The sequence below is a fragment of the Schistocerca serialis genome, chromosome 7, assembly GCF_023864345.2.
Source record: "Schistocerca serialis cubense isolate TAMUIC-IGC-003099 chromosome 7, iqSchSeri2.2, whole genome shotgun sequence".
NCBI lineage: Eukaryota > Metazoa > Arthropoda > Insecta > Orthoptera > Acrididae > Schistocerca > Schistocerca serialis.
In genome coordinates, this window is record NC_064644.1 from 119,120,639 (window position 1) to 119,192,727 (window position 72,089).

A 72,089-nucleotide genomic window follows, 5' to 3' on the forward strand; every position below is an offset into this window, starting at 1 on the left:
AATTTAAAAAGTTTGATAGAGAAGGTAGTGTGGAAATCATACATGCAACAGACAATTTTTTCTATGAAAAAAGCAGAGAAGACGCAATATGTAACATTTCACCAAAGTTCAGCTGACACCCAGTATTTACAATATGTGCAATAGCCACAAAACGAAGGACTAAGCAAGAAACATGATATGCCTGCACTGAAAAACTTAATATGTAGGGCATTATTAATGTCTGAAAATAGCGTCTAATTCTTATTTTGTACTTTTTAAATCTTATTTAGTGATAAACTGACCTTTAGGCAATTAACCAATGTTGTTCCATATAGTTACTGCCTGTATTTTAAATTTTCCTTAAATTATGTGGTAGAATTTTATGGTGCTACAAATACTGGCTTTGCAAACTTTATGCACTATCAGTGATATCATTTCGGCCGATATTTAAAAAGGGATGGCAGATTTTTCAAACTTAATACTGCTTTTGAAACACACTAATATTCGCAGTAATTTTAAAAGTGGGCATAGCCTTAACATAGTCACTCAAGGCCTCACATATTGCTTTGCAAACTTCCAGCACTATTAGTGCTATCACTCAAGTGGATCTTTTGAAAAGGAACTGTATGCTTTCCAAACTGTTACACGTAGCAAGAAATCAAAGCACACTGCCAAATGAACTTTAGCAGGCATATCTTCACTCCAAAATATATATTCCTTGTTTATTTTGGGATTAGCCATGTGCAGAAGCAGCTCAAAATCAGTTGCAGACATAACAACAAAAGTTATCAAATTCATATGAGGGCTCATCCATCAAGTGGCCTAATAAATAACAAAGTCAAGATGGTGTAATTTTAATAATGGTAAGTAACCATTTATAACAGTTTTCAAACTTAATGATTTCGAAATATATGAAGTGTAGCGCACCATCTCCTTCTAAGTGTTTTCTCATTTTTTTGCAATGATAAAACATATTTTTTCATGCTCAAAATTGCAAATTCTCAATCTGTGTGTCAGGCATGTTTACATTAGCTCTATACAAATACCTCTGGATATTGGCCCCAGTATGAGGGTACTGTCTCATAAATATTGCCCAATGCTGGCACCAGGTTTGGGTACAATGTGTTGATGAAGGGTTACAATTCTTCTTCATGCAAGCAGTTATGCAGACATGAGCATAAAGTCTGCACAGCTCTGGAGGGTGGACTCAGAAATTATGTCAAAATGATGTGAACATATCCAGCAGCACATTTCGAGTAATCTTAACATACTGCCACTCATTGTCCTATGGGTGAATGGTCCCTTGGAAATCGCAGAAACAGTAGCTATATATTCACAAGCTGCGACATTGTCGCGAAAAAAACAGTTACCTATATATGTCATAAGTTTCCTTTAATTTACGTCTATTGTCACAAACTTTTTGTTAACAGGTTACTGGTTTCAGTCTTTAATGACCATCATCAGATCTGGAGCAAAATGGGAAAAACATAAGTACACTCGCAAACTGTACACAACTTAATAGTCATTCGTGCTGACAAGGAAAACACTGCAGTTCTTATATATGAAGATGATTACATTAAGAAAACAGAAGAATTTTTTTGCAGGAAACGATATTATAGAAATTCACAAAAACCCAACTGATAAGTTTCAGACTAATATGCGGCGAAATATTGACAGCTCCCAGTTTCTTCTTAACAATTATGAAAAGAAATCGCTTAAAATCATGAACGTCAAACTTCCCCAGCTCAGGTCTCAAGTTAATATCCACAAAGATGGAAATCCGGTTTGTCCGATTGTTAACAATATGTCATCACCATGCCATAAATTAAATAAGTTACTTAATAATAAACTTAAATCAGTTTACACGTTCAATAATTATTTTGGGGTCAAAAACAGTGCTGAGCTAGTGAATGTAATTAAGGATATACATATACCAAATAATGCGACACTAGCATCCTTGGATGTAAAAAATCTTTACAGTAATGTCCCAATTAAAGAAACTATTGACATTATTAGATGCAATCTCCTCTCCCACAATAAGATTAGTACTGCAGAGCGTATAGAACTAATTGAACTCCTTGATTTTGCCTTAGCTTACAATTTTTTTTTACCTTTAATGACAAAATTTATTAACAAAAGGACAGGCTTGGGATGGGTAATAGCCTAGCTGGCACTTTAGCAGACATTTTTATCAATGATTTAGAATGTAAATTTTTTGCCAAGTATCCACAACTAAAAGATAAAACGACTTATTACTAATGGTATGTCGATGACATTTTATTACTGATAGAAGGTGACACCAGTGAGGTCAACACATTCACCCAAGCAATTGGTAGCATGCACCCCAAAATAATTTTTACCACTGAAATAGAAAGAGATGGCGCCATTAACTACCTTGATCTCACTATTAAGAAAGTTAATAACAAACATAAGTTTTCGATTTTTAGGAAACCAACTTCTACAGTCAGTATCATCAATGCCAGATCATGCCATCCTCCCCAATACAAAAAAGCTTTCTTCACTTCCATGGTTCACCGGCTCCTTCGTCTACCTTTGGAGGAAAACGAAATATGTAAAGAATTTAGCATTTTAAAGCAGATCGCAGTAGCTAACGGCTTTTCTATAAATAATGTCACGCACCCCTACAGTAGGCTAAAGAAACTTTTAACAAACAGTAGGCACACACATACTCACACACAAAAGAGAACCGGCAAAGATAGAATGAAAACCATTCCTATGAAATTTAACGGCAAAATGTCCCTGCAAATATAAAAATGTTTTAAAAAGTCTGATGTCAGATGTGGCTTTCAGGTTAATAACACCCTAAAACTACGAATGAAACATAAACTGAAAGGGAACTATGATAAATTTGATGGCTCTGGAGTATACAGGATTGACTGCAGTAACTGTGACAAATATTATATCGGTCAAACAGGCCGCTCTTTTAAATTAAGGTTTAAAGAACACTCACAGCCACAAAACAAAACGGCTTTGGGACAGCATTGACCTGATACTGGTTATTCCATAGGGAGCATTGAGAGTTGTATGCATATTCTTCACACAGTAGAAAAAGGCCGTGCTCTTAATTTGTTAAAGCTTGAAATTTATAAAGCATAAAATAGAGAACCAACTAAACTGCTTAACTGGCAAAGTGACTTTGTGCCCAATGCCTACTTTGCTTTATTTGGCAATGTTTTACACTAATCACTGCACGCCTCTGTTATATATAGTGTGTTGATAAGTTCACCTAATACTGAGTGCATCACATATTTACTTCGTCTTCATATGTTTTACGCATGACTCTAGTATGTTCTTGTTCCTTCTTTATTCATTTCATAGAATGCATTAATCACATAATGTGGATCATCCACTGTTACGGAATTTTATCATTCTTCTCTTGCAATGGAGTACTGCAGGGTACGAGGGGTCCTCTGCCGGTCACGTTCCTCCAACCACTTCCCGTCTGTACGGAATTCTGGCGTTAGTGCTAAGAGAAGGCGCTGACTATGTGCAGCAATATGTTTTCTTTCATTTGTGGCTCCTTTAGCGATTTGTTTTATGGTTGTCTAACATTACCCAGTGCACTATCAATGGTGTTTAATATTTATGTCATTATCTAGAATATTGACACTGGAACACATGTCAACCACTGTTTTTTAACTCTTCCTCTTTTTAACAATATTACTTTTGTTGTGTTCTTCTTTTTATTGCTTTTTATTACTGTAATGCCTTGCATACATTATAAGCTTATTACAGACTTCAACTATTGTATCATCCTTTGTTTTCGCTGTTTGAATTAATTATTGAAAACTAGTGTATGCCAACATTAGCGACATCTGGTGAACTTACAACACAAACATCTTGTGGCTACCGTTCAGCAGCTTGTTTTAAACAGTAGTACTACTGGCAACATGACTCGTGCATGTGATGTTATTTATATGTATTTGATGATGCTGGTGTTGATTATGCATCTAACATTTGACGATGTCACTATGGCTGCAGTACATTAGGATTTTGTTTTTATGAAACATGTATGCCTCTTCATATTTAAAGTGTACAAATGTAAATTTTGTCAATACTACTTTTCATTATGGTCTATGTATTGTTCTTAAACTGTATACAGTTTGTGAGTGTATTTATGTTTTCCCCATTTTTGCTGCAGATCTGATGATGGTCATTAAAGACCGAAACCGGTAATCTGTTAACAAAACGTTTGTGACCATAGACGTAAATTAAAGGAAACTTAGTAGCTATATATTTCATTTGCAGCAGTTTCTTCCAGCTGGGGACGTAAGATAAACTATAAATTTCATCATAAATATTGCACAAGTCAGAAATGGAATAAATAAGGAAAATATTTTATTAAGAAGGAAAGAACAATAACTTTCCATGAAAGTAAACAAATGCAAATATATATCTATTATAATGATTCAAATTAACAATATATACAAAAGATCTGATCATTCTATTGCATATTTTCATGCTATCCATAATTATAAGGCTGATGTATCACTGTTATGTTAGACATTTTTATGATAAATAAAAGTTATTTACCCATAATCACGCTATCTACCCTCTAATATAAAATACATAGCAAATCATATCAAGTAGCCTGTGCGACAGCTTGTGTGTTTATTTCACATTTCATTAATCATATTTTATTGACATTATCTTCCTTATATGTACTTTAATATCCTTCAAGTGCTTCATGTAAGTCACTGCACGAGTTAGAAACTATCAAATATGTAGCAGCTACTGAAATGCAAAACAACCACTAACAGAAAAGTCTCCAGTTGCTAACAACCAGAGCGTTAATTCTATTCTTTCTTCAGGTTATGACAGTCGCCAGTAATTCGTGTTCTGCTTTTAAATTTCCTCCACCTCGATGTCAACGCGACATTAAAACCCATTTTTCTCCTCAGTTGTAATGAGAAGTCACCAGAACATATTAACCCACATATGTTCGATGCTAATCTAGAACTGCAGTTTACTGTTAAATGCACTACCTCCACAAATATCGCGTTTATGTACATTTACCACCAATTTAGCAGAAAAAACTGCACTGAAAAACGACATTTATAACAAGATCTTTATTCTAATGCAGTGCATCATCAAAACTGCTTATTTTCGTATTATGCAGCTGTAAATATGGAAATCTCCAAATATGGTATGTTAGCTTCACACAAGGACGAATACAAGTGTGCCTGTTGGTCCAGAATCTGTTACAGAACGCAGAAACAGGAAAAAAAATAGCTTACAGCTGGAGCCGAACCTGTTTACTTCAGGTTCATAGCTCGATGCCTCTAACCACCTTTCTTCCACATACTTTAATTAACATTTAACACTTTCACATAATCACATCACATACCACAATATCTCAGAAAACGAAACTCATGTTGTAAAAGTTATATGCCAACAGCCTTGCCACAATGGTAACACCAGTTCCCGTCAGATCATCAAAGTTAAGCGCTGTCAGACTGGGCTAGCTATTGGATGGGTGACCATCCAGTGCGCTGAGCACTGTTGACAGGTTGCCCTCGTGAGGCAAACTGAGGAGCTACTTGATTGACAAGTAGTGATTCCAGTCTCATAAACTGACATACAGCTGGCAGAGCAGTGTGCTCCTCTCTTTCCCTCCATATCCACATCCAGTTATGCCTGTGAGCTGAGGATGATATGGCGGCCTGTCGGTATCATTGGGCCTACCAAGGCCTGTTCAGACAGAGTTATATACCCTACAACACATTCACATTTAAGTCTTCAATATTAAGATCTGTAAGAAATTTCCAGTTCGGTAAATTCTTAGCTAACGTTTGTGCAGATTTCACATTACATTCCTTCGGAGGAGGAATGCTTATTTCTCATAATAATTGATAATTTGTTATAGTTTATGGTGTTCTGTAGTAATATACAACCAGAAAACCATTTCCTCCTGTCCTTTTTTTGAGAATATACAAAATATCGTATGTCCCTTTCACCAGTTGTTGGCATTTTCTTCATTTTCGGGCAAGGTTCTTCATTTAGATGTAGAAACTTTGTTGATCTTAACAAATTGAGTGGTGTACCTTGGATACCTCACAATTTATTTCTAATGGACAGCCATATGTAGTTTGCTAATAGAAGCTTTCGAAATGTGGTGCTACAGAAGATTGCTGAAGGTTAGATGGGTAGATCACGTAACTAATGAGGAGGTACTGAATAGGATTGGGGAGAAGAGAAGTTTGTGGCACAACTTGACTAGAAGAAGGGATCGGCTGGTAGGACATGTTCTAAGGCATCAAGGGATCACCCATTTAGTATTGGAGGGCAGTGTGGAGGGTAAAAACCGTGGAGGGAGACCAAGAGATGAATACACTAAGCAGATTCAGAAGGATATAGGCTGCAGTAGGTACTGGGAGATGAAGAAGCTTGCAAAGGATAGAGTAGCATGGAGAGCTGCATCAAACCAGTCTCAGGACTGAAGGCCACAACAACAACAACATGTAGTTTGTATTGCCACAAACAAACGTATGTTCTTCGATGTCAATTACTTTGCAGGTGGCACACAGTGGAGAATCAGCCTGATGAATGGAATACAGTCTCGAGTTTGTTGGGAATTTTCTGTTGACAACATAGTACCGCATTGGCCTCACATTGGTGGGTAATAGTTGGTTGTATATATTCTTCCATATTTTTTGCCATTTGAAGTCTTTACACTTTTGTTCTGCGACATTCTTGCTTTCATTTTGCATCTTATTCTTGAACACCTTTTCCACTTTGATCTTATACTTCTAAGGGGTTCTCATTTTTGTATTGACCATGTAAAACACATGTCCTGAGGAACATTATAATTCATCTTAGGGCTTTACAGCCAATGCATCATTAACTGACAACTTTAAGAATTCGTACCAACAGTGACGTGTTTGTGATAAATCTTCAGTGTGCCATTTCCTTGAAACTACAAACTGCAAGTTATAATACAAAGAAAAAAATTCCTAGGGGTATATCTTTTCTGTCATTGCAACTACAAGAAAATGTGTGGTTTTTTCACCAGACATATTTCGCTTTATTGAGGTAAAGCATCAGTGGTTTGTAATTAAAGATATTTATAATTTGATTTGTTTTTAAGTTCGAAAAACAGTTAGTTAACAATATGTTGCCTCTTACTTACGATGATTTCCGCTTGGTCTCTCGCCAACATCGGAAAATGCCGTCTGCCAGCTCATCTTTGGCGTTTTTCTTCATTAGATACATATTTGTAGTCTAATTTTTAGTTGTTCTGCGCTACTATGCATTTCTCACGTTTTACACAGCACACTTTTTTGCACACCATTGTTTTCTGTTTATTTTTGTACTTCTAAGTATGTATTGTGTTTTGTGGTGTTGCCAACACAACCTTGCCTCTAGTTTGCCTTTGACTAATACTCTTATGTTTTTTGTATTTTAGTTAATTGTATGTGTGTAATACTACTTAATTATGTTGCTGTGCATTTATATACTTTGTAAGATTAGTGAAGAGGTATTAATTTTTTGTGGGGGAGGGAGAAACTATGATGAGTGGACATAAGTGTAGAGTAGTGTGATTTAGTGTTGGTTGGAGGAGAAGGTGAGGAGCAAGAGGTGAAATGGAATTGGGAGGGGAGGAGGTTGGATGGAAGAGGGTGAAGGATGGATAAGGCTCTTTTCTTTTTCATGTAATTTCTTCAATTATTTTTATAGTATCTGCTTTCCAATTGTTATTTGGTCATTAAGCACGTATTTATTTTCTGTTAATGCATTGTGTATGAGGAAATTTCCTTGTAAGGGAAGGATTTGTCTGTCTGTATTGATTCTTATGACATTCATATATTTTTCAATATTGCATGGTCTATGGTATTCTTGTTTCAGATTATCTTCAAATGTTGAATTGTTTGTACCAATTTAAATGCTCTGATGTGTTCGTTATATCTTGTGCCAAATGCCATGCTACCCATTCCAGTGTATTTATAAATGATAGAGCACAGCAATCAGTCGTCCTTTTTGCAAGTTTTATTTGGTAAATCCAGATTTCAGTCAGTGCCTAGCCATTATCAATGTGCTATTTTCAAGTCTCAACGCATGTCATTTTCCTGACACAGGGAACTGACATACATTGTCTTTTCTTTTAATATGTCACCTATTTTATGTGTCAAATTCTTGTGGTAGGTCATTGTATGACATTTTTGTACTAGTGCAGGTTGTATGTCTTGGTATGGTTTGGTTACTTCTTTTTTCATTATTTGCGTCTTTTAGTTTTCTGTTTAGTTTATCTACCATCGTTTCTTTATGTTCATTTTCAAAGCTATTTGTTTTATAATGGCTAGCTCTTTCTCGTAATCAGGAGTGTTTAGGGGGATCCAGTTCAGTCTGTTTGGCATGTATCTGATTGCAGCACGTTTCTGATTGCAGCCCATTTAAGATTTGTGGGTTTTCTGTATATATCAAATGCGTGTTTGTTATTGTCTTTTCTTATGGTTACGTCCAGAAAACTGAGTGAGTTTTCTTGTTCTTCATCATTGTGAACTTTATGTTTATAAAAATAAAAAAGTTGTGTACAAAAATGTGTGCTGTGTAAGATGTGACAAATGCATAGTTCTGCAGTGCAACTAAAAATTATACTACAAGTATCAGTATCTAAAACCGAGTTCACACACGCATCTAACGTGACGCTACAACTTGTCGCTTTCTGCATGGCATCGTCAGCTACCGTTGACAGAGGATGCCACAAATTCCTTGTAGTTGCACATCTTTCAATATGACCTCAATTGAAATCATATGGGCGGTTATGAATGCATTAGAGCTGTGACAAGAGTTAAAAACAAGGAAGTCGAAACTCAAATTTTTGATCTGAAAATAAATTTCGCACAAGGATAAATCAGGGGCCACAGACACTGTTATTAAAATAATAGCACTCGGAGACGTAAATTCTGTCCACAATGGCAAACTACCCAACAAGTGGATTGTAAATATCATCTGCAGGCACGTCACTCTTCCAAGATTTTAGAATATTCTTGTGTCTGTTGACATGGGCATTTTGAATAACTAATTTATAGTTTAACAGATGCCACGTCACACTCTGGACCTATTTCCTGCACATAATCCACAATTTGTACAATGCTTCATCTCACAAATCACGAGGTTTAAAGGAGTCGCTTTTTTGGTTACGTACGTAAGTTTATTTAATTATTCATTCAAAAATCTTTTAAGGTTGTGTGGTACGTAATTGGCTTGCGCACACACACACACACACACACTTACACACAGAGAAATCAAATGTGGGTTGCTTTTCTTGTAGTTCCAAGAGATGCAAAAGTATTTCTGTCAACCACTGTTTTCATTTTTTTTTTTCAGAACAAAACTGAAAACAAACTGAAATCGAATGAAACACAGCAACAATTACTGTAAGATAACTGCGACAGAATACTCGTGTTTCGAAATACTGCCAACAGGGAGCAATGGTGGAACGAAAGTGGCGCAACAAAGACAACCGAGCTGTACTTTTTGTGGTATGACAAAAGTTGCGCCACTAAAAACTGGGATTTCACACATCCAACTGAATTGTAACTGCAGTATGCCATTAGCTGTGGCGACACTTCTGCTGCTTTTCTGAACCTGGCTTAAAGAAGAAAATCACCGAAGATCTGCTAACAGAAGGGGGGGGGGGGGGGGGGGAGCCACGCAGGCTTCAAAATTTGCGTTACTACTTCATAACGATGGAGGTAAGAATAAGGGGAGATGGCGCTACGTATCCCAGCCGTACTACGTTTTGAAGCCATGGGGGCGTGGCTCGCTGCCATGACATTCTGACCAAAACATTGCCAGTGTGCTATAGTGCTGCGTGTATTACTATCGCTAATTGCACCATATACGCATGTAACGTCATCAGATTAGTTGTTTCAAAGTTTTTGTTTCAAATAAAATCTCGTAAAGGCGAAATTACGCGTTTCTTCTGATTAAAAATAGTTTTTAATGTAATATTACGAATAGCTAGCCATCAATGTAAATGATACAATTTTGTTAATTCAGTAATAAACGTGTATCACAAACTAAATAATAGAAACTGAAAACTAAGTTAGCTATACCCTCCCTCCAAAGCCCCATAAATACATCCTGTTTGTAATACGTACTGGGACATTTCAGTTACGTTACACCAATATTTACTGAAATACGGTACATAGAATGGCAAATCTACACAGTGTCCTGTTTAGGCCTATACTTTACGCTAGTTAATGTAGTGTTAGCTTTTAATTTGGTACATGATGAAGACAAATTGAGTTACTCAACACTTCGATTATCGACGATACGTACGTATTATACTGAAATGTGAACTTGAAAACTAAGAATTTAATTCTTTGAATTAACATACCTTTTGCAAATGTTTTGGGTGTGTAGGTGTAGGAAAAACTGATGGTACAGCATTTTCTCGGAGCCTTACTGTTGAAAGGGAAGTTCGGTCTATGTCCACTTCTCGGAAATGCTGAGAACATATAGTGCTCCATTTAGACGCACGCCAATTCTTCCTCCTCACGGCATTCTCCCACAGAGCTTTCCTACTTTCATTTTTAGGAAATCTAAAATCATACAGGAGAAAAACACGCTATAGTACAAGTACTGATGTAGCACACGTTCTTTCACAATGAAGTTGTAAAATCACACTTAACGAGACAACTTACACATAAAATGTTATTCCCTTCGATTTCGCATCACAATCAGAACGATTCGTACATCCGAACACCACACAAGTCACCATAATAGCGCAAAATCCATCCAAAAGCGAGCGACAAGCCTATGCACACAAGCTTACAGCAGCAATGTCTTTGTCGGATTGAGATGGCTACCCTCGGCTTCACATAGCTTCACAGCTGTGACGTCACGGCGTCTCCCTCTATTCTTAGGCCGGTATTACATTATCTAACATAACCCTCTCCTGTAGCAAGGAATCGGAGTGTTACAGTGAGCCTGTCTTCTGAAGATGTAGCAGTAATTAAGTAAATATTGTGCTTTGTGATATGAGGATACACTTCATTGAGCACATACAGAGATGTATGCTCATCCATTCTTAAGTAATTGATGTACGACTTGACATCTTCCACTGTAAGCTCACGTAACAACTTTTGGTGAATGCTTTTATTGTGTCGTCGTAAAACCCACGGCATTACCCAGATTAGATTAGTTTTTCGTTCCATAGATCCGTGCTGAGGAGATCTTCGTGGTTGTGGAAGATGTCGATTTTTTTAAAGCTGAAATAACAATACTAATAGTATGAATAAATACAATGCATCATTTGTTTCTATTAAAAATTTCGCCAATGGAGTAGGAGTTGGCCACTAGTAAGTCTTTCAGGCTCCTTTTAAACTGATCTTTATTTCTAACTAATTTTTTTATGTTTGCTGGCAAATTATTGAAGATGAGTGTTCCTGAGTAGTGGACGCCTTTTTGAACTAAAGTAAGTGCTTTTAAGTCCTTCTGCAGATCCTTTTTGTTCCTGGTATTGTATATATGAACTGAGTTGTTTGCTGGAAAAAGAGATATATTATTTAGGACAAATTTCATTAAGGAGTAAATATACTGAGAGTCAGTAGTTAGTATACCCAGTTCTTTGAAGAGGTTTCTGCAGGACGTCCATGAATTTACTCCACAAATAATACGTATTACACGCTTTTGGACTCTGAAAACTTTTGTTTGACTTCAAGACTTACCCCAAAATATTATCCCATATGACATTATGGAATGAAAGTAGGCAAAGTATGCAAGCTTTTGCATTGTATGTTGCCTATGTCTGCTAACACTCGAATTGCAAATACAGATTTGTTAAGGCGTTTCTGCAGTTCTGTGGTGTGCTCCTCCCAACTGAATTTATTATCAAGTTGTAATCCCAGGAATTTAAGACTGTCAACCTCGTATGTATGGTTCCTTTTTTTCCCCCACTTCTTTTCCGCATGTGCACACAATGCAATTGCGGTACGTGCAACTGCTGCGGTTAATAACAAGTTGTCAGCCACCTTGAACTTTGACGAAAAATTTGAAGACAGTGTAATACACCCCTTCTAGCGCTACGTCAAAGATCTTTGTCAAATATATTTGACGGAATATTTGATCACATCTTTGATCAAATCTTTGACAAAGAAATTTGATAACACTCGGTGCTTCTCATGGAGGTAAGAATAAGGGGAGATGGCGCTACGTATCCCAGCCGTACTACGTTTTGAAGCCATGGGGGCGTGGCTCGCTGCCATGACATTCTGACCAAAACATTGCCAGTGTGCTATAGTGCTGCGTGTATTACTATCGCTAATTGCACCATATACGCATGTAACGTCATCAGATTAGTTGTTTCAAAGTTTTTGTTTCAAATAAAATCTCGTAAAGGCGAAATTACGCGTTTCTTCTGATTAAAAATAGTTTTTAATGTAATATTACGAATAGCTAGCCATCAATGTAAATGATACAATTTTGTTAATTCAGTAATAAACGTGTATCACAAACTAAATAATAGAAACTGAAAACTAAGTTAGCTATACCCTCCCTCCAAAGCCCCATAAATACATCCTGTTTGTAATACGTACTGGGACATTTCAGTTACGTTACACTATTGGGAAACACTGTTCATTACCACCAATATTTACTGAAATACGGTACATAGAATGGCAAATCTACACAGTGTCCTGTTTAGGCCTATACTTTACGCCAGTTAATGTAGTGTTAGCTTTTAATTTGGTACATGATGAAGACAAAGTGAGTTACTCAACACTTCTATCGACGATACGTACGTATTATACTGAAACTTGAACTTGAAAACTAGGAATTTAATTCTTTGAATTAACATACCTTTTGCAAAATCCTTCCAAAAGCGAGCGACAAGCCTATGCACACAAGCTTACAGCAGCAATGTTTTGGTCGGATTGAGATGCCTACCCTCGGCTTCACATGGCTTCACAGCTGTGACGTCACGGCGTCTCCCTCTATTCTTACCTTCATGGTGCTTCTCGTATGTGTGATCTCTGGCCTGTTGACTTCCTTGCAGTGAAACTTCAGTGATTTGTGTTTGGTAAACACTAAACAGTGTATCACACGTGGTGTTGAAGAAAATGGGTGTAATTCAGCGTATAAAGTGAGTGTAGTGGATAAACAAGATAACGTAGAAATTTAGTCTTGGCTGCTATGCGTGAAAAAATCAGAACCTTTTTGTGATTTGAAAAACTATGATTTTCTGAGTGGGCCGAAGGCTAAAACGAGACACTGCTTATTGATTTAAAAATACGAGTTTTAGATTAAATAAATCTTGTTGACTTGTATTTGATCCCTTGTGGTTTGCAAATTGTATTACGTAAAGATCCAGCCCTAGTCTCTATATATGTTTTACGTTTACATAATGAAAATAATATCTATGACATAATTGTTTCAAAACTTAAGTTTGAGATAGTATTTCTGTATCCATTATTCGTTTAGCAACTAACAAGTTCTTCAATAGAAATACAAAGTTTCCATTTGCATCGAGCCACTTACATCTATAGCGTACCACAAAGTATTATTGTGTAGGAATGGTTGGTTGAAATTTAGTGGAATTTTAAACCCATTATGACATGCTAAAGATAATATTATGTGAAAATTGACGTGTCATAAAATACTATCTATTTTATTATTGGTATCAACGTTGTAAAGCCTTACCTTTGTTGTACACAGACCCATTACTACAAATACAGCCTCAGATTATTCTGGTATTTATGTGTTTGCATGATTAAGAAGTAAAACTGGTATCATTTTTACCACTCCACATGAATTAATGCATAATAATTATTTTAGGAAAGCAAAGACTCATCGAGGAAAGAAAATTCTTCAAAGTCGAGAATCAAAATTAATAGAAGATCCTAAAGAAACTTTGTTTCTTCAGGGAAGAAAGACAAGTCAGACAGTTCTGACATGTATGAAAGACTTGGTAAGTCATCCTTCCTTTGTATTAATTTTTATTTATTATAGTACGACACTATTATTATAGTATCTTGTAAATTATTACTAGTTCTTGCTGTCTAGACTATACATGAGAATTTCATATAGTATATTGTGTTTTTTGTTCTACTTTACAAACATTGGTATTGTAATGCTGAGTCATTCCATGTCAAATCAACACACCTATTTTACCTCACACTCTTAGATTTTGCTGAAAGTTGCTATACTTATAGTGGGCACTGAGACTAAGAAAAATACCAAATTTCAATTTTTTATCTCAAACCATTCCTGAAGTATGGCTATGTAAACTTTTCAAAAACCAGCCAAAAATGTGTGAACGGACTTATTCAAATTGTCCTAGGAGCTGCCCTAATTGAGCTAGAGAACTGGGAAAGGTGTCATTTTGCAGCATTTTTCATGCTTTTTCCAGTGATAGACAAAAAACATAGCTTCTAATTAATAACGTTTTTCAAAATGGTAATTAATATTTTGATTTAATTTTTTTACAAAAGTACATAATTGAAAATTTTCAAAATATTTCCATAACTACTTCATACTATTGTAAATCACATGGCAAAATATAAATGTGGAATGATGATGATATCATTGTTAAAAAAAATTATTCTGGACTCTTGTTTTTCACCAACAGCCCTAGTTTGACCAAATTGACCTTTAACAAACAGGAATTTCTTTAAAATATACTGAAAAGTAAGTAAAAAAAAAGCCTATTAGAAATATCAAAACATCACCTTATTAAACCAAAACTAATCAGCACATTTTATAATTGATTGCTTATTTTAATTTCATACAACCTCACTAACAGTATATTAACCGATGTAACAAAAACAAGAAATTGAGCATTTAACTACAAACTGAAATAAAGTATGAATAAGTACAAGTATTTACATAACAGTTCTGGTCCATGATGTTTGAAATGGAACTATTAAACAAATTAAATACGTAATGCTTGTTTTTTTAGTAACAAGTATCTGTACATAGCTAAATTTAAAACAATAGGTACTAACAATAATTTTGAAACAACTTTCTATAAAATATACATTAAAACTAACCTGAGACAAAAATTAAGTTTTGAGTTGAAAGCACTTTCCCAATAAATTGTCTTGGAACTTCACATATTACATTTTAATAAAACTGACTGGGTTTGGTTTACATCACTTTCATTAAGAATGTATGTTCTCCCTGTCAGAGTAAATGGATTCACTTTTGTGAGAACATCTACAACTGATACCCACAGACCATCTGCATGTGCAGAATAAGAGAATGACTTAGCTGGTCCACATGAATGAAGAAAAGTTATTTTCACTTCATAAAGTTCTTAGTTTTTTTCTAAAATGTACCCAAGCCACCAGTTTCTGCCATATACAGTAGTGACATAGCCTGATACATCTTGTAACTTCAGTTTGTCTGGTGATGTAGTTACTTCCCTCTCCAAACTCTGCATATCACCTGCGAAGTATTTGACTATTAATTTTGATGTAGTGTTGGGAATGAAAGCATGAAATTGCTGTGTTCCTTTGATTGTCAATGCCTCTTCAAGCGGCTTTTTAAGAATATTTCGGAAGCAGCGCAGTCTTCTTGAGTGGAATATGCAAAATCAACATTTGTGATATTATCTACTGCCCACTCAAATAGATCTCGTGCGGTTTGGATCTGATTTTGGTATGGCCTTTGCAAACTTGCACGAGCTGCCAGTCTCTTTACTGAACCCCCTACTCCATCACAAGGCCCTTTCACACGTGCTGTAGCTGAAAAGTGCCACTCAGCTTTTATGTTTAAGTCTTCCTCATGAAGGCAAAGGTTCAGGAAGTTTTTCTTATTTTCATACTGAGCTGCAGAACCATCAGAATAATAGGATATCTTTTTTGGAATATTTTGAAATTTATTTGTTAGATATGAGATTAGCCCCCCCCCCCCCCATGAACCATGATGGACCTTGCCGTTGGTGGGGAGGCTTGCGTGCCTCAGCAATACAGATAGTCGTACCGTAGGTACAACCACAACGGAGGGGTATCTTTTGAGAGGCCAGACAAACGTGTGGTTCCTGAAGAGGGGCAGCAGCCTTTTCAGTAGTTGCAAGGGCAACAGCCTGGATGATTGACTGATCTGGCCTTGTAACAATAACCAAAACGGCCTTGCTGTGCTGGTACTGCGAATGGCTGAAAGCAAGGGGAAACTACGGCCGTAATTTTTCCCGAGGGCATGCAGCTTTACTGTATGATTAAATGATGATGGCGTCCTCTTGGGTAAAATATTCCGGAGGTAAAATAGTCCCCCATTCGGATCTCCGGGTGGGGACTACTCAAGAGGATGTCGTTATCAGGAGAAAGAAAACTGGCGTTCTACGGATCGGAGCGTGGAATGTCAGATCCCTTAATCGGGCAGGTAGGTTAGAAAATTTAAAAAGGGAAATGGATAGGTTAAAGTTAGATATAGTGGGAATTTGTGAAGTTCAGTGGCAGGAGGAACAAGACTTCTGGTCAGGTGACTACAGGGTTATAAACATAAAGTCAAATAGGGGTAATGCAGGAGTAGGTTTAATAATGAATAGGAAAGTAGGAATGCGGGTAAGCTACTACAAACAGCATAGTGAACGCATTATTGTGGCCAAGATAGATACGAAGCCCACACCTACTACAGTAGTACAAGTTTATATGCCAACTAGCTCTGCAGATGACGAAGAAATTGAAGAAATGTATGATGAAATAAAAGAAATTATTCAGATAGTGAAGGGAGACGAAAATTTAATAGTCATAGGTGACTGGAATTCGAGTGTAGGAAAAGGGAGAGAAGGAAACGTAGTAGGTGAATATGGATTGGGGCTAAGAAATGAAAGAGGAAGCCTCCTGATAGAATTTTGCACAGAGCACAACTTAATCATAGCTAACACTTGGTTTAAGAATCATGATAGAAGGTTGTATACATGGAAGAACCCTGGAGATACTAAAAGGTATCAGACAGATTATATAATGGTAAGGCAGAGATTTAGGAACCAGGTTTTAAATTGTAAGACATTTCCAGGGGCAGATGTGGACTCTGACCACAATCTATAGGTTATGACCTGTAGATTAAAACTGAAGAAACTGCAAAAAGGTGGGAATTTAAGGAGATGGGACCTGGATAAACTGAAAGATCCAGAGGTTGTATAGAGTTTTAGGGAGAGCATAAGGGAACAATTGACAGGAATGGGGGAAAGAAATACAGTAGAAGAAGAATGGGTAGCTTTGAGGGGTGAAGTAGTGAAGGCAGCAGAAGATCAAGTAGGTAAAAAGACGAGGGCTAGTAGAAATCCTTGGGTAACGGAAGAAATATTGAATTTAATTGATGAAAGGAGAAAATATAAAAATGCAGTAAATGAAGCAGGCAAAAAGGAATACAAACGTCTCAAAAATGAGATCGACAGGAAGTGCAAAATGGCTAAGCAGGGATGACTAGAGGACAAATGTAAGAATGTAGAGGCTTATCTCGCTAGGGGTAAGATAGATACTGCCTACAGGAAAATTAAAGAGACCTTTGGAGATAAGAGAACCACTTGTATGAACATCAAGAGCTCAGATGGAAACCCAGTTCTAAGCAAAAAAGGGAAAGCAGAAAGGTGGAAGGAGTATATAGAGGGTCTATACAAGGGCGATGTACTTGAGGACAAATATTATGGAAATGGAAGAGGATGTAGATGAAATGGGAGATACGATACTGTGTGAAGAGTTCGGCAGAGCACTGAAAGACCTGAGTCGAAACAAGGCCCCTGGAGTAGACAACATTCCATTGGAACTACTGACGGCCTTGGGAGAGCCATTCCTGACAAAACTCTACCATCTGGTGAGCAAGATGTATGAAACAGGCGAAATACCCTCAGACTTCAAGAAGAATATAATAATTCCAATCCCAAAGAAAGCAGTTGTTGACAGATGTGAAAATTACCGAACAATCAGTTTAATAAGTCACAGCTGCAAAATACTAACACGAATTCTTTGCAGACGAATGGAAAAACTAGTAGAAGCCAACCTCGGGGAAGATCAGTTTGGATTCCGTAGAAATACTGGAACACGTGAGGCAATACTGACCTTACGACTTACCTTAGAAGAAAGATTAAGGAAAGGCAAACCTACGTTTCTAGCATTTGTAGACTTAGAGAAAGCTTTTGACAGTGTTGACTGGAATACTCTCTTTCAAATTCTAAAGGTGGCAGGGGTAAAATATAGGGAGCGAAAGGCTATTTACAATTTGTACAGAAACCAGATGGCAGTTACAAGAGTCGAGGGACATGAAAGGGAAGCAGTGGTTGGGAAGGGAGTAAGACAGGGTTGTAGCCTCTCCCCGATGTTATTCAATCTGTATATTGAGCAAGCAGTAAAGGGAACAAAAGAAAAATTCGGAGTAGGTATTAAAATCCATGGAGAAGAAATAAAAACTTTGAGGTTCGCCGATGACATTGTAATTCTGTCAGAGACAGCAAAGGACTTGGAAGAGCAGTTGAACGGAATGGATGGTGTCTTGTAGGGAGGATATAAGATGAACATCAACAAAAGCAAAATGAGGATAATGGAATGTAGTCGAATTAAATCGGGTGATGCTCAGGGAATTAGATTAGGAAATGAGACGCTTAAAGTAGTGAAGGAGTTTTGCTATTTGGGGAGCAAAATAACTGATGACGGTCAAAGTAGAGAGGATAGAAAATGTAGACTGGCAATGGCAAGGAAAGCGTTTCTGAAGAAGAGAAATTTGTTAACATCGAGTATAGATTTAAGTGTCAGGAAGCCGTTTCTGAAAGTATTTGTGTGGAGTGTAGCCATGTGTGGAAGTGAAACATGGACGGTAAATAGTTTGGACAAGAAGAGAATAGAAGCTTCGAAATGTGGTGCTACAGAAGAATGCTTTACTGCTATTGCCTGAAGTCTGAAGTTTCTGGTGGTGTGAGCTAGGTAGTTATTGCTCAGATACAAATGGAAGAGTGCATAAATGTAAAGTTGTGGACATCTTAAACTTCAGACTTCAAGCAATAGCAGTAAAGTTCAAATTTTGACCCTGGCTCTAAATAGCTGCACTACTGAAAAATCGCTAAAGAATTTGCAGTTTCAACTAAGATGTTGAAGAAGGCTAGGTAACTAAAGATGTAACATGGGATTTTGGCAAAACCTGCAAACCAAAAAGGAGGAAAAAGTTCATTGATGAAATAAAACAAAATGTCCTCACTTTATTTGAAGATGATGAATTTTTTCATTTATGCCCAGGCAAAAAGGATTGTGTTGCAGTAAGATTAAATGAGGAAAGATTCATAAGGAGAAACGCCTGCTCCACTGTAACCTTAAAGAAATGTTCATTGCTTATTGTAAGCAATATGGAAATGAACTAAGCTTCTCAAAATTTTGTGAGCTCAGGCCGAAATGGTGTAGTACAGCTGGTGCTTCTGGGTCACATTCAGTATGTGTTCATGCAATTCAACAAAATGTCAAATTAATGTTGGCTTCAGCAACATTCATCCAAGACGACTACAAGGATTTGATGAAAAAAACTTTACTCAGTTTGGAATAAAAAAAATTTATGCTCCAACATTGTGAGGAATGTCCAGGAAAAATGCAGCTAGAGGCTTTTCTTGAAGACTATGATCCTGAAGGAACAACGGAATACAAGCAGTGGGTCCATGCTGGCAGAGACATATTGGAGACTTGCCAGAGAACTTTTGAAGATTTCATGGAGGCATTGATTTTGAAAATTACTGTTTTAAGAAGCCATCACTTTGTGTCAGAATACCAAAGTTTATATTTTAAGCAGCTAAAAAGAAATCTTGCAGAAAATGAATTAATTATATTGATAGATTTCGCTGAGAATTATTCATTTGTTGTTCAGGATACCATGCAAGGATTCCATTGGGAGAATAGTCAGACCACATATCATCCATCTGACGTCTATTTCGATGGCAAAGAATGTCAGTATTAGCATTCATATGGTCAGTGACTCTTCTGTCATAATACCATTGCTTTCCATTTCTTTCAAATAAAGTTAATAGCATATTTAAAGACGAAGACTGAAAATATTAGCAACATTTATTACTTTAGTGATGCTTCAGCTGCTCAATATAAGAATTTCAAAAATTCCATTGATTTATGCCTGCAGGAAAAGGATTTTGGCATCACTGCCAAATGAAAGCTTATTGGAACAAGCCACAGTAAATTGCCGTGTGATGATATTGGGGGAACAGAAAAAGGACACGCAGCCTGTACTACTCTGCAGGGGGTCTTAAGTAACCAAATATTGACTCCATATGATTTATTCAAATTTTGCGATGATAGTAAATCTTTTTTATGTATCAAAAGAAGAAATTGAAAAAAATCCACCCAGATCAAGAAACAAGGTTTACCATGGGACATACAGTATCTGGAACAAGAGAAAATCAATTAATTGTAATCATCTCAGAGTAAGCAGAATTTACAGTGATGCTACAACATTCACAGTTAATGCCTTCGAAACAGATGAAGAAATTCCAGCAGTCTCAATTCCAAGTTTACAACCAGGACAGTAAGTTACTTGTATGTATGGCAATTTTTGGTGGGTTGGAAATGTGAGATTTCACATGAACAACAAGACGTCCCCATCAGCTTTATGCGCACACACGTGATCCTGCTCGTTCCTTCCACTGGCCGACTGCTAAAGATACCTGCTGGATTCCTGAGCAACATATCATCACCAGGAAGACAATACAGCTGTCCACAATCTGTCATTGACAAAATTGTAGAAGTGCTTAACCAAAAATTGAACTGACTCTTTAGTATTTTTGTTCTGCAAATTTGCTGTTTTTTTATGTTACTTGTTTTTATGTCATGTGTTAAATTAATCTTTGAAACTGAGTTATACACTCAAAAAAATTAATTATGGGACTTAATGAGCAAAATATTTGACTTTTCAATCTTCTCGAAGTACTAAAATAACTTGTGAAATGTATTCTTACTCGTCAAGCTGGAAGATCCAGAAATTAAACAGTATTTCTTTGAAAGCTTAAAGCATGCTTTTTCCAGCTGTAGCAAGAAAAAGAGGATTGAAGAAGACTCAGTTGAGATATTGCCCCCCAAAAATACCCTAAAATTTGCAATTAGAAAATTTTGGCCAACTTTGCAGTTGCATATCTTTTCACCTGGGCATCCAGTGCTAGTTAAATTTGATTGATATATAGACTTCATTGGTAGGAATAGCTATCTGAAGTTCTGGCATGATTGAATCATATGAAAAGTAGCAGTGGTCGATCAAACTATGGCTTTCAGAATTGTGCGACAATTTTTTTAGCCACTGTAGAGGCTTGTATCTATATTTAGGTATGGCTAAATCCCAAATTTTCACCATGATGTGATTCAGCATGAAAAGTTGATGCGTAGGTGAGTAGCCTCTCTTTAAAATCCCTTAAGAATTCAACCACTGAAGATACTGAACTGAAATTTCGGTATGTAGCCACTAAAGACTGTATAGAACCTCCGCACTAAATTTCATTAAATTTGGAGGTGGCTGAGTGGGAATGACCCACATACTAAATACTGTCAATAAACAGACTCGCTCTTTCATACATTGTTTGGCCTAGAGGTAATATTTCATCGTAGAGTGTGTTTGTTGCTAAGACAAGAGGAGGAGGGCTGCCATCATCCTGTTGAAAATGAAAAAAGTTTTGGAAAATAAGAAATCATCTGGAGCATATTCCTATGCTACTTGCTTTATACCGTTCAGTTTATTATTTCTGAGCAGTCTGAGTGTTTGGTTTCTTATTTCTTTCTGATTTTGGGGATTTCGTAATTTTATTTTTGAAAAGATTTCTGCTAGTGCTTCTCCCCATTCCCTTCCCCCTCTTTTTTTTCCAAACTGATTTGAAGGTTTCCTCTCCTGCACCATTCTCTTCATCTCAGAGTAGCACATGGACACAACACTGGAGTCAGCTGAATATGATGATACTGGGAGTCTGTTTCATCACATGACATTATCATGTGGCACATTTGGTCATACATCCACAAACAGGAGTAGAACAGAACACTGACAACATTTTTTAGCGACTACATTATTTTTTTTAAATGTAGGTTGTGATGACAGACTGATCTGTTGTGTAGTTCAGGGCCTTGGTTAGGTTGAAAGATGACAGTTAGGTTGAGAGTTGGAGGAAACAGTATTGAAGGCTTTGTGTAAGAACTCATATCATGCTATGCTATCCTTTGTTATAGTAAGTATTTTCCGCATATGTCTTTCTTTTGTGTTTCTGTTGAGAACCACCACTATCTTTATCTAATAAGACCAATTAATTTTCAACATCCTTCTTTAACACCAGGTCTCAGATGTTTTGATTCTCATCTTACCTGGGTTTCCCACCATACATGATTCATTTCCATACAATGTTGTTCTGGATGTACATACATAGGAATAGCCTTTCTTATGTTGAGTGAGTGTGTGTGTATGTGTGTGTGTGTGTGTGTGTGTGTGTGTGTGTGTTCTGTCTATTTTTGACAGAGGCCTTGTTGGCCAAAAACTAACTTTCCGACAGTCATTTTGTTGTGCCTTTCTGCGACTCAGCATCCCCGCTACATGGTGAGTAGCAACTATCCTTTTCATTATATTGTTTCATTCAATCTTTGATTTTCCATTGTTAAATTTGTTGCTTGTATCTACAACTTTTCTTCCAGTGAAATGTATTGCTGCTCCATCATTGATGCAGCTGGAATTGGAATGGCTGCAGGTATCTGTTCTTCTGGAATCCAGCGTGTTTTTCTTCTAGCAGGCCAATAAAATGATTGAGCAGCTCCATGAGGATGAGGATGCATGAAACTAATCAAGGCTTCTTTTTCTTTATATGAAACTTCACAGATACTTGGTATTTCCATCATAAGTACAAGCAACATGTTTAGAAGTAACTTAAGCATTTCGGTCAACATTTGCTATAAAGGGCAATGTATCATCAGGTACTCTATGTATCTGAAGTCACTTTTCACTAATTGGCACAAAATGGTGATGCTCTCTTATACCAGAAACTGTACATCTGTCCTCAAAATGCTTTTCTTGATCAGTTTTTGCATCTTCAGTTATTTATTTTTTGCTATAAATAAATTCAATGCTGTGCATATTTGCTTTGCAATATTCAAACAGATCAGTTGGTGTTAAGATTGGTTTTCGACTGAACGCTGGAGGCTACCTCTTGGTGCTAAATGCTTAACTGTGTCCCCAATTCCATCACATAGTGATTTCCCGTGGCTACTTCCAAAGAATTCCATTCTACAGTAGTGCCAAATCCTTCTGATGATGGAAAAGATTTAGGAAGTTCTTGAAATTTTCATACTGGACAGCAGGACCGTCACTAAAATAATTAATATGCTTAATTTCTGTGAAAGCGCACTTCAGGGGTTTGATCAAGTCAGTTAAAAACACATGCACTGCATCTGTACGATGTCGGAGATAATCACTGATTACACAGCAGCTGATGCTTTTTAGTTATTCATTATCATTGTAGTAAAATGGATGTAACATATCTTGGGTATTTTCCAGTGAAATCCTTGAACTACATCTTGGACAACTAAAGAATTATTCTCAGCAAAATCCATTAATGTAATCAATTCTCCTAGTTTGAGATCTTCTTTAGTCAATTGCAAATGCTTACTCTGATGCTTTTCAATGCTGTAGTGAGTAGAAAGGGCCAAAAGTTTTGTAACTAATTCTCCAATGAATCCTTCAGCTGCTGTTTCTCTGGTTTCAAGTGTACCTCTGTCAGTGTGAATCCATTGTTTGAACTGAATTGGATCCTCAGGATCAGTCTATTTAAAAACACTTACTAAATATTCCTTTAGAGCTTCTGTTATTTGACATGCTTCACAGCGATGAAGCATGCAATCCGTCTTTCCAAAATTACAGTCAGTTTTGCTCAGTAAAACTTTGTAATCATCTTTTATTGGACTGTGTGCCAAAACTAGTTTCACACTCTTAATGTATTGTGCCGACGCAAACTGGATGTGAATCAGCTGCACGTAAAGTCACACACCATGTTGGCCTTGATTCACAAAATTTGGAAAATCCAATTTCCAGTACATTTTATTGCAGTAAGCAACAAATCTTTCTTTTTTAAGTTGCTCAGAAACAGGTACTTTTGTTTTTGAACCTTTTCTCCACCTATTTGAACAGTAGTACAGTCGATACTGGCTGAAGTAAAGCTGTGAGTACCAGGCGTGAGTCGTGCTTCGGTAGCTCATATGGTAGAGCGCTTGCCCACGAAAGGCAAAGGTCCCGAGTTCGAGTCTCGGTCGGGCACACAGTTTTAATCTGCCAGGAAGTTTCATATCGGCGCACACTCCGCTGCAGAGTGAAAATCTCATTCTGGAAGTAGTACAGTCCTTTTTACCTGGACAAATCCTTCATCATTAAAATTCTCTGTGACTCTTGCCTTCACAGTTTCAGAAAGCTTTTTCCCACGTTTACCTTTGCTCTGTTCTAGTATTTCCTGTTCAGCTTTTAATTTTCTAGCCTTTCTTACCATTCTTTCTGGGACCCAAAAGTCTTCCATAGTATTTTTGATAGACTGTCTTAGGGAGCTAAGGTCAGAATGTGAATTTTCTCATTATGATTAGATATATGTAATTTTACTTTCAATTCTTGAGTCAGCTGGCTGCAATCTAACAAGTGAAGTATTGCTTGCTTACACATGGTTGCTCCAGTTCACTGGGATCAAATTCTACAACTGCTGCAATTATCATAATAATTGCACCTTCAACTTGATACATTTTTCTCTTTGCATAGCCCTTTGTATTCCTTGCACCAATTTGTTAAAATTTTAATGGTGATATTCCAACAGCTGTTGAGCTTGCATTCAAATGGTGAGAAACATTAATCTCATCACCTTCATCCGATTGAGGTGTAACTTCCATTTGTGAATATTTCATTGTATCAAATTCTTTTCTATAGTATAGGCACAGTTTGTGGACTTGTTTAATATCAGACAATGTTATCCTTTTTAGCTGGTCAGATGTTTCCAAGTTGATTGAGTGCAAACTTTTTCATACAGTTTGGTTTTTCATACCAAAAGGGTTGTAGCACGATCTTTGCAAAAATTCAAAACTTTGTAGGACCAAAGCTGCATGATGGAAGCATAGCTGAGAATTTTCAGCTGTATGTAAACCACTGCATCAAGTGAGCAGTTCTTGTTGATCTAATGAAACTTTCAGTCCTTTTAAGGCACTGTGTGTCATTAAATGTCATGGGGAATCAGCATTTCTATAACTGCATGCATTGACTTGGATCTCATTTCTCCATTTGAATGACGACTTGATAAGCTTCAGACACATACATAAAAATGTCGAGTCCTAAAGAAGGAAAAGAAAGAAAATTAATGAGTGTGTAGTTAGTATTGACAAAAGAACTATGTAGTAGCTTTTAGTACAGTTAAATGTAGCAATGAACTTATCATAAACCTGTTTAAATTTTTATTAATCACCAAATAAACAACACAATTAAAATTTAAACAATGAATACGTAATCAATAAAATGTCAATTTTTCACTTTACTCGGAGAGGCGCCAAAATGGAAATAAGAATTTCTAATAGAATGAAATGTGCTTTATTGACTGTTGTTAATGAATGTGTCCATTTTGAGACACATAACTTTGAACATGGGTATAATTTGGTATATTCACATTTTTTTGGAAAATTTGCAGGATGGTAGCACAGTAATTAAACACACAAACTAGACCCTAATTTGCGAAATATCTAACAGCCAGACAGGCAATAGTTTGGCAAAAGACAAGGCCCATTGTGTCCTTTCTTCACTATGTATTCCTTGTTAAAGTATGAGGCAAATTTGTCACAACATGATTTGTTGCCCACTTCGAAATGAGATTATGCCAAAAGCATTGCTTTCTGAACTTTACTTGCATCATTTATGTGTTGAGCTCAGAAAGTTGAACAACTATGCCCAGAAGCAAGAGGCTTAGATTAAGAACAAAGGCATGCCATTCAAGATTTCTTCATGACTTTCCTGTCTCCAAAAAAGTGGTCTTCACAAAAATGGGTCTAGTAGCTCACTTCACAAAAATGGCTCTAGTACCTGAATCAAGTTACAGATGAACCTGAATCTTTGCGGAAGTTCATGCAGATCCCTCATGTACAGACTATAAATTTCATCAAAATTGAAGATGGTGGTGCTGGGAACATGTTCTAAACTAGGATACTTGACATGGAATGACCCATTATTATTGTCCCTTTTGTGTTCTTATGTATATTACCCATCCTTACCTATAGTGCATACTTACTTAACTAAGGAATTCAAACATATTGCACCACAATTCATTGCCATTGCCATGTGCTTTATCTAGACAGTAAAATCATAAGAAAGTTCAGTTTACTTAATTCTTGCCTCCATTATGAAGTATAATGTCAGAACTTTCTGTTGGTGCCTCTATCTCCCCTAAAGCCAACTGAACATCATCTAACAGACCACTAGTTTTCTCTTCCATTTTTATGTACATTATACTGATCAGCAACTTGGCTGTATGAGCTATTTTCTGGATCTTGTGAATGATATTCTTCCAAAAATTTTATTGTCTGTTGTCTCATAGATTCTACACACGTAACCTGAATGCAGGCTTGTTTATCATTTCTCCCCAGTGTTTTTAGAAATTCTGCAGAAATGTTACTTGTGCCTTCTGCATTGTTTGATCACAGATTTTGTGAAGGTTTGTCAAACTTTCATTGTAATATTCCAAATCAACACTCAGTTGTTCTTCTATCATACTATCAGGAAGTTATCAGCCTTTGTAAAGGTCCTCAAAGTAATAGTCTTCCACCTATTCACTATCTCTCTCACATTTAACATAGAAGTTATTTTACACATTTGATAGTGACACTTATGCTTTTAATTTTCTGGAAGTTATCTTTAGTTTTCTGTATGTTTCATGTGTCCTAATGAGCCTTTGCTTTTCAGTTTTTCCATGCTTCAGCTGAGGCTGTTTTGCATTGTCTTCCTTCACTTCCTATTGATTTAATGTGTTTGTGACATATTGCTCTATTCCTTTCATTTCTTTGATTTTTTTATGTACTCCTTTAGTGGATCAACTGAAGTATTTCTTCAAATAATGGAAACTCGAGGTAGGAATATCAACAATGTAGGAAAAGGTAGACTGCAACTTATCACAAAGATAACATACTAAGTTGCAGACAGATAATTATGAAACACTTGCACTTCGCACAAGGAAGCACACCTCACACACCCAACTGCCAACACCAGCAGCTTGGGCAGCCTGGCAGAGTTGGCGGTCATGTGCACATGAGGTGTGCTTGCTTGGGTGAGTGAATGGTGTGTGTTTCTCTTTTTTCAGAAAAGGCTGTGGCTGAAAGCTTATGTATAAGTTATGCCTCTCGGCATATACAGAGTGACTAGAAACAGTCTGAAAAGCTTGTAAGGGTCTTGCAGGGGAGGCTGTGCTGAGAAGTAATTGTTAAGAAAAAATTTTATATGTTACGCTGTTTCCGAGTTATTTAGCATTGAAGTTTGCCAGTCAGATCGTCGCATGTGCAAATTCAAGCAACCTGCCAGAGACAATGTTGCCAGACTTGTTTTTCATTTGGTTTCCTCAAGCTGAACAAACATAACTTTTGCTCACCTACCTTAAATTTATCACTTCTGAAAAAGGCACATTTTAACTGGTAATGGGCATTTGAACAAGTGGTAACTCGTGGACCCTATGATGTCTGTGCATTACTTTATTTTAGCCCATACAAGTACTTGAATTTGCACGTGCATGCAAAGACTTGATTGGCTAACATCAGTGCTAATTAATTCACAAATTGTGCAACATATTGAATATTTTTTTGTAACAATTATTTCTCAGTGCTACTTGGCCTGCGATACCCTCACAAGGTTTTCAGACTGTTTCTGACCACTTTGTTGTGTTTCTCCTTACAACCACGAAATAACTATGAAGTGTGTGCCACAATGATTTAAATGCTGGTTCAAAAACTGTATTATTTGCTAATGAATCAAGTATACTACTCAAGGGTCTAAACTCAGCCTTAATAGACAGCTGGGATGACACCTGAACAAGCTGTTCTTACAGTCAATCTCGTTATTTCTGTGTACTCTTTTGTCTGTGGATGTTATAATTTTGATACTGAAGGCAGGCCATCAGTAACCTTAAAAATAAAGTAATAATTGGTAGACAGACAGAGGAAAGAGAAATGATTACTGTTGATGTATTGAACTTTTTTTCAAACAGAAGCTATTCACATTGGCACTTCATCACTTAAGCTGTGGTGTGAAAGGTCTGTTTTTGATGGATCATAAAACATTCTTTTGTTGCAAAGAAATGGGACTGTTTGGTTGCGTAACAGTAATTATTACTATTGTATTTGCTTGTTCACGTTCATCGTTTTGTCATTTTGGTGAGAGGAAATCTGCCCTCAATCACCATATTCATTATGGCTATTGTTTATCATGTAAGTAATAACAATTTACAGTTACTGTGATTCTGAATATAAAGAATATGATCAATAAAGTTCATTATCCATGGCACAACAGCAGATCTCATACATCCAAAATAACCATAAATACAAACTGAAGCTTTTATACCTATGTCCGTAAAAGAGCAGAAACACAATGTTCAAAAATTTTCAGTTAGTAACAGTTACTTTACCCTATTCCTCCATAAATAATTATCAATATCTATACAAGGACAGATTCTTTGCTGATTGGAACAGTTAACAGAGCTAGGATAAAGGCAGCCACCCACCTGTAGCTAATTAATTGATTGATTGTTTTATTGGTCCGTTTCATGATTTTTGTACATACTTACAAACTGATATTGCAGGGATAAATTTTTGTGAGATGATGAAACAACCTGAATTTATGTGATAATTACGAATTTATGAGGGTGGTTTGAAAAGTTCTGATGGAGCCATATCAGGTGAATGAGGCAGGTGTGGCAACAATTTGTACCTTAGTTCGTGTAATTTTGGCTTGGTGACGGCACATGTGTGCAGCACGCATTGTCTTGATGGAAGATGACTTTCTTCCTTGCTAAACCTGGCCTTTTTTCACGTATCTTTTGGTGCAATTTGTCCAGGAGGTCAGCATAGAATTCTCCAGTAATTGTTTGCCCAGTGGGGAGATAATCTACAAACAGAATCCCCTTCGTATCCCAGAACACTGATTCTGTGGCCTTTCCCGCCGAAGGAATTGTCTTTGCTTTCTTTGGTGGAGGAGAATCAGCATGTTTCCACTGCTTTGACTGTTTTGTCTCTGGCGTAAAGTAGTGCACCCAAGTTTCATCTTTAGTCGCAAACCAGCACAAAAATTTTTCCAGAATGAGATTTTCACTCTGCAGCGGAGTGTGCGCTGATACGAAACTTCCTGCCAGATTAAAACTGTGTGCCGGACCGAGACTCGAACTCGGGACCTTTGTCTTTCACGGGCAAGTGCTCTACCAACTGAGCTACCCAAGCACGACTCACGCCCTTTCCACATAGCTTCACTTCCGCCAGTACCTCATCTCCTACCTTCCAAACTTTACAGAAGCTCTCCTGCGAAAAAATCTTGTTCGTTTCTCCTAAAACAGGCCAAACATTGTTCCAATATGTCCATTCTCATGCATTTTTAATCCACTGTCAAGAGTTGCGGCACCCATCTTGCAGATATTTTTTTCATTTCTAATTCTTCAGTTAAAATGTGATATACCCTTTCAGATTACGTCTGACAAGCATGAGCAATTTCACGCTCTTTCAGTTGGTGATCTTCCATGACCATTTTGTGCACTTTTGCAATGATTTCTGGAGTAGTGACACATCTTCGCTGGCCACTGCATGGATCATCATCTAAGCTCTTCCAACCAAATTTAAATTCATTTGTCCTCTTGGCAACAGTTGAATATGAAGAAGCTGAGTCCCCCAGTGTATTCTGGAAATTGGCATGAATGTCCTTTGCTTTCATACCTTTCTTTATAAAAGTACTTAATTACTGCTTGAAGCTCAATTTTTTTCCATCTTCGCAAATCGCTATGCGGGAACAACAACAGAGGCACATCAACACCACAGCTCTTCCAGGAGCACTGATGTGGCATGTGTTTACTGGCAGCAGGTCAATGAATATAAACTGAACAACTCATCGCACTAGCGCTGATCTCTCATGGTGATTGCGAGAACTTTTCAACCACCCTCGTGTATCTATTACAATATAAATAAGTTTATATACATAAAACTGTGAAAAAATGCATACATTCATATTACTGTCTTCACGCTCTTCTCAAGAACAGTTTTCTGGTTGAAAAGCAAGAGGCTCCATGTCAGGGTGGTTTTCGCTCGGGTCGCTCTACCACTGATGATCTTGTGTCCCTCGAATCAGCTATCTGAACAGCCTTTTCCAGACGCCAACACCTGGTTGCCGTCTTTTTTGATTTATGAAAAGCGTATGACACGACCTGGCAACATCATATCCTTGCCACATTGTACAGCTGGGGTCTCTGAGGCCTGCTCCTGATTTTTATCCAGAATTTCCTGTCACTTCATACTTTCTCTGTCCAAGTTGGTGCCTCCCATAGTTCCATCCATATCCAGGAGAATGGTGTCCCGCAGGGCTCTGTATTGATTGTATCTCTACTTTTAGTTGCCATTAATGGTCTAGCAGCAGCTGCAGGGCCATCCGTCTCACCCTGTCTGTATGCAGACAACTTCTGCATTTCGTACTGCTCCACCAGTACTGGTGTTGCTAAGCGGCACCTGCAGGGAGCCATCTACAAGGCACAGTCATGGGCCCTAGCCCACAGCTTCCAGTTTGCGGCTGCAAAGTTGTGTGTTATGTACTTCTGTCGGCATTGTCCGTTCATCTGGAACCAGAACTTCACCTTAATGACGATCCACTCACTGTATTGGAGACATCGATTGTTAGGACTGGTTTTCGAAGCCAGATTGACTCGGCTTCTTTACCTTCGTGAGCTTAAGCGGAAGTGCTGGCAGCACCTCAGTGCCCTCTGCTGTCTGAGCAACACCAACTGGGATGCAGATCACTCTACGCTACTGCAGCTCTACAGAGCCCTTGTTCAATCGGCCTTGACTATGGGAGTCTGTTTTATGGTTCGGCGGCACTCTCAGCGTTGCGTTTACTCAACCCAGTGCACCACTGTGGCGTTTGCCTAGCGACAGGAGCTTTTAGGAAGAGTCCGGTGACCAGCATCCTGGTGGAGGCCGGTGTACCTCCATTGAAGGTTAGGCATGTACAACTGCTGGACAGTTATGTTGCACATGTTCATAGTTCTCCTGCACATCCGAATTAATGTCTCCTCTTCCCACCTATGGCGGTTCACCTCCTGCATCGGCAGCCCAGGTCAGGACTTCCAATTGCAGTTCGTGTCCAATCCCTTCTTTCCGAACTGGAATCCTTGCCTTTACCACCTATACTTGAGGTCCATTCACGTACACCTCCATTGTGTACACCTAGGCCGCAGCTTCATCTGGACCTTTCACATGGCCCTAAGGACTCAGTTAATCCTGTGGCTCTCCACTGCCACTTCCTCTTGATTCTTAACATGTACCTAGGCCATGAAGTGGTTTACACTGACGCTCGAAGACTTAGTGAACAGCATTCCTTGCCCGAGCTGGTGGCTACATCTCGTGCTTTTCAGCACATCTGTTCATGCCCTGGGGAGTCATTTTTTCTGTGTACCGACACCTTGAGCAGCTTACAAGCTATTGACCAGAGCTACCCTTGTCATCCTTTGGTAGCAACCATCCAGGAGTCCATCTATGCCCGGGAACGGTCCAGTCGTTCAGTGATGTTTGTCTGGACCCCAGGTCATGTCGAGGTCACGGGCAACAAACTTGTCGACAGGCTACATGAAAACCACTTATGGAGATCGACTTCTCTGCAGCTGACCTGCATTCAGTACTGCGCCCCAAGTTTTTTCGGCTTTGCGAGGTGAAATGGCATAACCTCAGTATGCACAACAAACTGTGTGCCATTACGGCGACTACGAATGTGTGGAAGACCTCCACGCGGGCCTCTCACAGGGACTCTGTGGTTCTCTGTTGGCTCCGAATTGGCCACGCTTGGGTGGCACATGGCTACCTCCTGCGCCTTGATGACCCACCTCAGTGTTAGTGCGGCACCCGACTGATTGTGGCCCATATCTTGGTGAGCTGTCCTTTGGCTGCCCTGCGACGGACTCTTCCATTACCAGACTCGTTGCCTTTAAGTTTAGCTGACAATGCCTCATCAGCTAATTTAGTTTTACGTTTTATATGTGTGGTGGGTTTTATCGTTCTGTATAAGTTTCCGCACATGTTCTTTGTCCCTTTGTGTTCTCCACTCCAATGTTTTTAGGCTGGATGTTTTAATATGTCGCATAGTGGCTGGCTTTTCCTTTTTATTCTCGCGGTCAGCCAGACACAGTCATCTGCTCTCTTGTTTTATCCCTTCTACCTGTTTCTTTTCCTGTTTTGTCCATAGTAGTGTTGGTTGTCCTTCTGTCATTCTTCTGGTTGTTCCATTCTCCTGTTATTGTGCTGTACGTCTCCTTTCTTTTCTTGTTTCCCTTGTGTAATTATTTTACCGGGAACTAGGGACCGATGACCTCTTAGTATGGTCATCCCCCCACCCCCCTCCTTTAAACCAACCAACCATCTTTTGTTAGCAGCGCCATATGAGTCAGGCAGGTTTTGTCCTTCTGATCTGCTCCTCTTTCCACAGTGTTGTTACTTCACAGGAGACTTCATTTGCGTTCTAGCTGCTGCTTGCCCATCTTCTGTGAAAGCAGAGAATAAAAGCTTGGCTGACAGTACCTTGGAGGTAAAGTTTATTTTCTGCATAAAATGTATTGAGTTCCATGCAGTAGCTGGGCTCTTTCTGATACTTTTCCATCACATTTGAAAAAAGGTGAAAGACAGAATTTAGTCGTTCATTTATTAGATGCTCAGTAGATAGTTTTCATGAATAAATGCATTGGAGATTTCCAAGAGACTCACACCAATTACTCTCACATCCAGGTGCTAAAGGCACAGGGTAAGAACCAAGTCTACTGGTATCTTTTATTTGTTTTTATTTACAGCAGTTGGTTTTCAATTATAAGAAAATTCTCCGTTGCTCAGTGACATAGTGGTGTCCATTGGAAAAGCAACTGACATTCTGAAATAAAAACCTGGAAAGTCAAATTACTGTATCAGCAAAACTAAGTATCATTTTATGTACAATCTGGTATTCATTATTCATAAAATAGAATACTGGTATCTTCTTCGGGGCTGCCAAACACGTTTGTCAAACAAACAAGTAAATAGACTTTCATTTAATAGTAAAGATAGAACTAATCCCCTAAGAAGATACCAAAATAAATTGCCCACAAAAGTATCATTATTTTAGATTTTCATTTTCTAATAGTTTTTGTTATATGTTTGTTATTTAATTGTTATTTTTTGGTTTCAGTATGCAATGAAAAAACCTCAAGCAGTTATGTTAAGTAAGAAGCACGATATCCTGCCATTTGAAAACATTGTTCCTGTTGAAGATTTTGCAAGGAAGTATAACACAAATCTTTTCGTGTTTGGTTCACATAATAAGAAGAGACCTAATAATTTAGTGTTAGGTTTGTATCCATGCTAATTTGTATCAATTAATAATATTTGTGGGAAAGTAAAATGGATCATTGGACTTGTCGTTTAGTGTTGTGTTCAGAATTGGTGTGAGCACATATTTGTGCTAATGAAATATAATTCAAAAATGGACTTAACTTATTTTATCTGTCACTGAAGTATCAAGAGGAAGGAAGAGCCTGTGGCAGTTCTGCCTCTTACACAATAGATACCTATATAAATATACATACAGGGTTACTTTCCCTGGGCAACCCTATTGCAAATTTTTTTGCCATAGGGTTGCCCAGGGAAAGTAAAATTTGCAATTTAATTATGAGAAACTGGAATAGGTGGAAGACCGATAAACACACAAACAAACCGTGATATTTGAAAGTATCTTCTTCAGCAGGAGTAAATGACATGGATAAAATAAATATAAAAGTAAAGAAAGGCCATTCAGTTTTTTCTTTCTCATTCAGGTGTTGGATAGAAGGAAAAAGTCACTCTGACTGTAGTCCTCCTCTGAATGAAGGGTCTCTCTCTCTTTTTTTCGTCCACATATTCTCCTCCTTGGCACAGAGTTAACAGCATCTTCTTTTTTCCTCTTTGATCTGAATTGCTTTTCTTTTCTTAAATGTTACACACACACAGAATAAAACCTAATTTAAAAAGTGTTTTATTTGCAGTAACATTCTCCTCATGGAATACAAACTAAAGCTCTGCAGCAATATGTACTTCAGTTTAAAATGAAATTTATGTGACAGTGCTTGTTATAACAGTGAGTATAAATGAAATTAATCGTTATCAACACTACCATTCTAAATGCATTGTACTTCTTTTGTGGCCAATGTAGCACAGCAATTACTTGTTTAATTCCTCAAGTGGTTATCATCATTTAAGTTCCTTATTGACTCACATTTATTCTAGAACTTTATTTTCCAGTGAGAATTCACATAATTTAACATATTGTATTCATGATACCTTTGCAAAACAAAACCAAAACCCAAATAATATTGAGATAGCAAATAATTCTGCCCATAAATATATAATAATTACCAGTAGCCTGGCCTTCTACTTTTTATTCACTTCATCATTTGTGATAGTTTGAAAAGAGAATCATAAATCACACTGTTATGGATTAAGACTTTTCTCCAGTTTGAGTGACAAAGCTGCTGTCAGAGTGGCATCTGTTTGGCACGATTATGTCACTGGCCATTAAAACTTGGTTTTCCTTTCTGTATTTCTCCATTAACATAACTCTGGTTTGGAATGTGCATAATACAAAATTTATTCGGCCTGTTACTATATATTTATTTATATTTTGTTTCTGAATCCTGCAAGTGTGAAGAAATTCACAGTGTAACAAGTTAAAGACAGTTATTGTATTGTGCTTGTTTTATGAGTGATGGACCTTGTTGAGGATTTCTTTTCTACATTCATACTGTTTTAGAGTTACTCTTGAAAATCCTGTGGTCGATCGGTAACTTTTTTGTGTTAATTGCAACCTGTTTAATCTGCACTTTCATGAGAATCAAATCAAAGTGAACAATTGAGTAGTTGGTAGATTATCATACATAACCATGACTTTGCCATTTTATTTATTTGTGTTTTAAGTAGCTACCCATTGAGGTGTCTATGAGATGTTGCATGAAAGGATAAGTATCCACCATTGCCCATTGCTTCAGTTAATGCAACATTTGATTTAAATTAAAAATATGTAAAACAAAATCTAGATATTCTAGCAGCAAAGAAGCTTTTATTGAAAAATAAAGAAATATTATATGTCTTCCTAATTATATAGGTTATCTTTTTCCATTGTTGTCTTCCTAAGGAATTGTTTTGTCTCTGTGAAGTTCTTAAGAGCTCGTTAATCTATTTTGACACTAATGTTTTGTGTAATAAGTTTGTCAGTTTGTTCTTCTTATCCAAAGACACGGAACTGATTTTCTTGCTGTTTGTTATCACAGTATGACCAGGTGGCTTATAAATTCCATTTGCAGCAAGAAGAGCAGTCATGGATTGTCCCACTGAAAACAGTCAATGTATACAATAATTTCTAGATGATGACCAGTTTCACAACAAGTTGAAAATTCTTAATCTTCTATTCTTATATTTTCATATCATGATAAGTTTTAAAATATTTCAGATTATGCCATTTTAGAATTCACAGTAACTTTTTTTATCATCTTTAAACTATGGAGTTTCATAAAAGGCATCTGTTCACAAACTGACTAGTCATTACCAACACAGTTGCATTGTTCTCAGTCTTGATAATGTGCCTGTTGACAACTTAGTGCCTCAGATGTACAGTGAGCTGTTACTTTTTCTCCTTCCATTATTTACATATCAAACACCTAAAAAATGGTAAAGCAACTGGCAGTGACAGCATCCCAGCTGAGATACTAAAATATGGAGGAGAAGCATTGCACAGACGTTTAGTTCATCTGATACAGATGATCTGGTAAACAGAGAACATTCCAACAGAGTGGAGAGAATCAATAAGTGTCCCTGTACATAAATATCATATCTTGTTTATTGCTATACCACTTAAAACCATGTGCAGAAAATCTAATTAGGGGTTATCAAAATGGCTTCCACAAAAACAGATCCACTACTGACAACATATTTGCACTCAAATCAATAAATGAAAAAGTTTGTGAATATAAACAAAAAATACATTATCTGTTCATCGATTTCATGAAAGCTTATGACTCCATCCATAGACAAAGCTTGTGGAATCTGATGACTGAATTTGGTTTCCCAATTAAATTGATAATAAATGCAAAGTATGCATGGATGGAAATACAAGCAGGGTTTTACTATATGGATTAAAGTCTGACCATTTTAAAAATAAAATTGGGTTAAGACAAGGAGATGCTTTGGCCCCCCTTCTCTTCAATATAGCTTTAGAAAGAGTTGTGAGGAAACTCAAACTGGTACCTGTTGGGATCCTCCAAGAAAGCAAAATTAACGTGTTAGTATATGCAGGCCACATAGTGCTCATTGGAAACAGTGAAATAGAGATTAAGCAATTATTTGTGGAGCTTGCAACAGAAGCATCAAGATTTGGCGTGAAAGAAAAGACGAGAAAACAAAATACATGATAGTTTAAAGATGTAGAGATCAATGGGATAACCAATCACATCTAATAGTTGGTGGACACAAATTGGAGCGTGTTGAACAATTGAACAAAATAAGAGACAGGTGGAAATAAAAGCGAGACTGCAAAATGCTAACCGAGCCTATTACGCAATACAAAACCTCTTAGGGTCCAAACTGCTGACTAGGAAAACTAAAAGAAAGTTATAAAACACAATCATCAGACTAGTTCTGATCTGTGGGGCAGAAACATGGAGCTAATGAAAACAGAACACCACCATTTACAAGTATTTGAGAATAAAGTTTATAGAAAAATCTGTGGTCCATATTATGACAATGAATCACAATGCTGGAAGAGAAGATACAACATAGAAATCCACGAGCTATCGCAACAACCAACGATAGTAAACATAATAAATGCTAGAAGACTGCAATGGGCTGGACATCTGATGAGAATGAAAGAAGATAAAATTGTGTTAAGAATATTCTGGGAGAAGCCATATGGCAAAAGACCAAGGGGGAGACTCAGGAGTATTTGGCACAATGGAATTGATTGCAATGTGAAAGATTGGGAATAAATAGCTGGTAAGAGGCAGCATAAGACAGGAGCATCTTGAGAAATCATGTGAGATCGGCACAGGGGCTTCAGGTCCCTTAGAAGTCTAATACTACTACTATTACTGTTAATATTCCACCAAGGACTTTCTTTCCATTGCCACATTTATTAATATAGTTGATATTCAATATTAATGTAAGAACATTAATAACCACATCACTCAAATGTCATCATTGTCAGTTTGGTAGTGTGTATTTTAGGAACAAATGCCATAAAAATATTCCTTCTGTAAATAAAATTTCCTGTGAAATGGCAGCAGAAAAAAAGATATATAGGCCACAAGATGGAAGTAGGGATTGGTAGCCATCATGGCCATAAAGATTTGCATTGTTTATCACTGTTCAGTAATATTAGCAAGATGTTGAATTTTGTCCTCCAAACAGTGAAAACATCTGATTTGAAGTCTGAATCCAAAAGGTGAAACCAGAATGAATAACTTACAGTCAATTCCACATGAAAAGGCCACACTCTGGGCAATAGCACTGTGGTCAAGACTGGACTCTTATTCAGAAGAAACAGAGTTCAAACACTCACCCTGCCTTACCAATAAAGATTTTCCATTATTTCCCTAAATCACTTACAGTGAATGTAGAAATAGTTGTGTAAACAATCCATGACAACTTTATTTTTTCCAAAAGTTCTAATGCTCATCTCTAATGATTATGGTGAGACATTAAACTTTTTATATTCCTACCTTCATTCTGTCATCAAGAACTAAATCATTTTTACATACACATACATGGATACCCATCACAATGAAACAGATATTCTGGGCAAGAAAGTGGTAGGCAAGCTTTGGATAAGATCTTAGATATTTTTCTTTTCCATACCACATTTTTACCATCCTGTATTCCTTAAATGATTTTTCCTGTCATGAAATAACTAAAGTCAATATCAAAACAACTGATCACTGGCAACCATATGTAATTTATTCCCCAAAAATTTGCTTGACAGGAACACAAAGAAGATTCCCATTCCCCCCGGGTGCCTTCTATAAAAACTGGATACAAATCTTATGTTAATTGCAAACATTTCTTTTCTCTTTTTAAGTAGAACTGTTGTGAAAAGCATCAGTTTGGATGTATGTTTCAATTTCTGAAATTTTCAGGTCGCATGTATGATCATCATCTTTTGGACATGGTTGAATTGGGCATTGATTCATTCAAAAGTATCCACGATTTTAAAACTGTGAAACCAATGCTGGGTATCAAACCATGTATCTTATTTGTGGGAGAGCTCTTCGAGCATAATTATGAGTTCAGAAGAATAAAGAATCTGCTGGTTGATCTTTTCCACAGGGAAAATGTAGAAGCAATCCGTTTGCAAGGTCTAGAACATGTTATAATGTTTACAGCTGTTGAAGATAAGCTCTACTTTAGAAGTTATAGGTAGGTATTTTTTAACTTCTAATTTGGATTTGTTTTTACACTTCACATTTTATTTAATGTATTATGTAGCACTTCTTTGTGTGTGTTAAATAATATTTGCTCATTGATTTATAATGTTTCAAAGTATCTAACTTTATTATTCATGATATATTTATGATGTTTTAATTCCAGAAATATTATTCAGAATTTAAAAAGTAATTGTATTGAGTGTCAGTTCTTTTATCAACATGACAGCCACAGAGCACAATAAAGGAACACAACTTTTGTTGCAGGATATTATTGAAAAAGTCTGGAACACGAATTCCACGAGTTGAGGTGGAAGAAGTTGGTCCGTCTGTAGATTTCAAATTGAGAAGAGTGAAATTAGCTTCTGATGACCTATTCAAGTTATCTTGCAAAAAGCCAAAGGAACTTAAGGTATTGTGCCAGTTCAAAAGTTAATGTATAATGTATGCATAGATGTATGTCCCTAATTAATAATGTAATAACTCAATCTAGGATTTTTACATGCAAAATTGTGCGACATTTCAGTCGTAAAATTCCAATTCTAAATGCAAATTTTTACTAGCGATCTCACTTAGGTCACTTAATTATCAGGTTCCCAAAACAATTCACTCATAATTTTGTATTTTGTTTTTAAATGTTAATTCAATATTCTTGTTCATTACCAAGTCTTCCACATCAAGGTTTTCAGCTATAGTTTCCTCGAACAATGCCCTCAAGTGCATCATTCATGTCTTTCAAAATGTCCACTCTGTTGCTTTTTGAAACCATTGCTCCAGTCGTCTCATGAGTGTCGTCAGGAAGTAGACGTGTCTGTGTATGACGTAAAGTTCATACATGTACTGACTGTTTTAGTGGGACCCCTGAATAGAGAACAAGTGAAACCCATGCTTTCATCAACTTGCTTTAGTAAGTGAACAGACAGTGCCATAATGATGCAAAGTTTTCTGTTTTCTGTAGTGGCCTCATGGAGTGAAATATGGTTAAGACTGGTGCTTACAGATTAAGTTTCTTACATGTTACTTGCTGTCTGTGTTCTGTAACTTAAAACTCCCTATAAATAATTTATGAGTGTAGAGTGCCACACACTGAATATGAAAGCATTGAGTCACTGACAGCACACGAAAAGAATGAAAGCTTGATAGCTTTTGCCAACACAGTGTGAGTGCATAGGTGTTAAGTTTGTGAGACACTAAATGAGAAATATTTGTAAGTGAACAAATTTGTGTCTTGCTTTCAGAAAATCTTGAAAACAGCTCTGCCAGAATACACAGTTACATCATACACATTACCATACTTCCTTTACCACTCCCCTCCTATAATCACTAGTTGAGACATGGGGACGAAAACTGAGTTGTATACCTCTAATAATTTTCATGATGTTCACAGTTTTTGCTGTTTTGCCAGGCTATTTTTCAGGTGTAAAAAAGGCTAAAGAACTATCAGCTTAACAAGGAGTGCAAGATGAAGTTAATGTTGTACAAGATTCTCCTCATTCCTGACGATATATATGAGACATCTGCTAGTAGTTTCATTCAAAATAATGTAAACTGAACCTTGTATATATATGATGAAGGTGGATATTGTTAAAGTACTCTCATAGAGATCAGACTTTCCAGTACATTGTTCTAGATACAATTTTATAAGATGTTCATTGAACTTGGAAACAACATAATAGTAATGCCTCCACGGTGCCATAAAAATTCAGGTCTCTTTTTTTACGTGAAGATGCCAGTGGTTCACCAATAAACTGCTGTTTCACTGTACCATTGCTATCCTGTAGTTCCTTGTTCGTAGAACTTTCTACATGCCGCTGAACTTGATTTCATTGGTGGTATTCATCAGTATTGTTAGTGACATTACTTATAACAGTTATGTCACTCAGAATACTGTAACCACCAAACTGTATAAGAATTTCATATGTTTTCCCAGTGACCATTTAGGATTTTGGCATCTTGGCTGCAGATACAACAGTAATTAAACAAATCGAACAGCAGTACAAATCACACAAGCTACATGCACCACTGTATGTGACATTCTGAACACCAAACTGCTTCTGCTTATGTAATGGCCGTGAGACAGGCACCCAGCAGGTAATTAGTGCAGTGGTCGTGGCTGTAACTGATGCACTTAAGTAGTGTGCATTGCTTGGAATTTTCGAAATTATTCCCATAAATAATTGAGATGGACATAATTCTACTCCGTTTGATTTTTGTTTTAGTGATTGATTTATTTGGTTTTATCAATTTTCTTTTGTATACCTTACTTTGGTTAATTTTTTATTCCTGATGGTGTGATGGTAGTGTTTTACATTGCAATATTTCATTTCTTTTTTGTTATACATAAAATGTCAAAACATTTCTGCAGAAACTATCATGGTAGCTTTTCTATTTCTTTTAGATGAACAGCTGTTGTCTAAACAGACAATTTTATAATGAAAATAAAGTCTCTAGAAAGATAAGAATATTGCTGAATATTTTCCTCTCATAATGGCAATGAACACGAGTGAGTGAGAAGAGGTGAAGGATGACAAGGAGCTAGCTACTGAGCTTCGAGGCTTCAGAATGTCAGACAGTGCATCCGGCGATGTTAACAATTTCTGGTAGAGACATATGGGTGTTTCAGATGAGAAAACTATAATATAGGCCTGATCTCAACAGCGTGATTAATTATTGAGAATTCCTGGAGGCATGGTGCTACTTAAGGTAGAGATATAACAAGGAAGAAAGGTATACAACTTGAAAACATCTTGGGTAATACATTAGCCATTCAGAGAATTATACAAAAGCATTGAAAGTCGGCCATTGAAATATTGCTGATATATGCAGTTCATTAGTTGTTGTTGTTGTTGTCTTGAGTCCTGAGACTGGTTTGATGCAGCTCTCCATGCTACCCTATCCTGTGCAAGCTTCTTCATCTCCCAGTACTTACTGCAACCTACATCCTTCTGAATCTGCGTAGTGTATTAATCTCTTGGCCTCCCTCTACGATTTTTACCTTCCACGCTGCCCTCCAGTGCTAAATTTGTGATCCCTTGATACCTCAGAACATGTCCTACCAACCGGTCCCTTCTTCTTGTCAAGTTGTGGCACAAACTCCTCTTCTCCCCAATTCTATTCAATACCTCCTCATTATTTATGTGATCTACCCATCTAATCTTCAGCATTCTTCTGTAGCAGCACATTTCTAAAGCTTCTATTCTCTTCTTGTCAAAACTATTTATTGTCCATGTTTCACTTCCATACATGGCTACACTCCATACAAATACTTTCAGAAACGACTTCCTAACACTTAAATCTATACTCGATGTTCACAAATTTCTCTTCTTCAGAAACGATTTACTTGCCATTGCCAGTCTACATTTTATATCTTCTCTACTTCGACCATCATCAGTCATTTTGCTCCCCAAATAGCAAAACTCCTTTACTACGTTAAGTGTCTTATTGCCTAATCTAATTCCCTCAGCATCACCCGACTTAATTTGACTACATTCCATTATCCTCGTTTTGCTTTTGTTGATGTTCATCTTATATCCTCCTTTCAAGACACTGTCCATTCCGTTCAACTGCTCTTCAAAGACCTTTGCTGTCTCTGACAGAATTACAGTGTCACTGGCAAACCTCAAAGTTTTTATTTCTTCTTCATTAGTGGTGATTAAAAATATTTATTCTTGATCAGATATAGCAGAATTTCAGAATGACCCTCCCGCGTAACACCCCACTTCAGATTCAGTGGGCCAAATCTGTCCAACTGATTTACTTGTTGGCACTGCAGTCCTAGTAGAACCTCGATCTCTTCTGTCACCTGTATCTATTTTTCTCTGTCCATTGTTTTCCTTCCCTAGTTCGTGACTCCCATTGCTTTGAGGTCCTATTCCATATCTTCCAACCACCTTTCCCTGGATCTTGCTCTTCTCCATGTCCCCTTCGGCTTTCGTATAAACACTTTTGAGTTTCTTTCCTTCTCTGTATGTGACAAGCCTGTTGTATTCTTCCTTGCTTGATTTTCACAATATTCACCTGTCCAAATGGTATATGTAGTTATGCGTTTGTCCTTTTCTCAAGATTTTTTTCTTGCTTACTGCCCTAAATACATGTCTCACAATCTTCTTTCCTATCTCAATAAACAGCCTCCTTCCTTTGTGGTTATCATCCAGCCTTGTAATCCATACATTACACTAGGTCTTAATGCAGTCAAATACATTTTGATTTTCATGTTCCTAGTAACTTTTCTGGACTTGAATATGTTTTGCAAGGTATGATAGTATCAGCTTTCATGCTAACCTTACTTGAATTTGTAGTGCTGTCGTCTTTTCTTCTGTTGTTATCAAACCTAGATATTTAAACTCCTCCACTCTTTGATATTGTTTCTCATTTATTTTTATGAAGCCTCTTCCCTATCCCTAGCAGGATCTTCATGCACTTCCTTTTGTCTTTATTCATTTCCAGTCCTAAGTTCTTTGCTGCTCCAACTAATGCACCATACCCTGAGGTGTCAGAAGTCAAGAGATACTGCCCAATATCATGTCAGACTCCCTTTTGCCCAGGATAGTCAAGCCATTCAACATGGCATAGGCTCAAAAAGTCGTTGGAAGTCCCCTGCAGTAATTGAGCCATTCTGCCTCTATGGCCGTCCATAATTGTGAAAGAGTTGCTAGTGCAGGATTTTGTGCATGAGCTGGCCTTTCATTTACGCCACATAAATGTTTGATGAGATTCATCTGGGTGGCCAAATCATTCACTCGAACTGTCCAGATTGCTCTTCAAACCAATGCCAGACAATTGTGGCATTGCCCATTGTCATCCATAATAATTACATCATTGTTTGGGAACATGAAATCCATGAATAGCTGCAAATGGTCTCCAAGTAGCTGAACATAACCATTTTCAGTCAACAATTGGTTCAGTTGGACCAGAGCACCCAGTCCATTCTGTGTAAACATGGCCCACTCTATTGTGGAGACATGACCAGCTTGCACAGTGCCTTGTTGACAACCTGGGTCCATGGCTTTGTTGGATTTGTGCCACACTTGAACCCTACCACCAGCTCTTACCAACTGAAATTGGGACTCAACTGACCAGGCCACAGTTTTCCAGTTGTCTTGGATACGACTGATATGGTCATGAGCCCAGGACAGGCGCTGCAGGCAATATCAAGTCATTAGCAAAGACGCTCTTACCAGTCGTCTACTGCCACAGCCCATTAACACAACATTTTGCTGCACTGTCCTAATGAATACATTCATTCCATGTTCCACATAGATTTCTGCAGTTATTTCACACAGTGGTACTTGTCTTTTAATACTGACTACTTTTCACAAGTACCGCTGCTCTCGGTTGTTAAGTGAAAGCCATCGGTCACTGCTTTGTCAATGGTGAGAGGTAATGCTTGAAATGTGGTATTCTCAGCATACTCATGACACTGTGGATCTCGGAATATGGAATTCCCTAAGGTTTTCTGAAATGGAATGCCCCATGCGTCTAGCACCAAATACCATTCTGCATTCAATGTCTGTTAATTCCCTTTGTGTGGGTAATCACATTTGAAACCTTTTCAAATGAATCACTGAGTATAAATGACATCTCCATCAATGTGCTGTCCTTTTATACCTTTTGTATGCAATACTACCACCATCTGTATATGTGCACATCACTATCCCATGTCTTTTGTAATGTCAGTGTAATTATCTTCAGAGCTCTGACATTCCTTGCAGTTAATGCTACATCATGAGCATATGCCACCACCTAGACCAGCCCACTAAATGTTGTTCCCCTGTGTCTGTTGACATTTGCCGAATTATCTTCTCTAGTGCTAAATTGAAGAATAACATAGAGATCACATCTCCTTGCCACAGCCTCCTCATTACATGAAACTCTTCTGACAGCTCTTTTTTTTAACTCTGACTTGCAAACTGTTACTTCCATTGTCATTTCCATCAGCCTCACTAATTTTAGTGGTATTCTAAAATCCTTCATTTTTGGAGAATCTTATTTATGTGTAGGCTGTCATATGCTTGTTTAAATTCAGTGAATAACTGATGCAGTTGCTTGTGGTATTTATAAAAACACTTATCTCACTAAAACTTTATGGTCTATTGTGGATCCATATCTCCTAAAACAAGAGTGGTAATCTCCCAATATCCTTCTTCCCCCTACCCCACCCCACATTATAGTCTAGTTGATAAACTCTTAGTAAACACCTTGTACATTGTATCCAAGAGAGTAATCTCGCAGTTGTAGTTGCACTCTTACTTCCCACATTCATTATGTAATGGGCAGATTATTCCCTCATTCCAATCCTTAGGCATTTTATCCGTTATCCACATTTCTTTAATTAATTCATTAACCCCAGCCTCCATCTTCTTCCCCCCCCCCCCCCCCCAAATTGTAATAATTCAATCACTATGCCATCTTGTCCAACTGCTTTATTATTCTTTAAGCTTCAGTCTGGTGATTTGTTGTCCTCCTCATCCAAATTTAATTCTACTTCCAGTTCCAAATGTGGTTCCTTCTCTTCCTCACCTTAGGTTTCATCTCTGTTAACTCCACTCATTACCTCCAACCATTTCCATTGAGCAATTCAGTAACATATTCTTTCCAGCTTTCCAAACCCTTGCTTTTATGTCGAATTAGTTTTCCATCTTTATCCTTATAGAAGACTTCTCTCTGTTGGAATCCTCTCTTCAGTTCTCCAGCTCTTTCATTTAACTTCCATATCTTATTACTGTGTCTCATTTTATCCAACTGCTCTATCTTCCCCTTTCATACTGCCTTTTCTCCACCCAATGTAACTTATCCACTCTTTTACTCTTCCGTCTGTAGTTTCGTGGTGGTAGTCATGTTTTCATAGCAGTATTCGTTGTCTCGCTTCATTTCTCTCTTGGCTTACCAGTGAGGACTCCTGAGCAATCCATTTAATTATTCATCTGTATTTTACCCTCCCCAGCACTTCCTCTATGACTACACTGATGGCTGTTTCAGTATCTCACATTTATGATGCACATCCCCTTTCTTCCTGGTGTTCTTTCTTGTCTCGATAATCTCTTCTAATATCTTCTTGTATTCTTCCTGCTTTTCTTTAATTTGAAAACTTTCTTTTCGTCATCTCTTTTTGTTTCTGGCCAGAGCTCTCATCTGTCTGTCTCTGAACCACACTAGGTATGACATGTGTGTTCATCCACCACTATACCGCTACTAACTTCCATAATGTCTGGTGCATGCAGTTTATCTGCAGTTACATGATCTGTTTGGTTTCTCATAACTCCATCTGGTGATTCCATCTGCCATGTGCTTTTTGCTCATATAATCATCTTGTTCCAACTGGTGAAGTGTGTCAGCCTTAGCCCATTATCATTACTGACTTCATGGAGGCTTTCTTTTCCTATTGTGTTTCTGCTGATCGCACACTTTTACTTGGCCCCTGATCAGAGAATGCTGAGAGCAGAAGCTTGCATTCAGCTCATAGCACATTGGCTGTTGGGACGTCTCACCTCTTTCTCCTAGGACAGCCAGCTTACAGCTACACCTTATAAAAGAAAGAAATTTCTAATGGGTTAATTCATGACAAAAGGGCACAAAATTAAGCATCACCTTAATGTTTGAGTAACTGAAAACAGAAACTTATACTATGAAATATGTATTTTTCTGACAAATGTAAATAATGACTAGGTAAGAGAAAAATTTATGAAACTGGGAGTTGTTTCCACTGCAGTTGTCCGTGGCTGAGTCCATCCGTGAGTTGTCAGATTCAGTGGTGCTGCCTGGATTCATGTTAATATCAGCATTGTCAACAGCAGTTTGCTTAACACCGTCACACCTCCAATAATCCTCCTCCAGCTCTTGCACCTTTTGGAGTAAGATTCCAAATCTTTGCTGTGATAGGCTGATAGGCAGTGTCAGTGAGATTTAATAGGTTTCTAGCAGACGTCTCCCTTGTTGTATTTTGTTCTCTGAATTGTATTTGAATTTGGCCCATGCAAACTCAATTATATTCAAATTGCAAATTTATGGTGGCAGTCTGAATTTGCGGCCTTTACTTGCGCCCAGTTGGTTCATTACATGCAATTTTTCGGAGGGCCAGTTTTGGAGAACTAACTTGTACAGGTCCTCCTCCTGCATGCTGTCATCACATCAGACCCTTTAGTTTGTGGCCACTTGACCAGTGTCGCCTTGGTGTCATATTTGGTCAGTGGTTTATTGACTGCCTGCAATGATATAGTGCATTATGGAAAATAGTGACAGACTATGAAGGTAGATTTGCAAGAACCTTCTCCTCATAACGTTTGTCAAAATTCACGGAACTCACTTGCATACGGTAGTCCCCCTGCAAGGATCTGGCCCAGAACTGGAGCTGTGCTATCTTTAGAAATCGCTTTTTGGAAACGACACATCCTACAATGAGCCTCCTTTAGGCACTTCCCCACACTTGGACACCCACCACCCCTTGACTCTGTCAGCATTTGCCATAGGTTATTTTATTGTCTACCTAGGTCTCGTCAAGATAGAAAATTTATTATGTTTTCCAGAATACTGTGTACACAAAGATCCAACCAATGGATACTAATAACTGTAAGTAAAACAACAAAATCTATCGCATAATGTGAATGATTCTTGCCACACTCCGAGCCTTACGTTTTGTTTATACATCTTGCTACATTACTTCCACACTGGTGCAGACAAACAATAAATATGTACCATCTGATAATGAATCGTTAGGTGGTTCGAAACTGGTAATGGGATGGTAAAAGAATTGAAGAACAAAACAAAAGGCAACTGTTTGCAGCGAGTTCAAGAAATCTTTAGAAAATTTCTGTCCCTGATTCTCTGATATTTCTCATTTCAACTACAAAGCAAGACCACCAGAACACTGTGTCTGGGTGTTCTATTAATAAAAGTCTCTTATTTTGGACCTTCCACTTAAAGCCCATAGACTTCCTTAATTTTGTCAATGAGGTACCACTCCACTTCCAGTTGATTTTACTTCTAAGTACAGGCAGCAATCTGCTTATGGTTAGTACATTCTTCTTACAGGTATAAAATTCTTAGATTGTTTCTCTAATTACCTTTTTATTAAAATCATCGACTGAAGTCAGAATTTCACCACTTTTTCACCAAGAGGAGTAAATGAAAAATAATTCTTAGTAAGTTGGACTGCATTCTGCACAGAATACATCGAAATGAAGTTGTTGTTGATTAGTCATTACAAAGAATTTACTGTTGTGCTTCTGTCAACAACGGTTTGACAGTAATAACAAATGTAGTTTAGAGTATTTTGCAAGTGCAATATGTGTATTGTAATTTTGCTATACATGCAGAGTGCTGAAAGCGGAGGAAATGATGTGATAGGTGGAATACATTCATTCACTCTCAGACGTCAACACACAAAATGTCAAGTTACATGCTGCTAAGAGATGCTGAAGATATTTTGAACAACTGTTTGATGTAATAAATCTGTATTTGCTACATAAAGTATTTTAGGTCCTAAATGCTTTGTGCCTTTATGCATTCCTCACAATAAAAAAAAAGCTCAAAGTAACAATATGGTAATAGATAAAACTGACAAAATTGTAATGGAGAAGAGGAAGTATTAATTTGATTAATGAATTATGCTGGATTAATAATTTGATTTACTATGTTCATCTGAAGATCGAAACGTGGTTATCTCAGGAAATTATTTTTGTACTCGGCACGCATTACACAGCAAACAAATAAACGAATGTGAAACTTACCCCTTTTTGCCAGTGGTATCAGGTGATTAGCCAGGATGAGTCCTCAAAAAATTTGTCAGTCTTTTCAGGCTGCTCTCACTTTTTCCTGTATACATTTCTGTCATTTTAATACGTATGGAGCAGGTGTAACAGTGCCTTCTGCCTCTTTTCCTTGTCACAGCACTGAATAACATTCAGCATCACTTTACTACTTTACACTATTCTCCTCCTTTCACATCTGAGTACATGGAGTTGAAGGACCAGGTACAGCCTCATCACTCATTTTTATAAATAACAGTGTGTGTCACAACCAACAACACCACACACGAATCAACAATAGATTCTTAAAGGCTACAGCACACAATAGTGTTATGTTGCTAAGGTTAGCAGAGAGCGTAAACATTTCAGAGCCACATCAAGTCAGCTGACTTGCGCTGATCACAGGGGGAGCCAGGTAAAAGTGCGCTGTAAATATATACTTCTTCTTTCCCTATTTTTGCATTCAGATCTGCAAGGACATTTTCATATTTTGCCTTTGAACTTTGTTGATTTCCTACTTTAGTTTTGAGTGAAATGCATCCTCCTCATATTCCTGAAAAAATTGTGCCGTAAATCTCAGTGAACACAAATTATCACTAACTGCTTTGAAATTAATTACATTAGCCTTGTGTAAGCAATACCATGTTGTTCTGTATCCATTCCACTATACATCAAAAAATGTTTCCCCATTTCAGCCATTCCAAGTTCTTCCCATCATATTTCTTCTAGTGGAACTGTTTTCACTCTAGACTTGTTCATTTCTTCTCCAGTTTCATGCAGTTTGCCAGGTCTTTTAAATGTCCTTTGATTCCGGATGGCTGTCATAATATCCATTTTCTCACTCATTAACGTTTTTCCTTCCTTATCATCATCGTGTAATCCGTATCCTTCTGAGGCTGATATGTGATATCCACAACAATTAAATTTTGTGAGGTGATGTTAGTCATGGAATGTACATCTCAAAGACAGATCACCAGCCATAGGACGAAGAGTGTTCATTGGAGCTGACAAAAATATTTTCTTTATTGAGGTCGAATTTGAGTGTGTCAGTGAAGTTACCAGGTTGTATATAACAGATGTAGGTGAAACCAAGATAGTTGTTGGATGTTTTTACTGGCCACCTGATTCCGCTGTGACAGTTCTAGAATCATTCAAGATAGTCAACAGTCAATAGTGGGTAAATACCCAGATGCTGCGATACTAGTTGGAGGTGACTTTAACCTACCGAGTATAGACTGGGATGTCTTATGGATTCATTGCAGGGGTTACAGATAGACAGTCAGGTGAAATACATATGAACATGTTTACTTAAAACTGTTTTGAGCAGCTAGCTCAGTAGTCCGCACACAATGGAAATATCTTGGACCTTGTAGCAGCAAATGGGCCGGACGTTATTGACAGTGTCATCATAGGAACGGGGATTAGCAATCATAATATCATGATTACGAAAGTTGGTAAATCAATCAAGGAGGCTAAGAGAGTGTTCGTGCTAGATACAGAAGATAAGTTGTTAACATCTCAGTTAGACAGTGAACTGACATCACTTAGCTCCGGCAAAATGGACGTAGAGAAAATTATGGGCAAAGTTTAAGCAGATTGTAAGTCGTGGTCTGGAGAGTTAGGTTTGGGATCCGTAACAGACTGAATTGAAGGAAGACATTGCAGCAATTCAGCGATGGGCTGCGAGATTTGTTACCGGTAAGTGGATAAAGATGGAAAAGATCCACCATGGTTTAAACGAAATTCATAAGATTCTGAGGAAGTAGAGGCTGTTGCACTCTCGCTTCAGAAGAGAAAGGTCCCGGCGGAGGTTCGAGTCCTCCCTCGGGCGTGTGTGTGTGTGTGTGTGTGTGTGTGTGTGTGTGTGTGTGTGTGTGTGTCCTTAGGATAATTTAGGTTAAGTAGTGTGTAAGCTTAGGGACTGATGACCTTAGAAGTTAAGTCCCATAAGATTTCACACACATTTGAACATTTCAGGAGAGAAGGCACAAATGACAACAAACAAAGGTTTGTAAATATTTGTGTGTCTGTGAAAAGATCTGTGCGTGAAGCATACAACTACCACCTACCACCATCACACCTTTGCAAAAGATCCGGCAAAGAACCTGAAAAAATTATGGTCCTATGTTAGATCGCTAAGCAGTTCTAAGGCTTCCATTCAGTCCCTTGTTGACCAGTCTGCTGTGGCAGTTGAAATAGTAAAAGAAAAGCCGAAGTTTTAAATTTAATGTTCAAGAAATCGTTCTCACAGGAGCATCATAGAAATATATCATCATTTGACCATCAGACAGGCTCCCTTATGGACAACATGGTAATAAGCATCCATGGTGTAGAGAAACAACGGAAAGGTTTGAAAGCAAATAAATCACGAGGTCTCAGTGGAATCCCAATTCAGTTTTACAAAGAGTACTCTATGGCATTGGCCCCTTACTTAGCCTGTATTTATCGTGAATCTCTCACCCAGCAAAAAGTCCTGAGTGAATAGAAAAAAGTTCAGAGGACTCTAGTATATAAGAAGGGTAAAAGAACAGACCAATATCCCTAACTTTGGTTTGCTGCAAACTCTTGAATATATTCTCAGTTCGAATATAATAAACTCCCATGAGACTGAGAAGCTTATGTCCATGAATCAGCATGGTTTTAGAAAGCATTTCTCATGTCAAAATTGGCTTGCCCTTTTCTCGTATGATATACAGTGAACTAAGGATGAGAGGCAACATGCAGGTGCCATATTTCTAGATTTCCAGAGGGCGTTTGAAACGGTGCATCATTGCGGGCTGTTAATGAAGATACGAGCATATGGGATAAGTTCATAGATAAGTGAATGGCTTGAAGACTTCTTAAACAATAGTACACTGTATGTTGTCCTTGACCATGAATGTTCATCAGAGACAAGGGTATTGTCGGGAGTGCCCCAAGGAAGTGTGACAGGTAGGGTAGAATCTGCAGTTTTTGCTGGTGATGCTGTGGTGTGAAGTGAGGTGTCAAAGCTGAGTGGCTGTAGGGAGATACAAGATGACTTAGACAAAATTTCCAGTTAATGTGATGAATGCAGCTAGCTCCAAATGTGGAAAAATGTAAGTAATGCAGATGAGTAGGAAGAAAAAACCTGTAATGTTTGGATACAGTATTACTAGTGTCCTGCGTGACAAAGTCAAATTGTTTAAATATCCTGGCATAACATTGCAGAGTGATATGAAATGGAACGAGCATGTGAGGATTGTGGCAGGGAAGGCAAACGGTCAATGTTGGTTTATCAACAGAACTTTAGGAAAGGAGATGACATGTAGGACCTTGTGTGATCTATTCTTAAGTAGTGTTTGAGTGTTTGGGATCAATACCAGGCTGGATTGAAGGAAAACATTGCAGAAATCCAGAGACGGGCTGCTAGAGTTGTTACTGGTAAGTTCAAACAACTTGTAAGTGTTATGGAAGTGCTTCAAGAACTCAAATGGGAAGCCCTGGAGGGAAGGTGACATTCTTATTGAGAAACACTGTTGAAAAAATTTAGAAAACCAGCATTTGAAGCTGACTGCCAAACAGATCTGCTGCTCCAGCATACATTGCACGTAAGGACCATGAAGACAAGATATGAGAAATTAGGGCTCATACGGAGGCATATAGACAGTCATTTTTCCCTCACTCTATTTGCGAGTGAAACAGGAAAGGAATATAACTAGTAGTGTAGTACAGGGTACCCTCCACCACACACTGTACAGTGGCGTACGGAGTATTTATGCGGGTGTAGGTGTAAATGTAGATGTAAGCCCAATGCCTGAACCTGGAAAACTTTATTTTCCCCTTGAGTTTACTCCCCTTTGAGGCCTGGCTTCCCTACGTCTGTAGAGCCCTGCCCACACCCTTCCTTGTCTCGTGTGAGACAAGATTTGTGTGGCTCCTCTGTCGAGGCCTGTCTGGTTTGGGTGACTCTGCCATTAGCTTTGCTACTGGCGGCATAGCCCTCAAGTTCGCTGGAGCATGCATGCCCTCTAGCCCAGCACTGGAGGTGCCTTCAGCAAGGCTGGCTGCTATGGGAGGGCTCTCTCTTGTGATTTTTCAGAAACAAAAATGCTGGGCAAATCTCTGAATATGTGTCTTCCACGAAAAACTCTTTCAGGTCAAAAGCCGAAAATTCAGCTGTGGGTTTTAAAAATAATGTAAACAAAATTGTTATGGAAAGAGTTAAAGGCAAGGAAGAAGGAAAAACATGCTATGAAAGTGGCAATGAAATCGCAGTTCAGAGAGTTAACTTCACTGAAAGATAAATGTTTATGATAGGGCTGGTGGGGATGTGAAATAGCTGTAGATAAAATATTATGAACACTGATTCTTTTAGCACGAGAGTGGGGAGATGGAGAGAGAATGAAAATGGTGATCCAGATACAGAATATGCTAACAGAAACTGCAACTGGAGTATAATGGCTAAGGTTGAGATTCTGGAGTATTTGAAAATGTAAAAGAATATAAATGAGAATATCAACATGTGTGAACATTAAAAATGATACTAACAACATAAAAAGTACAAGATAAAACAATGATTTTGCAAAAGTGGTTTGAAAACTCAAAAAGCAATGTGGTGTTACAATCATGGTTTTTGCAGAGTTGCATATTGACTTTAATTTCACACTGTAAGTTTTTTGCTGTCTATAGTATACTTACAGGACAACTTTAACCTTTTCATTGCTACTGACTTGCTCTCTGCATTCTCTGCTGAGGGCAGCTTTTGTTATGGCTGTGCTGAGAGGCAGCAGTCCTGTCGATACAACATACTTTTAATCCGATTTTTCAAAAACTAAATTGATTCTTGCACATCTGTGCAGTTGTTTTTGCATCTTTAGCATCATGTGATGCCATATTGTCAACTGATCTCCTGTATTCGCTACTGTTTTCCTGGATTACCCTTCTATTTTCTTTGTAACTTTTTTTTCCTTTAAGTTGTGACTGATCACTTCAGAGTAGTTTCGTTTGACTTCAGAGCCACTACCTTGAAATTCAACTTAGTTTCTCTTGTAATGTTGAACATTGGTATAGCTTATTCAAATGTAACACTCACACCAGTTCTACCACTGATGCCAAAACACAATGAAATTGTGATTCACTATTTAAGTTAGACAGTGTTTATATTGATATCATTTAGCATCCTATCCAGTTTGTTAGATCCTTCTCATTTATTTTTAGCTGTGCACCTTAAGACTATCTCAAAATAATAAGAGCTACTGAGATTTGTGGGCACTGTGTTAGCAGGTATTGTGAAAATCCAACGTATTTCGAAAGAGCACCTTCATGCAGTGATATTAACCATTATTAGTGGTCTTCTACTACCAGTTATTGTCTTTAGTTGACAAACAGGCATTCGTCAAAATACTGTTACGTTTTAGCAAAAACATCTGTAAGCCATATTTACAATCCATGTGGCTATATAGGTCTGTAATAAACATGTTGAAGTATGTGCATGCCTTTATTGAGCTTGATGTGGCTTCGTTTTTCAGCTTTTAATCTGCGTGAGGCACCTGTAGCATTTCAGAAGTGTGTAATTTGCATCAGACACCCACCGTTCAGTGCTCACTCAGAAATATACGTATGTACATATTCATAATTTACAAAATTGTGACAGAAAAGAAGAGTCTGATGACTACCTGCTGAAATAGAAACAGTTATAGCTGATGTGACAGGCACAGAATTATAAAAATACTGTTGAACTGCGAATTTTGAGAATGTATTAAAATTTGAAACTAGCTAGAGAACAAAGGAAAAAAGGGTATTATTTGTTGATAATGGAAGGAATAGTCACTACATATCATAAATCAGTAGAGAAGCAGGCCACAGTAATTTACCGGGAAATGACAGTGGAATAATAGCTAGTTCGTATTCCAGAGCATTCTTAGTAATGAACTGTCAGTGGAAATTGAGCCAAAATAAAAATGAAAGGTGTGGGTGCGTAGGGGAGCACAAAACAATCTGAATATAAAATGTAGACATAAAGAAAAAGAAAGGAATTCAATTAGAATGTCACTATAAACCATTGTTATTGTGAATGTGTAATAACTGAACAAGCAAATGGCAATAAATGTAAGAGAATATAGAATAGTTTAAGCATACATTGTCCCACCTTCAGTTCTGAAACACCGATTCTCTAAGTGATTTGCTCATTCGTCTCCACCTCCCACATAATTTTGTCGATAAATGGTGCACCACATTGTTCAATATTTTTCAAAGGTTATGTCGGAACACTTAAAGCTTCTAATATGAATAACTTTATTTCCTTGTTGGTTTTTGTCATTTTTGAGCTTCTAACAATATTGTGACAAGAAAGTTGCTACTCACCATATGCTGAGTCGCAAATAGGCACAACAAAGAAACTTTCACAATTAAAGCTTTCGGCCAGTGGCCTTCATCAACAACACACACACACACACACACACACACACACACACACACACACACAAAGGAATGCAGTCTTGGGCAGCTGAAACCACACTGCCATAACAGTGATGTTAACCACTATTAGTGTTCTTCTACTACCAGTTATTGTGTGAAGGTGACAAACAGGAATTCATCAACAAACTGTTAAGTTTTAGCAAAAACATCCGTAAGCACATTGGCAGTGTGGTTTCAGTTGCCTGAGACTGCAGTCATGTGTGCGTGTGGTGTGTGTGTGTGTGTGTGTGTGTGTGTGTGTGTGTGTGTGTGTGTGTGTGTGTGTGTGCGTGTGCGTACACGTGTGTGTGTGTGTGTGTGTGTGTGTGTGTGTGTGTGTGTGTGTTGTTGACGAAGGCCACTGGCCACAAGCTTTAATTGTGAAAGTCTTTGTGTTGTGCCTATCTGCAACTTAGTGTCTCTGTTATATGTTATATGGTAATATTGTTACATTCTATCCTGGATTTTCCATTGTTTGATTTTTTCTGCATGAATTTCTTGTGGAAAGCATTGGACAAAAACCGTAAATAAATTATCATTTTTGTGTGTTTTGCTGGCTTTCTTGTTTTAATGATGGACTCCCATATTTATGCATTCATTTGCAAAACTTGCTGGTGGGTGTGTTTCTTGATCTGGAGTTTGTATGGTTGTAGTACTAACAAAAGTTACCAACTTTACTTTTCAGGTAAAGAAAGTTAAAAATATATCAGAGGATGCATTTGGAACCCAACATGGCAGAATACATGTTCCCAAGCAGAATATTGGCAAACTACAGACAAGAAAAATGAAGGGTCTTAAGAAAACATTTGCACAGAAGAAATCTGAGAAGCAGTTATATGGGAAGCGAAAAAGTGATGAATATGAGTCAAATGAAGATGTCAACAAAAAATTAAAAGTGGAGTGATGTGATAAAATAGTAATAGCGTGTATTTTTATAACTTGTACATAACGAGACCTGTTAATATGAAAGATAATAAAAATATAATTATTTGTATTTTCACATGCAGTTATATCTGTGCTAAAATCATATTTATGGTTTTGTTTTATGGAACAGCACCATTTAAAACAATATATTAGTACAGTAAAGGATAGCTCTAACTTAATCACATGAAGAGATCTACATCATTTTTACTTCACATCTCATCTCACTATTAAAAGATGGACAGATATATTTAGTAAATGCCATGATATACTAGGAATTTTCATGAAACAACATATCTGTTGGTAAGTATTGTTCTTGTAATGTTGTTTTTTCTCCTCCAGGCTTTCGGACTTATTCAGCAAAGAGATATTTGTTGGCACAGATAACCGAATAGTGCCATCCAGTTTATAGGAATGAATAAATGTGAATACCATGCTGCTATAAAACTTTTTCAGCCAGTTATAAATTGTGACCTATATACAAACTGTGCTTAAGGGAGTTAATAAAAGACTGGATTCAATACTGTTTATTTGTTGCTGATTATGTGAATGTACATTGAAGAGCCAAAGAAAATGGTACACCTGCCTAATATCGTGTAGGGCCCCCATGAGCACGCAGAAGTGGCACAACATGACGTGTCATGAACTCGACTAATGTCTGAAGTAGTGGAGGGAACTGACACCGTAAATCCTGCAGGGCTGTCCATAAATCTGTAAGAGTACGAGGGGGTAGAAATCTCTTCTGGACTGCATGTTGCAAGGCATCAGAGCTATGCTCAGTAATGTTCATGTCTGGGGAGTTTTTGGCCAGTGTAAGCGTTTAAAGAAGAGTGCTCGTGAAGCAATTCTGGACATATGGGGTGTCGCATAGTTCTGCTGGAATTGTCCAAGTCCGTCGGAATGCGCAATGGACATGAATGGATGCAGGCGATCAGACAGGATGCTTACATACATGTCACCTATTGGACTCATATCATTCCAGCTGCACATGCCCCACACTATTTCAGAGCATCCACCAGCTTGAACAGTCTCCCGGTAACTTGCAGAGTCCATGGATTCATGAGGTTGTCTCCGTATCCGTACACATCCAGCCATTTGATACAATTTGAAATGAGACTTGTCCAACCAGGCAACACATTTTGACTCATCAACAGTCCATTGTCTGTGTTGACGGGCCCAGGAGAGGCATAAAGCTTAGTGTCGTGCAGTCATCAAGTGTACACAAATGGTTAACACACTAACACGTGTTGATGGCCGAGCACTGAAATCTGCAGCAATTTGCAGAAGGGTTGCATTTCTGTCACGTTGAATGATTCTCTTGTTGGTCCCATTCTCGTAGGATCCTTTTGCGGCTGCAGTGATGTCCAAGATGTGATGTTTTACCGGATTCCTAATATTCGCGGTACACTCATGAAATTGTCATACAGGAAACTCCCCACTTCATTGCAACCTCGGAGATGCTGTGTCCCATCACTCACGTGCCAACTATAACACCATGTTCAAACTCACTTAAATCATGATAACCTGCCATTGTAACAGCAGTAACCGATCTAACGACCAGACACTTATTATCTTATATAGGCGTTGCTGAGCGCAACACCTTTTTCTGCCTGTTTACATATCTCTATATTTGAATACGCGTGCCTATACCATTTTCTTTGGCACTTCAGTGTTCATGAGCATTACAGATTTGCTGCTTTCTTAATTTTTGAACAAAAAATTTTCCTGAAGAAAAGATCAACAAAATTTGTGTTGTTGTGAGATAAGATTAGGATCTCGAATAAATTGGTATATAATTGCCTGAATGTGCTGCATTTGTTGATTATAGAGAAATAACCCTTAATGATATTTCAAAATGTATAGAAAAGTTTAAGCTTAACCTTAAAGACTCCTGGTATCATTATTGACTATATACGAAATGTGAACCCATCAATACTTCAAAACCACAGTGAAAACAGTATGGCAGCAGAAGTGAAGTGAACTCAAAAAGCCATAGTATTACTGGCGGGGAAAGTGATGGTGACTAGTTTTTTGAAACTCATGAGTTACTGCGAGTAACTACTTCTAAGAGGATAAAATGGTGACCAGTTTCTATTACACATAATTATTGGACATTTTTTCTCTACCATGAACTGAACCAAAAGCAACTGAGACTATTTTGACTGAAAGTTCTCTCTCTCTCTCTCTCTCATGTTTAAACTGCAAAAAGAGAGATAGCTAGAAAACTGCCAGTGCCCATGTGTTGTCTCATCTCATGTCCCATACATATGGACAAGAAAAAATTTTATGGCCAAATTCAATGTTACTTTTTGCCAGTTTCGATAATATTTTTACCAGTATTGGTGCACTTTTTCTCAATATTGGTGGTATTTTTTGATGCTGTTGGTTTTGTTTCTTGCCAAATTTGGTGCTTTTCTGAAAAATTTGGTGCTTTTTTGGCCATATATGGTGCTTTTTTGGCCATATATGGTGCTCTTTGCCAGATTTGATGTTTTTTGCCAAATTTGGTGTTAGCCTCTTGCAAAAATTGGTGTAATTTTTTGGCAAAAATGTGTTTTTTTGCCAAATTGGATGTGCTTTTTATCAATTTTGATGTTATTTTTTCCAGTTTCAGTGTCATTTTTCTTTCCAATTTAGTTTTTTTTTGTGTCTTTTACTAACTTTGGTACTAAGTTTAATGTCGTGTTTTAGTTACATGTGAAATTAACTGTCATTTTAAAATGGCACACGAACATCTGCCTTAAGAAATTGTGAACTGCAAATGCAGTTTCAACATTCAATAACTACTAGTTATGAATATTGGTGTGGTGCTGTCCACACATTTATAACCAATTTATACGGGAAAATGACAAATTTTACCATCTTTCGGTAAAGTAATTGATTTTGCTATATTTTGTAAAAATCATCAAATTTAGTGTTATTTTGCTAAAAATTGCCAATTTTGCATTTTTTTGCATTTTCATTTTGGTGAAATTTTCCTGTCTCTACCCATACAACAATCAACTTGAGGTGGTAAGTGGTTGCCTTTCCTTACATTTGTTTAACCGCAGTGTCATGAATATTCACTTGTGATACGTATACTACACGCAGCAGCAACTTTTTTGCGTTTGTTTCCACACATCAGAAGAAAACTGCAATGACTTTGCTTTAGTGATTAGTTCTGTCAGAAGATCATGAAAACTTGCCACATTATTTATTAGTGGAAATTACTTTTCCTCAAAGATGAATCACAATATAATATTAATGATGGTAATAATAATGATAGTAGTAAAACTTAAGAATTACCAGATCTTGATGCACAAAGGGTATTACATGTCCGCAAAGTTGCAGCTTTAGCAGATTAATCTAGATAGGTTACTGCTATAGTCTCAAAGCGTATTTCCACATTTTAAAAAAAATCATGTTTCACATCCTGCTTGCGTATGTGTTCATGAAAATAATCCACACGTTCCTTGTGCACTAATGAGGGTTTTGAATCACCAATTTTTGTTTGTTTTCCTCCCTCCCATTCTCTCTCTTGGCTGCTTACAATCATTATTACATAGTCATGAATATTTTTTGCATGAAATTCTTATGTAGCCCTGCACAGCACAACTAGTTACTAATTCTTTATTTGTTGACACCCCAACTACAATAGTAATAAGAAGAATTGCAAAATTGACACAAATGGGAAAATATATTAATTAGCTGCTCAATATACCTGAAAAGATTGCGAAGATGCAGTCTGAGTTTTGGAAAAGCACAGGTGGTTTCAATGGAATTGTGCACAGAAATTTTTAATCAACAATGTGCAGAAAGCTAAGATACTTCAGTGTGCCATGCCCTGCATGCTACAGTCTTGCTGTTGAGGTACAGAGTCTTGAATCAAGGAGAGGATGAGTGGCTGGAAGTGACAGACAATAAGCACCATCTAGTAAAGCCCACAACATGGCCACGGTGTGACTCCTTTCAGCCACCTTGATGGGACAAAGTCCTCCTTACTTATGTTCACATAGACCACAGCCCTATGACAGGCTATAACACATTGGTTCTTGCTCCAGCAAGAGGACTCTCCAATGTGTGATGATGCTTGAGGCGTACAGATCAGTGTGTGTCGTATTTTAATAGACTGTGTTTTATTTTCGAACCAGAGGACAGCAGCAGATCTGCCAATAGATCTGCTTTCTATTTTAAGTAATGTTCAAATGAATGTGGCGAGAGTTTTAAAGGGCCTGTGATTTGTCTAACTGGTTTCCATAAATTTTAGGGTAATGTTTTTAATGTGTTGAGAGAGTGATTGGCTCACTCAATTTTTTTGTTAAGTGGTCAGTCAGCCACATTTCTCTATGACTTTCTTTTAGCTCTTCCATGGTTTTACTTCTGTTTTAATCCCATGTATTGCATCTTTTACATTTTCTCCATTGTCTTACGACAAGTGAGATAGAGTGATTGTGTGAGTCAGTGTAAGTTATGTAGGAGTGATTGTCTGATTGTCATTTTATATGCTTCCTCCTCAATGTGTGACAACGATTTTTCATTTTCTCCACATTCATTTCATTAATTGTGTGTAACAGAGCTGATAATCTTGGTGTTGAGTGCCCATAAGCTCCAAACACACACACACACACACACACACACACACACACACACACACACACACACACACAAATATATAGGAGCAATTCACCAGTAGCCACTGACACAGATTAATGGAAGCAGTCACTAATTATGCTGTATCTTGACTCATTTAATCTCATATGTAAGCATCTGATTCACCAAAGCATATATCACACATATATGTTTTAAAAAATAATGCAAAGACCAACAAGTTGAAGGATATTTAAGTCATTTAAAGAGTTGGGTGATTGCTTAACATGTTTTGAAGAGTCAAAAGAAGCACTATTGTACATGAAGGGCCGACTGAATTGTACCTGATGAGAGGGCCCTTATATTTTCTTAAAAATGATTTGAGAAAGTATTCAGCAAACCAAAAAAATGCCTCTAGCTCATACCGAGCGAGGTGGCGCAGTGGTTAGCACACTGGACTCGCATTCGGGAGGACGACGGTTCAATCCCGTCTCCGGCCATCCTGATTTAGGTTTTCCGTGATTTCCCTAAATCGTTTCAGGCAAATGCCGGGATGGTTCCTTTAAAAGGGCACGGCCGATTTCCTTCCCAATCCTTCCCTCACCCGAGCTTGCGCTCCGTCTCTAATGACCTCGTTGTCGACGGGACGTTAAACACTAACCACCACCACCACCACCGCCTCTAGCTCAAAAATTATTACTAGAAAAGCTGTTATAAAAATATTGAAAAGAATTTTATGTCTAATTACTATTAGCCTAGAAATTACATGCTAGATACTTCCAAGAGACCGAATGAAGGGCACAGTTGTAAGACACTGCATTAATATTCAGGAGGACAGCAGTTGAAATACCTGTCCTGACATCCAGTTTTACATTTTCTTGGGTTCTTTTCTAAATTACTTCAGGCATGGATGGTTCCTATGAAAAGGACCAACCATCGCTTCGCCCATTCAAGCATTTGCTCAGTCTGTTATGACCCACCTGCTAATGTGACAGTAAACCCTGAATTTTTTTTTTTTTTTTTTTTTTTCGCCTGGAGACATAAACTTTGGTGTATATACAACAACAAAAAAAAAAAAAAAAAAAAAAAAAAAAAAAAAAAAAAAAATGCAGCAACCATTTACAAATTTCTCCTAGATCATTATGATTTACAAAATTTGGTTGACAGGACATCCACAACTGGGCATTGTGGAATCAGATAATAAACCACTTAAGTTGAAAAAAATTTATTACTGTAATTACCACAGGTTTCGGGTGATATCATATCTTGCCTTCACATGTGGCTGTCACCAGACAGCAGCCTGGTGACCAATCGCTTATAACTGCCTGAAACCATACATAACTTAACAAATAAATCTTTTACAACTGAAGCAGTTTATTATCCAATTCCATAATGATTTAGATCCAAAACATTGTGTTTCTAATATGAAGCCAATGGCAAAGTCACAAACGTAATGAGGCATACCCATGAAAGGATTTTAGCACTTCAATTGAAGATGCTGGTTAACAAGAAAATAAAAAATACCTGTATACATATTTTTAAATGTTTGTGTGCTGACAAATATCATGAAGTGGTGTTGAACAAGCAGAATTAATAAATTGATGATAAACAGTATTAAGTAAGAAAAAGATTAAAACTATTGCCCTCCCTGTCAAGTGTTTTTAAATAATATTAACAGAATGGAGTTTCAGCCCATTAAATTCAGTGAATTATTCATAGTGGCAGGAAAGAGCATAATTAGTAAAATACAGATGCATTATGCATAGTAATGGAGACAGCACTTAACATTAAAGTGCCAGGTTGCCATAGTCTGGATTCTATGCCAACTTACAGAGTGCTGTCAGTTCAGTGGTTGGAGGAAGGCGCTGCATACCAACCCCAACAAGACAATGCTTAGTAAATCACTGTGATAGTCAAACCAAACTCTGGATTGACAATAGATTTTGCTACTACTATTACTTTTTTGTACATGAAATGTTGTGTTTATAGGATGGTTCCATGATGCTGATACCAACTTTCATTGATTATGGAGAATGTTAAATGTATCAATTTGAGGTAAAGGACTCTGTTTCCAGAAACGACAAAATTGAGAGTTATAAGAGAAAATCATTCTGATACCTCTGAAATCTAATACACACATGTAGTGGTCCTGTTGGTAAGATGCAACATATCCCACTTGTTATTTGTCAGTGGATGTGATACCGACATGATGGAGCCCCATCTCACTTTTAATGGGGGCTTTGTGAACATATGGATCAGACATCCCCTGAAAACTGGACAGTCAGAGCAGGTCCTGTTTCATGGCCAGTACTTTCACCTCATCTCCCCCCACCTTATTTCTTCTAATGGGACCATGTAAAAAGTTTCATGTATGAGATACCTGTTGAGATAAGAGGAGCACTTGGCAAGAATTCTCACCATTTGTGACACTGTTCAAATGACACTGGTAATATTAGAATGGGTATGAAATAACTTTGATGATGCCATGCCTGCATTGATGCTGTAGAATGCCATTTCCAACAACTGTTTAAATGTAGCAGCTTGTGAAACTTGTGCATGTAAAAGGAATTCATTATTAATGTACTGAGGACAGGTTTTTCGGTTTCTCTGATATCAAATTACGTGCAATATAACTAGTCCATTAGAAAGGAGAAAATATCTGAGGGTATTTGGGGTTATTCAGCAGCAATTTTGTATGTAATGTCCTGGATTTGGAAGTTGGGGCCCTTAATTTAAGCTTTGTGCAAGGCTAAGGTGGAACTTGAGTATATTTTCGCTTGTACCTTTTGACTCGGAAATTTCCCTTACCTCAAATTAGTACATTTATCCTTCTTCATCATCATCCCTGAAAGTTTGTAACATCATCACAGACTCATATTGTACGACAGGGTACCCCAAAGAAACTGAACTATCTTCTTGGTGGGCAGAGCATTTTTAATACCACATTTTGCCACTAGGAGTGGATGGAGAAAACATTCCAGAGGGAGATGAATTCAAATTTAAAAACGATGCTGATTTGTTTTTTCAATATGAGATTAGTCATTATTGATTGTTTATTCTGCAGGGTCAGACAGTTAACCAGGCCTTCTGTTTGGAAGTTTTGAGGAGACTGTGTAACAGTGTACGGCGGAAGCCGATTTGTGACAATGGGGTGACAGATTTTTCCATTATGACAATGCCCCTGCTCATACAGCCCTGCTGTACAACAATTCTTGACCAAAAATGGTATGACCCCTGTTTCTCGCCCCCTACACCCTCCCAACCTTCCCCTTTGTGACTATTTTTTGTTTCCTAGACTGAAAAGAGACATGAAAGAAAAGCATTTGTTGAGGTGAAGAAAAAAACTACTGTGATGCTGTCAAAAAATCACAAAAGATGAATTTAAGAAATGTTGAAAAATGGAATACATGATTAGACAAACATATTGTGCAAGTGGAGAGTACTTTGAAGGTTTGTGCTTAAAATGTGAACAAATAAGTTTTTGAAAATGTTAAGTTTCTTTTGGGTACTCTCTCATATGTGAGGCTCAAACTGAAGTTATAAAACTGCAGATTGTCAGAAATCAAGAGGTGAAGGTAAAGATGTCATCAACCTAAAGGTAGGTCTGAACACTACAGTGCTTTACTGGGCATACTCCTATTGGATGTGATATACTATTGTCTTCCTCCAACCTTTGAACTCGCATCAAGCCTGCAGTAGGGGAACTACCTTCTGATGTGCACTCTGAACCACCACGCAACCTAGCATGTTCCACATTAACAGACTTTGACAGTGGTAAGAAAAGTGATGGATAAAAATCCTTGGACTGACTGTGGATCGAACCCAAGACCTTCAGACCGACAGTGTGCCACTGAGACACAGAAAATGATAAAAGGAATTATTATTATTATGTTCTGTTAGCCCTTTTTCTTATTAATTATCAGATTTATTGAAAAACAAAGTTGTAAAATTTACATAATGATATATTACCCTTTTTTCCTGTCAGTTATCTGACTTACTGAAAACCCAGTTAAGTACTGTCGTGAATATAACTCCATGCACTATATGACCCTGTTCTTACAGTGCCAGTTATGTGATTATTTTTTCCTTTATTACATGTTCATACAGGGTGTTTGGATATTCCCATTACAAACCTCTAGGACTTGTAGAGGGGAGTGAGTAGATAATATTTTGAATTGGAATCCATGTTTGGTAACATACCGTTCCCATGCTACAACTATTTGAAAACATGTTGATAATGCAACCACTTTCACAAGTAATTGATTATGTGTGTCCCAGTTCACCATTTGTTTTACAATTCCACTCATTAATAGCCAAAGAAATTGCTTGTGTACTCGTTGACAGATTCTCTTCAACTTGATGCAGTATGGTCTCTTCCAGTTCAGTTGTGCGGCATCTCGTTGGAGCAACAGAGTCGGTGAAGGGCCCTTTCTCGAAGCCGTTGCATAATAGTGGTGAAAACCATATGCAATGGAGGTGGTTGTTGTGGAGAATGAGGCGACGACCATTTCTCCCATTACCGTGAGCTTCACCATTCAGAAGGATAGTAGGTGCACCTACAAACATGTACTTGTCAATGTTTCTTTAACACTAAGACAAGTGAATGAGGTCAGAGATGTAGGACAGATACCAATTGACATCAGCCGATCCAATGTAACCACCACCCATCATGACTGCTCTGTTGCATACCTATCCAGCAAACATGTTTTCCAATGGCTATACCACAGAAATAGTACTTTTCCAGCCACTGGATCCTATTCAAAATATTATGTACTCACTCCCCTCTACAAGTCCTAGAAGTTGATAACTGGAATTTCCAAACATCCCGCATATTCAACTTGTGTTGTGTAATGTAGAGTTTGTGCTGCCCGTGATGATGTGATGGAGTGTTTACACTGCACATGATGCAGTTTGATCAAGCCAGCAAGCATAGTTGTTGACCAGTTTGAAATCAAGTTAATTTTATTGGAACCATAAGATCTGATTTTAGTAAGAAACAATGCTCTCAGAATTTAGTGCACACACAAGTGATGCATAAAACCAACAAGAAAAGGGTGAGTATTAGTGAACTTCATCATTTGTACAGCAACTTAATAAAAGATGTAGGTCAGTTTTGGAATTACATAAGAAAAGTGCACTGATATTTTATTACATTGTAGTGCCTGTTTCAATTAAATTGTGCTAACAAAACAAATTTTATTAGAAATGCACAAAAGACTTTATATTGGTAGCAGTTTACAAGTTATGCTAATGCTTAATGGATTCAAGTACAGTACAGTCCAGTGAAATTATCGAACCTTCTGTAAGTATAGAACTTCACTTAAAACCTGCTTATCAGAATGTGCAAGCCCATAATAGATAAGAAGGAATACATATAATTGTTCAGTTTTAGTAATAGCTCTCAGCTGAGTGTCAATCAGCAGGTTTCAGCATGCTGAGCAGTAAAATTAGAGAATAATGGCTATCATTTTGCATTTCTACTGAGCATCTTTTACATTAGATCCGGTAGTACTGGCAATAGCTTGGATCACCCCACCCCACCACCACCAGCCCTTTCAAACACACAACCTGAGCCTGCTGTGATGCTCAGTCTGGACTGGGTAGCCATTCATGAGAGATATCCCCCACTCACTCTCCCATCAGGTGTGAATTGCATGCAGTGTTCTGTTTTTTGAGCGCCAAGGGCACTACTCCTATTCACATTCATCATCAGTTACGCGAAGTCTAAGGGCCACTCTGTGCGAAAGTGGGTCAGAAATCAAGTTAGATGTCCATGACAAACAGTGTTCTGGTCAGCCTTTGGTTTTGGCCAAAACAGTTGCGAAAGAGGACAAAGAAATGCTTGAAGACCAGCATATCACAGTTTGTGAGGTGTGTGAACAGATCCCTAAAGTGCGATTGACAAGATTTTGACCAGACATTTGCATTATTCCAAGGTGCATGTGAGATGAGTCTCCAACATGCTCACCAAAGACCATAAACAGTAACGTGCTGAAGCAGGCTATGGATTCCAGGAGCACTACACAGAACAAGGAAAGGAGTTTTGGGATTAAATTGTCACTGCTAATGAAACTTTGGTACACTACACAACACTTGAAACTAAGGAAAAACCAAAGCCATGAAAGTTCAGACAAACATTGGCTGGCTGCAAAGTGATGGCCTGTGTGTTCTTGGACAGAAAAGGTGTACATATTATTGTGCAAGTTGATGCCTACTGATACAATAATAATTGCTGCTTGCTACTGTGAGACTTTTAAAACAAGTGTGTCTTGCCATTCAGAATTGAAGGAGGGTAATGCTGTTGAAGGGAGTGTTTTTTCATCACAACAACACTCGTACTTAGACTGCCCATGCAACAGCTGATCTCCTGGCCCATTTCAGATGGGACATCACAACCTCTCGTCCCTACAGCCCAGACTTAGTACGTACTGATTTTCATCTGTTTCCTGAGTTGAAGTCAGGATGGAACACATTTCCAGACTGACAACAAGGTGAAAAACAACGTAGTAGGAGAGTCCTGTGCCAAGGTATACAAAAAAATGCTGCCGCACATGCAAATGTACATCGATTGCAGTGGTGATTATGTTGGAAAAATAGCTGAAAGTCCAGCCTTTCCATCAATATAACATTCTTTGCCAATAAATGCCTTCTCTAAACAAAAAAATTGGAAACCATGTTACAGACACACATCATATATTAGACATTCGTTTCTGGATAAGGTTAGTTCTTTTTGTTTTTCTGTGTTTGGAAATTCTGTATGTGTGTCCTTTCTTTGTCTTGCTTGGTTTATGGAAGATAAGGGTGAATGCATTGAGAGGTTGTCCTCTGAAGCTTCTAAATGGCCTTTGTCCTCTGAAGCTGACAAGTAGACTTCTGTTGAAGGAATGTTGAGCAAGCAGTAATTGACAACAATTAAACTCACAGTATTGTGTTTTTGTGAGAAATGTTACTTTTTGTCTGTCATGGCATCATACGGTCTTTCAAAATTGTCAGTAGGTCATACCATGGCTAACTGGATTCGAATGTTGTGAACCCATACGTCCATGAGTGTTTCTAGATTTAAAATTTCCACTCTGTCTTCACCCTCTCTCCTGGAAATACAGACATGAGTATATCCACAAATGAGCAATATGTTATGAAGAATACAATACTTTCTGACATTAAGGTACAACATTAATTTCTAATCCTACCTAATATTGCCTGCTTTTATCCACACCGTCATTCTCAGTTTTGTTCATTATTTTCCAGATATTTTTTCCAGGTACTTTCATCATTATTTTAGATGGTTCTAATTAGAGTCGCAATTTGACTTTAACCCTGTACAACTCCGTCTTCCTACTGTACCAGAACCACAACTTGAAACAGCTGCACAACATGTGTATGCCACATGGAATTTTTGGAATTGTGTGCAAAGCCAATGCTAATGACATTTGGATTCAGTGCCCCCCTCACTCTGAAAAGATAAATAACAAAAAATTTCTTACTTTACTCTGTGTAACTGGGATTAATTATTCTAGATTAATATTAACTGACACTGGAGGTATTGCAAGCAGTCAGATGGTGGGACACTTAAGACTATGACGGCATGCTCCCCTCTTTCAATGAAATTTTCCGTAACTTTTCAGCATTCTTGCATCTATCATTCTGAAACTATTCACTGAGGAAGAAAGAAAAAAATCAATAGATGTGGGTGGCCAATTCATGTTGCCTGACCAAGGAATCTCTCTCCTAAGTAGTCTACCATCGCAAACGATGTGCGACAGATAGCACCTTCTTATTGAAACCAAACCTCATCAGCATTAATAAGTTCAGTTCAGAGCACAAAAGTTCTCTTTAACATATTGCAGTAGCATTTGTTGTTCACCTTTAATGCGTTTCTTCTCTCTGGTATTTGTTGAGTTATGGTAGCAAACAGCTGTGAGATGTCATCTTGAGCAATTTCTTGACATTTTCAAATCATATGCTGTGTCATTCCATCAAATAATGTTGGCTGGAGGCTAGTATGAATGCATATCTCATCCCTTTGCATCCTAGGTATGTTCATCGAGTGACATGGTGAGAACAGGAAGGCCATTCGGATGATCTGTACATTTCTCAAGACATTTGTGGTGTTGAAGTGTAGTATGCTGGGTTGCCAAGTGTCACGAGTATCAGCACTGTGCATTTATAACCTCCTAGCTCCAATATGATCAAATATATGAACAAAACTTTTTTTCCCGCCCTTGGCAGTTAGGCTGCCCTGCACGACAGGCATGTTGTTGGGGAACAGTATCAGCCTGCCACTTCAACTCACTTCACAGGGCAGGGGCAAGAAACAGTTTTCTGGGCCCCAACATGCAGGCTGTCTTGCATGACAGGCGTATTGTGTTGGCATAGTATCGGCCTGCTTTTTCAACCTGCTTTGCATGGTGGCCTCTATGTCAGGGGTACATAAATTGTTTTCAAGCCCCTAATGTGTAGCCTGCCCCACATGCTGGACTTGTTGTGGGAGCAGTAGTGACCTGCTTTATTGGACTGTACTGCAGGGGTTATCTGTGCTGATGAGTATAGCGGAGGGCAGGTTGAGATGGATAGAGGGGGGCAGGGTGGACAGAGTGAGGGAGACGAGGAAATGGACAGAGAGAAGGGAGGAGAGGGAGATGTATGAGGCCGATGGAAGGTGTGGAGGGGTACTGGGCAGATGAAAAAAAAATGAGGGGGAGGTGGAGATAGGAAAAGAGAGGGGGGGTTGAGGATGTGGTTAGAAGGAGGGGGCAGGAGGATATGGTCAGAGATAGGGGGTGGAGAAAATCGACAAAGAGAGGGGGAGGAGGAGGTGAAGAGAGAGAAAGAGAGAGAGAATGAATAGGCGATAAATGATAGACAGAGAGACGTGGGAGGATAAGTTGGGCACAAAGAGTGGGAGGAGGTGGTGTGTTTAATAATGTGTCATATGCATCTGTGAGTGAAGCCACTGGGAAAAGGCTATTCAATAAACATAAAGGCTAGTCAATAAACATTTGGTGCCCCAGTGCCAGCTGGAGCAAAAGCTAACCAAGAAATGTTAAAACTAAATGAGGTTGAGTGAAATAAATTCATCAATAATACTTTTGTAGCCTATTAAAGAGCCAAAAATTATCTTAAAAATGGTTTGGCTACAATAACTCTTCATTTAAGATTTTCAGTTACGTGGATGTAGGAAAATTAACTCTTACATATGAGAAATATATACAGGCATCAAAGGTGGTGGGTATTGAAGAAGACATTGATAAAGATAATTTATATGAAGGAATCTGTATACTAAATAAAACTTTGGAACAATTACATCATCAGACTTCTATGTCAAACTCATTTTCATGCTAAACATGTTTAAACAGAGAATAAAAGCCCAAAATTTTTTAAAAAAGGTCATCAAAAAGATAATGGCGGCTCCATGCAGCAATGCTTATGTGGAAAAAGTCTTCAGTCACATGAATCATTTATGGTCTGATGTTAGATACAAACTGAGTGTTGATATGGTAAAAGCAGAATTATGCATTCACTGTCATTTGAAGTTTGTAATGTTCAATGATTTGTACCAAAAAGTTAAAAGTGACTAAAGTTGATTGAAAACTGTAACTAACAAGAATAAATGTAATTTCTAGTGTTTACTTACTGTTTTATTGTATTCACTGTCAGCTCAGCATATCCTTTCACCAGTCAGTGTTCTGTAATTTTGTCAGTTTAATCTGGCAACTCTGTTAGTATGAAATATTACATTACACAGGGTGATTCAAAAAGAATACCACAACTTTAGGAATTTAAAACTCTGCAACGACAAAAAGCAGAGCTAAGCACTATCTGTCAGCGAATTAAGGGAGCTATAAAGTTTCATTTAGTTGTACATTTGTTCGCTTGAGGCGCTGTTGACTAGGCGTCAGCGTCAGTTGATGCTAAGATGGCGACCGCTCAACAGAAAGCTTTTTGTGTTATTGAGTACGGCAGAAGTGAATCGACGACAGTTGTTCAGCGTGCATTTCGAACGAAGTATGGTGTTAAACCTCCTGATAGGTGGTGTATTAAACGTTGGTATAAACAGTTTACAGAGAATGGGTGTTTGTGCAAAGGGAAAAGTTCTGGACGGCTGAGAACGAGTGATGAAAATGTAGCACTGGCCTCCAAGAAGCCCTGATCTTACCACCTGCGATTTTTTCTTATGGGGGTATGTTAAGGATATGGTGTTTCAGCCACCTCTCCCACCCACCATTGATGATTTGAAACGAGAAATAACAGCAGCTATCCAAACTGTTACGCCTGATATGCTACAGAGAGTGTGGAACGAGTTGGAGTATCGGGTTGATATTGCTCGTGTGTCTGGACGGGGCCATATTGAACATCTCTGAACTTGTTTTTGAGTGAAAAAAAACCTTTTTAAATACTCTTTGTAATGATGTGTAACAGAAGGTTATATTATGTTTCTTTCATTAAATATACATTTTTAAAGTTGTGGTATTCTTTTTGAATCACCCTGTAGTGCTTGAATGTCATTAAGTACACTTGAATGTCATTAAGTACACTGGTCATGAAGGGTATGACAATAGCATTTACTGTTCTTGCCACATACTGCAAAACATTTGGCCTTCCTACAACAATTATCAAATCATTTCTGTTGTCATGTCCAATAGCTTGCAACACCATGATTCCAGGAGTTGGAGAGGTATGGGTCTCCAATAGTCATTGCTTTCTGTGATAATTTTTTATCAGGCAATTTACAGACACATTGGCATTGATGTGGCTGTGACATACAGAATGAAGACTTATCACTGAAGACCACAGAATACTATTCAGTGTCCCAGTCGACTAATAGTTCTACACCATGCAAGTCATTGTTGCCAGTGGACTGGTGTGGAGTGATGCATGGTAATTTGAGATCTAAACCCAGCACACTGTTCCCAGTTGTTCCTGGTGACATGCTGCCTCTAACTACGGTCCAGATTGTTTGCTGCTTTGTCTGTCCATTAGTCAGAGCTAGCCAAACAATCCTGTGATCTTTTGTGGTGTAGTTCTTATAGAAGGATATGAGCCACTCTTATTGCCACGATGTTGTTTTGATTCCATCCCATCCCCATTCATTCTGCTCTCACCACAGTACGTGTGAGCTATCAATATGATCCTCCGGTATTCTTTATACCAATGATTTTTTGAAAGAAATGTTGGATTTTACCTTTGTCAAAGTCCAAAAGATGGGATATGCATATGCATATTCTCTGGGTTTGCTGTATTGTAATCTCTGTGTGAAATGTGCCACTAACTTTACACACTTCCAACAACCATCATATACCAATCTACATCTGTAGGAGTGGCTCTTTTTCAGTGTTGAAAATAAGCTCATATAAGAATGAAATTTTAATCAAGATACCCGCAGACATTGAAATTCTGGAAAATCGGTTTAGTAGTGTTTGGAAAAAGTGTTCATAGTATAACAGGGTCCTTTGCTGTAAGTGTGTAATTTAAATTTGTTTGGATGTTGCACTGTTCAGTAGAAATTATGCCATTTCCTCAACATGGTAGTGCTTTCAGTGGTGTGTGGAGCATTATGCACATACAGGAGTTGAGCAAAAATATAGAAACACTACAAGAAATGCATGTTGAACATAAGTGCAAATTCTAGCCAAGCCTGCAGTTTGCACTGTCACATTTGAACACGAATGGAAGCTGCGAAATGTCCTCAATATATTGCAAGTGTCAGCCGCAGTCCGAACACTGTTCTTTGTAGTTGTAGGTGCATTATGTAAAAGCTAAGCGAATTCAAATGTAGGAAAATTGTTGGTGCTCTTATGGTGGGTGCTTCTGTAATCAAAGGAACCGAAATGTTTGGTGTT

The 72,089-nt window shown here is 37.8% G+C and overlaps 1 protein-coding gene across 1 annotated transcript; it reads left to right on the forward strand.

The window, feature by feature from the left end:
* The first annotated feature begins 12,970 nt into the window (after positions 1–12,970).
* Positions 12,971–55,756, forward strand: LOC126412734 (ribosome production factor 2 homolog). Its single transcript, XM_050082465.1, has 6 exons — positions 12,971–13,087; positions 13,780–13,912; positions 33,349–33,508; positions 38,318–38,597; positions 38,870–39,014; positions 55,448–55,756. Exons 1-6 carry the CDS (start codon positions 13,065–13,067, stop codon positions 55,664–55,666), a joined length of 960 nt encoding a protein of 319 aa, XP_049938422.1. The 5' UTR covers positions 12,971–13,064; the 3' UTR covers positions 55,667–55,756.
* The last annotated feature ends 16,333 nt before the right edge of the window (positions 55,757–72,089 follow it).

Coding starts and splice junctions, on each gene's coding strand:
- LOC126412734 (XM_050082465.1), top strand. CDS start 13,065: ATGGGTGTAATTCAGCGTATAAA. Junction 13,088..13,779: donor GGTGTAATTCAGCGTATAAA/GTGAGTGTAGTG, acceptor TAATTATTTTAG/GAAAGCAAAGACTCATCGAG. Junction 33,509..38,317: donor ACCTAATAATTTAGTGTTAG/GTTTGTATCCAT, acceptor TGAAATTTTCAG/GTCGCATGTATGATCATCAT.